This window comes from Loxodonta africana, chromosome 27 (assembly GCF_030014295.1).
Source record: "Loxodonta africana isolate mLoxAfr1 chromosome 27, mLoxAfr1.hap2, whole genome shotgun sequence".
In the NCBI taxonomy this organism is placed as follows: Eukaryota; Metazoa; Chordata; class Mammalia; order Proboscidea; family Elephantidae; genus Loxodonta; species Loxodonta africana.
The window spans coordinates 29,620,386-29,692,474 of NC_087368.1; the positions used below are offsets into that span (position 1 = coordinate 29,620,386).

The 72,089-nt window shown below is 43.2% G+C and overlaps 1 long non-coding RNA gene across 1 annotated transcript; it reads left to right on the forward strand.

Moving 5' to 3' along the window:
- Window positions 1-39,652: 39,652 nt before the first annotated feature.
- LOC135228786 (uncharacterized) lies at window positions 39,653-43,654 on the forward strand. Its single transcript, XR_010319633.1, has 3 exons — window positions 39,653-39,673; window positions 42,835-42,883; window positions 43,113-43,654. It is a non-coding gene; the product is annotated as an uncharacterized LOC135228786 (long non-coding RNA).
- Window positions 43,655-72,089: the final 28,435 nt, after the last annotated feature.

Genomic DNA, 72,089 nt, shown 5'->3' on the forward strand with positions numbered 1-72,089 from the left:
TTCTTCAGTCTTCCTTATTCAGTGCCCAGCTTTTGCATGCATATAAGGCTCTTGGTTTTTTTAAGGCAATTGAAAACAGTGTGACTTGGGTCAGTCGCACCTTAGTCTTCAAGGTGACATCTTTGCTTTTCAACACTTTAAAGAGGTGTTTTGTAGCTGATTTGCTCAACACACTGCATCTTTTGGTTCCTTGACTGCTGCTTCCATGGGCGTTGATTGTGGATCCAAGTAAAATGAAATCCTTGACAACGTCAATCTTTTCTCCATTTATCATGATGTTGCTTATTGGTCTAGTTGTGAGGATTTTTGTTTTCTTTATGTTGAGGTGTAATCCATACTGAAGGTTGTGGTCTTTGATCTTCGTCAGTAAGTGCTTCTAGTCCTCTTCACATTCAGCAAGCAAGGTTGTGCTATCTGGGTATCACAGGTTGTTAATGAGTCTTCCTCCAATCCTGATGTCCCATTCTTCTTTATATAGTCCAGCTTATTTGTTCAGCCTACAAGTGGAATAGGTGTGGTGAAAGGATACAATCTGATGCACACCTTTCCTGACTTTAAACCATGCAGTATTGCATTGTTCTGTTTGAACGACTACCTCTTGATCTATGTACAGGTTCTTCATGAGTACAGTTAAGCATTTTGGAATTTCCATTCTTCGCAGTGTTATCCATAATTTATTATTATCCACACAATTGAATACCTTTGCATAGTCATTAAAACACAGGTAAACATCTTTCTGGTATTCTCGGCTTTCAGCCAGTATCCATCTGACATCAGCAATGATATCCCTTGTTCCATGTCCTCTTCCGAATCTGGCTTGAATTTCTGGCAGTTCCCTGTCAGTGTACTGGGCACTAGCTTGCTTCACTGAGATATTATCTTATGAGAGAAAAATTGTTACCTGGACACTCAAAATAAAGTATGGCCCCATTTCCATTGGTTACATGGAAGCTATTTGTTGGGTATTGTTATGAAGTCATTCACACTCCATTTAAATAGGACAGACTAAATTGGAGTGATCGTATTGCGTTTATTTAGATAATATCCCAGTGTTTGAGGAGAGAAAGGGGGTCATAGTCTACCAGATAAATCTATTCCTTACTTCCGCATCTGCCGGAACCTGAAAACACTCCCAGAAAGCTATCTGCAATGTACACAGGGAAGGAGTGGGCAGTTTTTTTTTACAAGTCTGCCATTTAACTAAGAGAGGCATGGTGTGGGTTATCCCAGAGGAATTCACTTTCCTGCTTGGTTGCCATGGAAAAAAAGGGAGATCTGAAAAATAGGAGCCCTTTGGTTTGCTCAGCTGTGAGATTTCCATTAACCACACAGAAGTCCCTCTGTACACACCGTGTGTGTTTGTACAGCGCACAGTGGCATCTCTTCAAGACCCACTGTTTTTTGGAAAGCCCTCCGAAGTCCCGAGTCTATAATAAAGCAGATAGTTTGCACAGCCATTACTGTCAGGCCTTGTGTTTATAGTGCAGCCTCTGAATGTCACCAGTTGAATTAAATCTCAACAAGACCAAACACAATGCCTGATGATTAAAAGAGCTCTTGCGTGTGTCGGCACATTAGCCACCTTCTGTCCGTCAGACTCTTGGGAAATTTGATAATAAAGTGCAGATAGGGCAAAATTCACTCTACCTTGATTGAGGAACTTTCCACTAGCTCTGGTGGCACAGTGGTTAAGAACTACAGCAAGCTATGGCTACTAACCAAAAGGTCGGCAGATTGAATCCACCAGCTGCTCATTGGAAACCCTGTGGGGCAGTTCTGCTCTGTCCTATAGGGTTGCTATGAGTCAGAATCAACTTGACAGCAGTGGTTTTTTGTTGTTTCACTAACTCACAACCGTAAAGCCCTTTCCCTTAAAAGGTTACATTGGGCACATGGTAGGATGATATCCACAGGTGGCAATTATTTATATGCCCTGGCTTTTCGAACAGTTGTCCATGCCTTTTCTCATTTGATCAGAACTTGTATTAATATTATCTCATGAAGAAACTAATAAGGTGGTTCAAGGATTTTTTTAAGATTCATTTAGTGGAGCCCCAGTAGCCCAGTGGTTAAGAGCTCAGCTGCTAACCAAAAGGCCAGCAGTTCAAAACCATGAGTTGCTCCTTGGAAACCCCTTAGGGCAATTCTACTCTGTTCTACATGGTCGCTATGAGCTGGAATTGACTTGATGGGCAGTTGGAATAAGTCCTAGAAATAAGCAAGACTCAGGTGCCTGTGGTTCTCTCTCCAGGGCCTGGAATGTTCCCCTTTTCATATTCATATGCAAATCAGCCAGGTCCTGGCTGCTCAAAATGTGGTCCATGGAGCAGCAGCACTGGCATCACTTGGAAACTTGTTAAAAATGCAAACCCTCAGGCCCCACCTCAGACCTGCTGAATCAGAATCTGCATTTTAACAAATCCCCAGGTGCCACTGGTTTGAGAAGCACTGGAACAGTGAGTCGTTAGTATTGCCTTTCTCCAGCTGGGTAATGTAGCAACACAAGATGGCATTTGAAATTTTGCATGCTGAATCCCAGCAGGGCAGTTGAGATAGTGTCATTTCTGAAAACGTTTTTATGGGCTTCAAGGGTCTATAATTTCATCTCCGCTTCTTGGAAAGTCCATTTTTGGTACAAGTACACCTATATCCACAATTGCACATACACCCACCTGGGTAAGGAAATGATGCTGCCTGTCTCCACCTGTTTGGGTAACAATGTCCCTTTTCATCAGCATGGTGGATTAGGGTGTGGGAAGCCATCTGAAGCTTGAGCCAGGTATTCCATTAGGGGCTTTCTAGTTGATGGAAACTTAAATGTTCAATGCCAGGCAAATGCTTGTAAAGCTGCCTCCTCCTGCCATATGGTGCCCTGCTTAACAATGGAGTTTGTCTGACGTGTCTAGGACAGACTATCTGCTGGAAATCAATGCTGTGTCCAATAGCTTTGCTGATAACCAGTGCTCAGGTAAGTCATTTAAATTCCTTGGTTCCTATTTTATTTATTTATTTATTGCATATAAATTTGGATCAGGTCATTCCTATATGCCTCATCCAAGTTTCGGCACAGAATTAGGATTTTGAAAGCTACTGAAAATTTGTGGAGTTTGGAAGGGGAAAGAGAATTCACAGCCAACCAATATCTTTCCACCTTGCATTCTTTGGTGAATGGAATCATCTGGGCCTTTCATTAATTGCACTTAAGGTAACTTTTTCCTTTCTTATTCCCAGCATGAAAGAGCTTCTAAAATTTCAGCAATGTAGTTCTGCTTGGCCCCAGAATGAAGTATGCCTAATTGAATGCCAAGGAGTTGCTGAAGCACTCCAAGGAATTTCTAGTATAATCACAGGGCCAGATGCTGCTGGTAAGTTAGGGGAGGGGGACTAATGGAGAAGGTTGTTGGTGAAAATTTACAGAGTGTAGCAGAAATCTGGCTCCTGAGAGGTGAATACATTTGCCACTTACCTTTTTGTACTGGGAGTATTCTTTTAAAGTAAGTTACAGAAGAATATCTCACTCTCAGTTTTTAAAGTGATCTAAACCCAGTGCTATCAAATCGATGCTGACTTATAATGTCTCTATAGGACAGGGTAGAACTGCCCCATAGTGTTTCTAGGTCTGTAAGTCTTTACTGAAGCATACTGACTCTCATTCTCCCATGGCTGGTAGTTTCGAACCTTTCAGTTAGTAGTAGCCAAGTACTTAACTACAGCCCCACCAGGGCTTCTTAGAGTGATCTAGGCTCCTCTGTTCTTAATCAGGCCTAAGATGTCCATCTCAGCTTCTTGTCCAGACATGGTTAGTCTGTGAGCAGATATGTTAGACAACCCAGACTTCTGAGGTTAAGGGGTGCTGCCTGGCTTGTGCTGGTGTCTCTGATAGGCACCAGCATCCTAACCTCAGGCATCTGTCACCTGGGATTGTATGAAAAGATGTGTGTGTGTGTGTGTGTGTGTGTGTGTGTGCATGTGTGTGTGCTCACGCAAGCGCGCACATGCACGCTTAGTTTTAGAAAGAAATCAAATCCCAAAAGTCCAAGGAACACCGGATTGGGTAAACTGCACAGGGTCCCAAGACATTGAAAATTACATGTTTTTAAATAGAAGAGCTGATACTATCTTACCTCAATTAAGGTGGTAGATTCTGACCCTGTGCTTGCTTCAGTGAGCAGGGACGGGCGGGACAGGCACATGATGGTGCGAACACAGATAAGAATGGGAAGGGAGCAATAACCCCAGGCCGCTACAGCAGCTCTCACAACAAATGGTGGCCACTGGTCCTCATGCCTTCCTGAGCCGTCCGTTTGTCAGATTTAGGGGAGCCAGGGATTTCCTACTGAATGAAGGATGCTTAGTAGTGAATGAGTGTACAGCCCTCAGCCAAGGTCAATTTTCTTGGAATTAAAAAGCACAACATTTTCATGATTTCGGATTAACCCTAAGTGTCAGCCTCCCCACTTCTGCCCTATTTTCTTTTTCAAGGCCAGAGTAGGAATAAACATTTTATATTACATACCAGGAAACGTGCATATAGGTATATATGCTTTTGTGAAACAGAAGTTTCAAAGAAAAGTGTCTATCCTGTTCATGTCCATGGAACCAGCAGTCAAGAAATTGAACGATGTATTGCTTTGAGCAAATCTGCTGCAAAACACGACTTTAAAGTGTTCAAAAGCAAAGATGTCGCTTTGATGACGAAGGTGCACCTGACCCAAGACATGGTCTTTCAGTTTCCTCTTACTCATGCGAAAGCTGGACAATGAAAAAGGAAGACAGAAGAATTGATGCATTTGAACTGTGGTGTTGGAGAAAAATATACTGTGCACTGCCAGAAGAATCAACAATTCAGTCTTAAATACAACCAGAATGCTCCTTAGAAGTAAGGATGGTAAGACTTCAGCTTACTTTGAGTGCATCATCAGGGAAGACCAATCACTAGAAAAGGACATCATGTTTGGTAAAGTAATGGGTAAGCAAAAACAAGAGAAATCATCGGTGAGAGGACTGACACGATAGCCAAAATCACGGAGTAAAACATACCAAAGATCATGAAGATGGCACAGGGCCAGGAAACATTTCATTCTGTTATACACAAAGTCGAAATGAATTGGAGACAACTTGATGGCAACTAACAACAAAAAATCCTTATTACATATGATGTACTCTGATATTTTCTCCTCTACGTGGTTATAGTCTATTTCCACATTAAAAAAAAAAAAAATAGAAGCTGAACCATAGTCACCAGTAGATTTGGGATAGACCCTGCCCTGGTCCTCCCAGTTTGTCTACTTGGTAACTCTTTCTCAACATGCTCCCACCGTCCGTGGTCAGCCTCTCTGACATCTCCTGCTAGTTCTGCTGCCGGCCATGCTGGATGCCCTGTGGCTCACTGCATGCCTTGATGCAGAGCTGCTGCACTGTGCTGGCCCCAGAAGAGAGATGATCTAGAAAGCCCTCATCTCCTTTGTTTTAGTCAAGGTCCAACCAGCAAAACAGAAACCATCCAGTTATTTTAACAAATTTAAAAGATAATTTAATATAAGGCATTTAGGTAAGTGTTAGAGGACTAAAAGATGAAAAGAGGACACTGAGGTAACAGATATAATGACTGCAGGAAGCAGCTACCACCCCTAGGATTAGAAGGAACAAAGAGAAAGTGTTGGGTTATTAGAGGCTTGAGCTGGTAGAGCTGGGACTCAGCCTCTGATGAGACAGCACTGTCCAACTTGCACCAGTGCCTTGGAGCTTGGAAGAGGGCCCCTGTAGACTCAAAATGCAGATCTCCAGGGTGGTGGCACCATAGACTGCTTGTGGGAGGGAGGGAAAAAAACTGCAAACTGGAACCAACTGCTGGTACTTAAGCCAACTGCCATAGGCAAAGTGAACTGCTCAGGTGATGTCGATAGGAAAGGTAGCAAACAGGAAGGAGGAAGCCCCTCTCCCTTCATCCGGCCTTGCAGTCTCCCTGACTCCCTCTAGGACCGCCTACTGTCAGAGCCTAACAAAGAATCAGCTGGCAAAGCAGAAATGTGGTTTGCTGAGCCCCAGCCCCAGTGTCACGCAGCAGCATGTAGAAAAGAGGGCACGAAGCTGAGACGGTGGCTTAATTAAGCAACACTGCTTTCTCTTGCATTCCTCAAGTCCACACAGCAGCACCGCATAGGCTGTATAAGGGTAATAGGCCCAAGAGATTGGGGGTAAATGACAAGAATTAAAATATGGAAAAATTACTATTTCCATTGAGTTTGACACTTCTCATAATCCAAGGAGAAAGAATTCTGCAATGACGAAAGTTAAATTCTTCACCAGAGCCCCAATTCCTATGCTTGGTCCTGATCAGAGGCTCAGTCTTCATCTCTGTCCTCAAAGAATGTCACCATTTTTAAAATGGCCCTGGTGGTACAGTGGTTAAGAGGTCAGGTTGCTAACCAAAAGGTTGGCTGTTCAAATCTACCAGCTGCTCCTTGGAAACCGGATGGGGCAGTTCTACTACGTCCTATAGAGCTGCCGATGCATAGGAATTGACTTGATGGCAATAGGTCTAGTTTTGAATTTTATCGTGTGAATCTTAGTCTTCAGTTTAGAGAAAACCGTTCTCTGCCACCAGAAACTGTCTGGCCTTAAGATCCGTTTCCTTCCCTTCTCCACTCCCACTAGTTAAATCTGTGGCTTGCAATGCCCCCATTGCCGTGTGATTCTGACTGAGTTTAGTCTAGATTAACACATGTTGCAGGGGAACTTGAGGCAAAGTGGGGGGGTGTGCCTCAGAAGACAAAGCAAAGTGATCTTTGACACTCCATCCACACAACTAGCTTCCTTTGAGGTCTCTCAAATCACATGAGGTGAGATAGCCTTCCCCATACCCCTGGTCAGTCAACAGGTAGCTATTGTTCCAAATATATACACCGTCATCCTCCCCTCCTCCCCCCCGCCATACCAAAACCAAAACTGTCGCCATCGAGTCCATTTCAACTCAAAGCAAATCTGTAGGACAGAGTAGAACTGCCCCACAGGGCTTCCAAGGAGCTGCTGGTAGATTCGAACTGCTGACCTTTTGGTTAGCAGTGGAACACTTAACCACTGTGCCACCAGGGCTCCCCCACCCCCACATACACACATAATAATTTTCAGAGATGATCTTGTCCAGATCATCCAGATGTGATTTTGCCCGTCCTCCTCCAGGGACATCAGGAATGTTCAAAGCCATTTTTGTTTGTCATAACCGGGTGGTAGGGAGGGGTGTAAGAGTGATATAGGCATCTAGTGTCTAGAGGCCAGGGATGCGCCCAAACATCCTACAAAGTACAAGATGGCCCCCACAACAATTATGTGGCCCAAAATGCCTATAGTGCTGCAGTTAAGAAACCCTGGCTTAGATCCATGATACATTTTGCTCTACAGAGCATCCCTACCCATAATAACACTAATTTTTCATGCTTTTTAAAGATGGGGAGGTAGGGCTCATAGCATATCCACAACTCTCCAAAGAAATTAAAACCCCAGGCGCTCCTTGGAAACACTACTGGGCAATTGTACTCTGTCCTATAGGGTCACTACCCACCCACTGCCGTAGAGTCGATTCAGACTCATAGCGACCCTATAGGACAGGGTAGAACTGCCTGATAGAGTTTCCAAGAAGCACCTGGCGGATTTGAACTGCCGACCTCTTGGTTAGCAGCTGTAGCACTTAACCACTATGCCACCAGGGTTTCCTACAGGGTCGCCATGAGTTGGAATCGACTCCACGGCAGTGGGTTTGGTTCTTTGGTTTTCCAAAGAAATTGATCTTGCAAATTTCCAACATTGTTCTTGCCACATTTGATCTCTTTTACAGAGTGAAATAGATGATCTGACAAAAGTCTGAAAACTGATTCTCAGATAACTCCCTTGCAGTCCTTTTTTGGTTTTCTAATGCCATGATTGGGAGCATGAGAGGGGCTTGATGCATTGATACTCCGATGCTTTATACATTTCCACATGGCCACAAAGTACTGTGTGACTTATCATTGGAAGTGCCCAAGGACCACAAGAGCAACAGTCAGGGAAGAAGGTGAGGGGGGTTTCTCCTGGGTTGTAGAATTTCCTCCGAAATCCCAGAATATCTGTTCCTTTCTGTGCATGAGCCAATGTGTTGGGAAGCCAGTGGTCATTAGGGACTGCGTTTTTTACTGAGGCCATAGCACTGGTTGACTCCTACAGGGGAATAGGAGTACTCCCTTCTTCAGCATAAGGATGCCCCCCCTCCTCCAGTGTAGGATGATTTCCAGGCTCAGTGGCCTAAACAGCGGCAGCACTGTGCACTAATAAGCATTTTTAAGGCTTGGCAGAACTTACAGAAGAGTTTTCTGCTCACTCTGCCTACCTGTCTGCGTGCCTGAGTCTCCAGCATTCCCGTCGGTACCACCCTTACTCCTTGCCAACATCTCATGCACACTTTGACAAACAGCTTCGAAGCCAGTCCTGAAGAAAAAGTAAAGTTGGCGTCTCTGTGACTGTGGCATTCACATGAAGAAATAGTACCCAGAAGGCATCCACATGCCTCCATAACCAAAACCAAACCCATTGCGGTCAAGCCAGTTCTGACTCAGTGACCCTTTAGGACAGAGTAGAACTGCCCCGTGGGATTTCCAGGAGTAGCTGGTGGATTTGAACTGCCAACATTTTTTGGTTAGCTAGCAGCCATAGCTCTTAATCACTATGCTACCAGGACTCCCGTTACTCCATACCAAAACCAAACCAAACCCATTGCCGTCGAGTTGATTCCTACTCATAGCAACCCTGTGGCAGGGGCTAATAAAGTGAGTTTCCTGCCAGCTGGAAATCAGAAGAGTCTGGGAAATGGGGAGAGCCTGGGGCTTAATTTTAGCCCCATGCCACTTTCCCCAACTTTATTTCTCTGGAAAATATTTGAGGTTAGGGTGTGTTTTGTATAGTGCATGTGGAATTCAGCAAAGAAAGAGAAAAACAGCACTTTAATATGTTCCTTATATGAAGGAATAAATTTTGCTTTCTCTGTTTATGGGGTGGGCAACCTGTTAGCACACTGCAGGCTGAATTACCTTTGGCTTAAAACATCTGAAGGCAGTAAATTCAAGTTTCATCAGGTGACTCACAGGAAAGGCACTGTCCCTTTTCTTCACTTTCACTGGTTCCTGAGTGTGCATCTTAACTACCTGGGAGGCTTATTCATCGCTATGTTTCTGGTTTTGTAGATTTGCAGTGCAGCCCGGGAATTTGCATTTCAAGCAAGTTCCCAAGTGGTGCTGAGGCTGCTGGCCTGGGATTGCTCTTTAAGAATCATTATCCCAAACAGTTCTTGTTAGTTGCCATCCAGCAGGCTCCAACTCATGGCAACCCTGCATACAACAGGGTGAAACATTGCCCAGTCCTGCGCCATCTTCATGATCATTGATATGTTTGAGTCCATCATTGTGGTTCTTGTGTCAATCCATCTCATTAAGGGTTTCCTCCATTTTAGAACAACGCAGTTACAGTTATTTTAAACCAAAGATTATTCATGTGAATCCCCTCTTCAAGAGGCTTCTGTGGACTCCACTTACCTATTGGATAGGGTACATGATCTTAGCCCAACTTTCAAGACCCTTCAAGATACAACCTATTTCCTACTACTCCTTCCTACTCACATCCACTTGCAAGACCATTCTCCATTCCCCAGAATGTTGCAACTTTTCAGTGCTGTGATTCTTGTCATGCAGTCTCTTTGGTCTTAATTACTCTTCCCACCATTCTTGCCTGAACCGAGTCCTACAAATGCTTGAAGAAACAAATCAAACATCACCTCTCTTTCCCTACCAAGTAGTTTTGTCCTACCCCTCACTCTACCCTCTTAACAGTTTGTTCTTACCAATAGCAAAGCCTTTCTCGTTTCCTCTAAAAGAATCTGCAACAAGCATTGACGCCTACTTTACGTAGGAGAGTGTGTCAGGCCATGTGGGGTCTACAAAGAAGTGTAGGGAGAAGAGAAGGGAACGTGCTCCACAGCTGGCACGGTTCTCAGTGAAGTATCCAGGTGTGCAAGAAATAGTGCATTTCTGCATTTGCAGTGCAATTGATTACTTTTGTGTATGGCCTTTTTAGCCGTGGCCTTGTAACTCCCACCCAGGTGATTGTGTGAGAGGGTAATTGTGGGCTACCAAGGGGATTGGTCAGTTTTGCCTTAAAACAGAGCCAATTCCAGTGCAGGGAGGAGGGACCCATCACTAAGGAAGGAGAAACCCAGCAGCAGGAGGTGCTGAGGTGGGCTTCCTGGCCCACGGAGGGAGTAAACCTGAGTGCCTTTGGGCAGGGGCTGAAGATGAGGGAGAGGTGTGCCTGCGAGCACAGCTGGGGAGAGGCTGGCCTGATGGAAGAACTGTAGCTTCAGTGTTCTTGAGCCTGAACTGTAACTATTACTTCCCTAATCAACCCCATAACTGTAAGTACGGTCTGTGAGTTCCGTGCGGCCACTGCAGTGAAGTATCAAACCCAGCAGAGAAGTAGAGAGTGCTGTGGGAGGGCCAGTGGTTTCAGAATTGGTAGAGACGACAGAGAGAGGAGGCTCATCTGATCTTCACCTTACAAGAATCAGCATTGGGGTATTGATCTTGGTTCTCCTTCCTCCTTGTGGAGTTGGAGGAGGTCAGACACCTCCCCCATGCCGTTCATAGAACATTTTTATAACTTCTTAGAAATTAACTTAATTGTAATGTCAAGTCTTCACAGAGTTCAGTTGATGGGAAATTTAAGCACAGTCATTTTAGAGCCTTTCTTCTGAGAGTCACTCCAGAAGCCAGGAGGTTTATGTGGTGACTAGAAAACAAGAGAATGGCTTCTCATAGCCTGTCTCAAAGGCACTGACATCTTCATTATCCAAGCCCACAGTGGTGGATCTCTACTTCCATGACAGGCTTGAGATAAAAATATCATTGCTTAAGCTGAAAACTTCAGGCCCAGGGTCCTGCATCCCTGACATAGGCCACCTTCTTGTCTAACTCCACACTGCAGTACATGGGTCATTGTTACTCTTGGAGCAGACCTCTTTTTCCTGAAAAACATTCAGAAATAAGTAGAGAGAAAGGGTCTCAATCTATGGGCTCTGCTTTCCAACGTGTTTACTTTATTCTCTGCAGGCTCTCCCCAAGCAATAGCAAAGTCAGCCATTAGCAGGCACAAACTTACTTCCTACCAGGTTTGAAACTTAAATGGAGAGAGCCTTTTTCCCAAGCAGCATTCGCATTGGCTGACTTGGGTCACATGTCAACCCCTGAACCAGTCATTGTGATCAAAGGTATTTGGTATTTTTGCTGTCCGGGTCTGGTGGACATGCCCAGCCCTGGAGAAACAGGTGGGACCAGGCCCACTTAAACTGTGTGGTGGGCAGTGGGGAAGATGTGACTCCCCACAAAGAAGAAATGAGTTATCAGGAGAAAGACAGCAGGGCAAAGAAACCATACAGGTTCACTACTGAACTAAAAAACCCATTGTCATCGAGTCGATTTCAACTTATAGCAACCCTATAGGACAGAGTAGAACTGCCTTATAGGGTTTCCAAGGAGCAGTTGGTGGATTCGAACTGCCGAACTTTGGGTTAGCAGCCGAAGCTCTTAACCATTGCGTCACCACTACAGTGTGTCAAATCAAAGATGAGTCACTTAAAAATCTTGGAAAGCAAAAGTATCATGAAGACGACCCAGCTTCCTCTTGGTCCAGCAGATCATAAAGCCGATGCTCAGAGAGGTTAAGAAACTTGCCCATGTTTGCAAAAGTAAGTTAAGGGACATTTTGTTTCAGCCTTTGTTTTCTTCTATGCTCCCTAACTGTCCAAAGTTCGTTACTATTGTGGGCATGCCAAAGTTCAGAATGGGCTTATTTTATCTCTCTACAACTCGAGCCATTTATCAGAACAGATGCATTAGAGAGTTAATATGCTGTATCTTTTTTTGGTAACACTTGTGCATACATTCTCAGATGTTCTTCAAAAAAAGTTGTTAGCTGTCATCGAGTCAGCCCCTAAACTCATGGCACCCCATGCACTGTGGGATCAGACTGTTGTGTTCCATAGGATTTTTGTTGGCTGAATTTTTGGAAGTAGATATCCAGGCCTTACTTCCTGGTCATCTGTCTTAATCTGGAAGCTTATATAAATGAATCCAATAATGGATATTTCAGATGGTGTTGGCAGATGGCACTACTTTAAAGCAGGAAGTACTATGCTATATATAGACTGATGAGTTCCTCAGTCCATGTATAGCACCTACTCTAATCAAGGAAGATGTTGGGATTTTGAAGAAAGGAACTAATGAGGAAAAACATTCCTGAAGCATTATCAAGTAAAAAAAAGTAGCTAAAATACAATGTATTTTATGATCTTATCTATGCCAGTACAAGCTGTGTTTTATGCAAATAACACACATTGTCTGTTCGTTGGCTGCGCCATCCCACTGCAAGGTATTTTCATAAGTGCTGCTATGCCAATTTTTTTCATAAGAGAAAATAAGCACAATGCGCTTACGAGAATACCCTGCAGGGGCAGGGCATAGTTGGCAAACATAGGTGTTATTTGCATAAAAATATGGTATCTGTATAAACACAGATGTTTGGAATGATATACAAAAATATAGTAGTGTTTCTATTTGAGTTTTGGGATTACGATTTTTTTTTTCTTTTTTCTTTTCAAAGAAACTTTATAATGAATAGATGTATTAGAACAGATGTATTAGAGAGTTAATATGCTATGTCTTTTTTTGGGTAATGCATACATGCATTTCCTCAATTTTAAGACGACATTGATAAGAAGAGCACCAAAGATCTGCTTCTGACTTTTAAAAAAAATCACTAGGAAATAATAAAAACTTTTTAAGATTTTTTTTTTTAATAAAAAGGGAAGCGATATGAGATCATACCTTGGTTATGAATCAATAAGCATATTCTACACAATGTGTATGTGTCAATATTTAAAATTTCAACATTTAAATAGACACCTGCCATAAAAAACGAACACAAATCACTAGCCAAAGTTGTAACTTCAGACAATGAAATAAATACCCGAGAATGAGTACGTTTTAAACACTGAAGTTTCTCAGCAATGTACATAAACTAACCCAAATGCCAAGTACGCATAATGTGGCAAAAAAAAAAAAAAAGATATCACCAGCTAATTCCCACTTCATTTTTTCAAAATATGACTCTAGCATTGCACATGGGTGTTGCAAAAATTAATGACAAATCTCTTTAGTAGCCAAGATCATCAAGTGTCTTAATAATGTGAAAGTTCACCTGTTCAGAAAAGAGTGTTGTATGTTCAGAGTCCAAAACGTTTCAAGCCTCATGATGGATGCCATAGTTTTGTTATCCAGTCACAGACTCTGAGACGGATTCCAGTGCAGGTAGTTATCTGGGAGTTGCAGGGAACGTTAACAGATGAGTGAGGAAGTGAGAGAGGAAAGGGAAAGTCATTAAGTGGTTATTGAACCACCTATCAAGTGGGCAGCTGAAGCTTCATGCCATGGGGAAACTTGGAAACACAGAGCAGAGCACACACCCTCTTCTCTCGTCCCTCCTCGTTTCTCCCTCCTCCCGCCTCCACCCTCCTCCTCCATCATCTGTAGTCTATCATCCGTCATCCATCATCCATTGGTCATCTGTCGTCATCTGTCAATCCATCAATTGATCTGTCAGTCTATCAAGCTATCTGGAAATGAACTGGGGTTCAAGTACAAGATTGATGTGGAGAAGGATAGAGACAGAGTATGAGGTCTAAGGACCTATGAGTCTAGTGGCCCTGAGAGTATAAGCTCCACTGTAGGGACACCAGAAGGAGCCCTAGTGGCCATTGGTTAAACACTTGGCTGCTGACTGAAAAGTCAGTGGTTTGAACCTACCAGCCCACCCCGTGGGAGAGAAGACCTGACAATCTGCTCCTACAAAGATTATAGGCTAGGAAACTCTATGGGACACTTCTACTCTGTCACATGAGGTCACAATGAGTTGGAATCTACTCTTATGGCATTCAACAACAACAGGGATCCCGGAGCAGAGATGTAGTGAAGACTCCATACTCCCACAAACAAGGGGACTGGAAGGAGTTCTAGTCAGTCGTACCTACATAGTAAAGGCCTAGCTGACCCTCACCTTACATCTGATATACACCTATGTCTGTGTGCCTTTTGCTTACCAGATGTCTTTTTCAGAACTGAGCAAATTAGAACATCATGACGAAATAGATTTTTTTCTTTAAGAAAACTTCTCATAAAAATACGTAATATATACCAATGATATTTGAAAAAGAAATGTGCATTTTATATATTCCTACACAGTAAGGATTGTATTTTTGTCACTTAAATTGTCGTACACCTATCTTTGTTTTTATTATCCGATGTGAGGCAAACGCATTTGTTAATCAACACCATCGAGGAAATGCTGGATGAGCAGAGGAAGAGAGGGGATGGCAACTGGTTTATTTAAGTTTTCGAGTCTATTACTCCTTTTTTACAAAAACATTGATTCCTTAAAGAATGAAGGTGTGACCCCGTCCACATCAAAAATGTAAAGAGAAACCTAGATCACAATTCCGGTACAGATGTTGTGTTTCTTACAGGTCATACTTACACCTTTTATTTTATGATATGTGTATTGTGATGATACATTTAATAGCTTAAATACAAAACCACAATATATACAGTTATTAAATAACATTGCTTATTGAACTACTGATAATTTGTTAGATTTTTAAAATTAAGCAGACCATTTATGATAAAGACTCAGGCTTATATTCATGGAGACAGAGAGATGAATTGGGATACATTTTATTATATAAAAACTTTATAATCAACTGATTGTTTATATCTTACAAAAATACACTGTCCATATTAAAGTATAGAACAACTTCTAGCATGATAAATGCCAAATGGTTAACACTAGTTAGTTGAGGGTGGTGAAATTCTAGATGTTCATTTTATTTAACTTATTTTCCTAGTTTTTCTCTAATTTATAATAGCAGAAAAAGGACTCTGCGTTTATCTTAGTTGCGCTTATTTTATTGATGTGGGTTGTGTTAGAACATGTTTTGGCATGAGATTCAGAAGAGCTGTGATCTAATCTAGTCACTGCAGAAACTTAGCAGCAAGTCATCTAAACTTCACCTGCTATAGTTCAAAATGGGGAATTAACTGTTTTAGCTCCTCATGGAAGAAAGCCACACTTCACGTAATCCTGTTGCCTATCACTGAACCAGGCACATGCTTGGTGTTCAGTAAATAATCACTGAATGAGTCAATGAATGAAGCATGCATCAATGTTTGGAATTATTCACCATGGTACCAGGCTGTGGGGTAGTTATTATAGCCAGGAGTAAATGGTTCCAAAACTGGTCTGCCAGGAGTATCCCTAAATGATCACACCCCATGGCCAGGAAAGAGTGAATCAGCTGTCCTCTGTTATTAGGCTAGGGGTTCAAGTTCTCAATCTGGAAAACCCTAAAAATCTCTCAAGTTTCAAGCCTTGAAGGCAGAGCGATCTACTGCTTTAGTCTTTGTTTATTATTTATATACTAGTGCACAGATAATTACGTTCATTATGTAAAATTTTATTTTTTAAAAATTTATTACAATTACCTAAGCATAGGCATAAGGAATAAAATAAAAATCACCCATAATCTACCACTCAAAGATAACTGTTCTGAAGATGTTGGTGAATCTCTACAGTGTGTGTGTGTGTGTGTGTGTGTGTGTGTGTGTGTGTGAGAGAGAGAGAGAGAACAAGAAAGACAGAGATAAATATATTTGCATATTCATGTATTATATTTTTGTTAAATGAAAGGATCATGTCAACTATACCCCTGTTAACTTTAATTTTTATCTGATATGTCACAAGCATCTCCCAGTGTCAACACATTCATTTCTACCACAGCATTTTTAATAGCTACCCCATGTGGATATATCACATTTTATTTAACCAATTATTTTTTAATAGTTGTTTTGTTTGTTTCCTATTCTTGCTATTAGAAACAATCTGAGTTGAAAATCCTTGCACACCCACCTGGGCCTTTGAGTAACCATCAGCCTCTCAGATCGCTCCTTTTCACATATTTCTGTCCTTAGAGGCTGTTGCCCAGCACTGCTGGCAGGCAGAGAATCCAAAAGGCCTCGTAGCAGATGGTCGTCTACGTTTCCATACCTGGGGTCAACTGGTATTTGACTAAACTAAACGGCCAGTTAAATCCGGAATTAGATTGACCTTTTCCTGTCATGCATTTGATTTACTATTAATTAATGTGGATTAAACAATTGATAGCTATTTTTTAAACAACTTTGCTTTATATCCCTTCTCATCCTTTTTTCGACAAAAGTTCTACAGAATGAAAAAAAAAAGTGTATACGACCTAGTAGTGCAACAGTTAAGAGATTGGCTGCTAGCCAAAAGGTCAGTGGTTCAAATTCATCAGTGGTTCCATGGACGAAAAGACCTGGAGGTCTGCTTTTGTAAAGACTAGAAACCCTATGGGGCAATTGTACTCTATCATACAGGATCACTATGAAATCGGCTGCACAAACAACAACATATGTATATATGTAATATATATACATGAGTTATAAATAGGTTTAATTATAAATATGTTAAATATATATTCAATTTTGAAAGCTCGTGAACATTCTCTATGATTTATCCATGTATAATTGCATACATAATCTCTAGTGACTTTTCCGAGGTCACATGTCTGATAGTGGCAGGGCAGAAAGTAAAATTCAGGTTCGTAGTCTACGTTGTTTTCAAAGGTGGTGCTGTCTGTATTACACCTGGTAGAGGGCGATGACGACAATACCGTCTGAGACTCAGAAGCAGGCCCCGTTTTTATCCCACTAGACAAAAGCACACGAGTTAGCCTTACAGCAAGACCTTGCTTGATTGCAAGCAGCCTTTGATGTCTGCCATGGGTATGTGAATTCCCTCTGCAGGAGAAACAGAATTTAAAAACACAAAAGGCTTTGCAGTCTGAGACATTGAGGGTTGCCATTTAATGCTGGTTCACATCTATCTTTACTCTGGGGTGATTTCTGAGTCGACGATTAAGTATGTAGCCCTGGAGACAACCTGCTGCCAGGGAGGATTAAAGAATTTGTGAGTCACTTCTTTTATTATTCTAGAGAACAATGAAATAATGTTGTGAGTTTTGAGTGGACACCAGTGGTTGAATGGAATTCCTTGGTGGGAGGTAGGAGTGGTTGGTGGCTCACACTCTCCCACTTCCCTTTATCACAGACCCGAGATGAAATCACCTCATTAATTTTTTCTCTAATTAAAATTACACCAGAGCATCTCATTTCCTTTTTTAGATCTGACTTTTGAAGTGCCAGTTAATAGAATTTAACAGTGTCTAGTTTTTTAGAACATAGAAGATGTATGAATGAATGAATAGATTTTTCGAGCACCAAGTATGCGCCAGACTCTTTTAGGCACTGAGAATACAGCAGTGGACAAAAACAACAAAAATCCCTGCCCTCTTTAAGTTGACATTCTCATTGAAGGAAACAAGGCAATAAACAAAAGGAAAATGTATATCCCGTGAAATATCGATAAACCTGGGAAGTGGAACAGGATGTGTGCATGGGGCAGATGGGTGATGCTAAAATTTTAATAGGGTTGTCAGGAAGGACACACCTGCCCCTAATATTTGCAGAGCTCAGAGCAAGAATACCAATGGGGCCCATAAACCGTATGTATAAATAGTCTACAATTATAAATCAAAATGATGAACTGTTAATTGAAAAATATCTTCATAACAACAAACAAAAATTACGTACAAAGTTCTGTTTTTCATATGAGAAAAATATCAGAAGTTATTGGATTTAATTATTAATGTGTGTTTCTGGGTGTTACATTGGCAAACCAAGCATGTCTAAGTGAATAATCAAATACGTACATACAGGATAACTTTTTATCTATTTATTCCATGAAATTTATTCTATTTTTGCTTGTTTCAGCAAAATCTGTTATTCACATAAATATGTAACATAATTTTTGTGCTAATCCTATAAATGATCAATGATAAAGTGTAATTTTATTCAAAGTGAACAAATATCAAAAACTAAATTAAGATAAATGCAAAATATGAAAAGTTAATAAATTAATATGCTTTTGCATACTTTACAAAGGCTTTAAAAACATTTTTCTTCTAAAATATTCAAAATTATATACTAAGTTAACAAAATTCAAATGTAATTTATAAATATCAACATTTTACACTGAAATTTATTTAAAGCTGAATTTTTGTTTAAATTTCTTGAAAATGTAATTAAATATTTTGAAATACTTTAAAAAATAAAACTATTTCTAATTCTAGCATTCAATATCTGTCTGGTTTCCCATGTAAAGAATCTTATCACACTTCATACAGTTTACATCTAGGCCTACATAAATATGGATTTAAGAATAATGTGAATTCTTTAATATTATTAAGTAGTCATCAACAGCTGTGTGCAACCATTGGGAATATTATGTGAATACATGAGTATTCCCAGAACCACATATTGGAACTTAAAGAGAAACAAGGAAATGGATGTTCAATAGGATTAGGAAACATTTCACCAAGCAAGAAGCTATTGCTGTCATCCTGAGAGGAAGGCTTTAACACATTGATTAAATTATATTTTCTCTTCCCCAATATATTAATGGGTCCCTGGTGGCGCATCGAATAAGTGCTAACCAAAAGGTCGGCAGTTGGAACCCACCAACCACTCCCCAGGAACCCTATGGGGGCAGTTCTACTCTGTCCTAGAGGGTTGCTATGAGTCAGAATCAACTCAATGCCAACCAGTTTCGGTTAATATATTAATAACCAAATTACTCTAAAACTTAGCTACTCAAATCAACATTTACTGTCTCCCAGTTTCTGTGGTTCAGTTGGGTACCTCTTGCTTAAAGTGTTTCACAGGACTGTGATGAAGGTGTTCATCTGAGCTGCATCTCAAGACTCAACTGGGGGAAGCATCCAACTCCAAGCTCGCACATGTGACAGCTGGCAGGCTTCAGGTCCTCTCTGCCTATTGGCCGTAGACATTGGAGACATCAGTTCTGGGATATGTATGCCTCTCCATAGTGCAGTTTGCAACATGGCGGCTGCTTCCCTCAGAGCAGATGAATAAGGGAGTGGGTGAGAAAGCAGCCCAATACAGAAGCCATAGTCTTCTTTTTTTTTTTTAACATGATTTCAGAAGTGACATCCTATCATTTTTGGTTTATACTATATATTAGAGTGAGTCACTAAGCCCAGCCCACACTCAGGAGAAAGAGACTACAAGGGCATGAATATCAGTGGCAGGGGCCATTGGGGGGCCACTTCGAATGCTGTCAAACATACCCAACTTCTTTCACTGCTCAAAACCTCCCCACATTCTAAAGCAGTAGACTTGAAGCTTCTACAATTTGGAAGTCCTCTGAAAGTAAAAGAATACAAAATTGCAAACACAAAATTAGGGGCAAACAAATATTAAGAATGAGAAAATTACAGTAAATTACAAATTTAATAAAGTAGACATCTATAAATTACAAAAATCCAGAAAAGTAAATATTTTTACTAGTTAACTACCTGAAGTGCCTCTATAATACTTTTTCCCGGGAACTTCTGGTGGCACCATGGTTAAGCCTCCCACTGCTCACCAAAAGGTCAGTGCTTAGAACCCACCAGCAGCTCTGTGAGAGAAAGACCTGCTGATCTGCTCCTGTGATGATTACAGCCTAGGAAACCCTCTGTGGCAGTTCTACCCTGTCACATGGGGCTGCTATGAGTTGAAATCAACTCAATGGTGCACAACAACATTTTCCCTAGATTTTTGGCAGTATCATCTCTGACCACCTCTTTTTAAGGCAATCGTTTTATAACATTTTTATAGATAGAATATGAAGATTATATAGTCCTTTATCTGGCTTGATTGATCAAAATATTTTTTTTTTGATAGCTTAGAAATTTTTTTTTTTTTTTTTTACTTTACAACTTATTTTTGGAAATGTCATGTAAAATTTTATTATGTCAAATGTGAAAAAAAAAAAATCTTAGTTTCCTAATGCTGCTGTAACAAGAATACCACAAGTGGGTGGCTTTAAAGGACAGAAATATATATTTTTTTTAACACTTCTGGAGGCAAAAAATTGAATTCAGGGATTTGGCAGGGCTAGGCTTCCTCTCTCTGTTGGTCCTAGGGAATATCCTTTTCTCTTCCAGCTTCTGTAGCACCAGATATTTTTTGGCATTTCTTGGTTAGTAGAGGAATCCTCTCATGGTCTCCACTTTCTTTGTATGTCTCTCAGTGCCTGTACTCCCCTTAATAAGATACGTCTCAGAAGGCATTAAGTTTAGAACCCACCCTAGTCTGGTATGACATATCAAAAACCCTATTAACATAGCAAAAGAAAATACAGTGTTAACAAACAAAAGAAAACCCTATGTCATAACAGGTTCATATTCACAGGCACAGGTAGGCCCGACTTAACTGGGGGTTACATTCTAACTACTCTGTTATAAGTCAGTTGTTGGTTCTGATGTAGTCGGATACCTCATCTTTTTTTTTTTTTAGTTTTCATTAATTTTGCCTTTTGTTATCAGTATCTTTATATATCTGATTTCTGTCTTTGGAAGTTAGAAACGTTACTTCTGAAAATGTTAACATCCCTAAGGTATGTGCTGCAATATCGCATGTAGTACATATTATTAATGAAGTTGTTGTTAGGTGCTGTTGAGTCAGTTCCCACTCACCGCGACCCTGTGCACGACGCAATGAAACACTGCCCGGTCTTGTGGCACCTTCTCAATCGTTGCTATGCTTGAGCCTATTGTTGCCGCCACTGTGTCAATTCACCTCGTTGAGGGTCTTCCTCTTTTCCTCTGGCCCTCTACTTTACCAAGCATAATGTCCTTCTCCAGGGACTGGTCCCTCCTGATACTTGTCCAAAGTTCACAAGACGAAGTCGCACCATATTTGTTTCTAAGGAGCATTCTGGCTGTACTTCTTCCAAGATAGATTTGTTCATTCTTCTGGCAGTCCATGGTATATTCAATATTCTTTGCCACACCATAATTCATAGGCATCAATTCTTCAGTCTTCCTTATTCAGTGTCCAGCTTTTACGTGCATATGAAGAAATTAAAATTATCATGGCTAAACCCTGGTGGCATAGTGGTTGCTAACCAAAAGGCCGGCAGTTTGAATCCACCAGCCTTTCCTTGGAAACTCTGTGGGGCAGCTCTCCTCCGTCCTATAGGGTCGCTATGAGTCAGAATCAACTTGAAGGCAGTAGGTTTGCTTTTTTTGGTTTGGGTCAGGTGTACTTTAGTCCTCAAAGTGATATTTTTGTTTTTTAACATCTTAACCTTTTCATGGGTGAAGTTTTTTGTTTTTTGAAATTTTTGGGTGATGCCATGTTTTTTCACTGATGGAATGGATGCTGAATCATTGTTTGTTGGTAGTTTTTTATTATTTGAAAAAATGGAGTCCCAATTGCAAATGGGACATACCAGTCCTATGTTGCATGAAGCACATCACACATGAGGAACATATGGGTTTCATGGCATAAACTTCGTGGTTATACTTCAGCCATAAAATATCTAAGTAACTTTCTAAAAATACACATGAGATACTAAATGAACATTGTACTAGCTGCACATAATTGTTATCAGTTTGATCTAGAGCGGGCCATGTCGCTACCACGTTCCATGAAGCACATCACACTCATGGGTTATGTCGATCCCATGGCCCAGGAAGTGCATCACAAAATGTTTTCACTCCAAAAATTATTCATTTACTTGAATATTTCCAAATGCCAGTAACTGTGCCTTCCCAATAACACGAAGGAAATAGTAAACATCTTTGCGAGCCTTGTCTTGCTGCACAGAAGCCAAAAGACACAAGAGTTTCACAGTCACTTCTCCGAGAAGCATTCCGTCATATGAATGGATCTCAACATTCAAATGTGGCACTGACAAACTTCCTTGTTTTTCAGGCAGTTGCACCAGTGTCTACAAGGACACCAGGACGTATTAGAGTTGCTCAAGTACCTGCCAATAAGCCTCCAGGGGCAGAAAAATGTAACAGGAGCATATATACCCCATGGTCCACGAAAGGGTCTTTTGCAGCAGATTTGTCCAACGCAATACATCATTTGGTTTCTTGACTGCCGCTTCCATGGGCATTGATTTGTGGATCCAAGTAAAATGAAATCCTTGACAACTTCAATATTTCCTCTGTTTATCGTGATGTTCTTTATTGGTCCAGTTTCAAGGGTTTTTATTTTCTTTATGTTGAGGTGTCATCCATACAGAAGGCTGTAGTCTTTGATCTTCATCAGTAAGTGCTTCAAGTCCTCCTCATATTCGGCAAGCAAGGTTGTGTTATCTGTGTATAGTAGATTGTTAATGAATCTTCCTCCAATCCTGATGCTGTGCATGTTCTTCTTTGTATAGTTCAGCCTCTCAGATTATTTGCTCAGCATCAAGATTGAATAAGTATGGTGGAAGGATAAAACCCAGATGAACACCTGTCCTGATTTTAAACCACACAGTATTCCCTTGTTCTGTTTGGACAATTGCCTCTTGGTCTATATACAGGTTCCTCATGAGCATGATTAAGTGTTCTGGAATTCCCATTCTTAGAATTATTATCCATAAGTTGCTATGATCTACGTAGTCGAATGCCTTTGCATTGTCAAAGACAGTTAAATGCCTTTCTGGTAGTCTCTGCTTTCAGCCAAGATCTGTCTGATATCAGCAATGAAATCCCTTGTTCCACATGCTCTTCTGAATCCAGCCTGAACTTCTGCCAGTTCCCTGTTGATGTACTGCTGCAACCATTCTTGAATGATCTTCAGCAAAATTTTACTTATATGTGATATTAATGATATTGTTCAATAATTTCCCAGTTCTATTGGGTCACCTTTCTTTGTAATGGGCACAGATATGGATCTCTTGCAGTTGGTTAGCCAGATACCTGTCTTCCAAATTTCTGGGAACAGATGAGTGAGCACTTCCAGTGTTGCATCCATTTGCTGAAGTATCTCAGTTAGTAGTGTGTCAATTTCTGGAGCCCTCTTTTTCGCTAATACCGTCAGTGCAGCTTGGACTTCTTCCTTCAGTACCATCCGTTCTTAATCATATGCTACCTCCTGAAATGGTTGGACATCAACCAATTCTTTTTGGTACCATGACTCTGTATATTCCTTCCATCTTCTTTTAATGCTTCCTGCATCATTCAGTATTTTGCTCACAGAATCCTTCAGTATTGCAACTCGAGGCTTGAGTTTTTTCTTAATTTCTTTCAGCTTGAGAAATACTGAGCATGTTCTTCTTTTTTGATTTTCTAACTCCAGGTCTTTGCACATTTCATAATACTTTGTCTTCTCAAGCCGCCCTTCGAAATTTTCGTCCAGCTGTTTTACTTTATCATTTCTTCTATTTGCTTTATCTACTATACATTCAAGAGCAAGTTTCAGAGTCTTTTCTAACATCCATTTTGGTCTTTTCTTTCTTTCTTGTCTTTTTAATGACCTCTTGCTTTCTTCATGTATGATGTCCTTGCACGACTCACCTGGTCTTTGGTTATTAGCGTTCAGTGCATCAAATCTATACTTTGGCTTTGTGGACTTTTTCTTCAGCTTCATCTTGAACTTGCATATGAGCAACTGGTGGTCTGTTCTACAGTTGCCTCCGGGCCTTGTTCTAACTGATGATGTTTAGCTTCTCTATCACGCCTTTCTACAGATGTAGTCAATTTGATTCCTGTGTATGCTGTCTGGTGAGGCCCACATGTATAGTTGCCATTTATGTTGTTGAAAAAAGATAATTTGCAATGAATAAGTCATTGGTCTCGCAAAATTCTGTCTTTTGAACTCTGGAGTCTTTTTTATCACCAAGACCATATTTTCCAAATACTGATCACTCTTTGTTTCTGACTTTCACATTGGATCACCAGTAATTATCAATGCATCTTGATCGCATGTTTGATCAATTTCAGACTGCAGAAGTTGGTAGAAACCTTCAGTTATTTCATCTTTGCCTTTAATGGTTCGTGCATAAGTTTGAATAATGGTCATATTAATTGGTGTTCCTTGCAGGCATATGGATCTTTCTAATGATAAGATGTACAAAAAATAAGTAGACTGTCATAAATGAGGTTCATCGTAACTTGAATATATGGTAAGTAGGAGACTACCTGTACAGGGGTTAGGATTTCAATATATCTTTTTGGCAGACACAATTTAACACATAAAAATGCCTATGAAGTTTCTTTCATGTAAGTAATATTGTAAGGTTCAGAAGAGTTGGAAGAATTTTCCATAGACTAGTGTGTGGCTCTGTACATTTTAAAGCTTGTTTCTTCTTCACCGCTAACATATTTCTGGTGCCAGGTATTATTGGTTACCCTCGCTTCATGATACAGTCTCTGATACCTGTGCACAAATGTGTCATAACTCTAGGTTAGTTGGTACAGTTGAACTAGGAGTATTTCCAGAAGCCATTCCTACAATGGGACAACTAGCAATAAATATACACAAAGCTGTCAGAAAACTATATAAATATGTCTTACCAAACTCCTCTTAGCTAGAACCTTGAAAATGTCTGGACACTACACTGTACTTGATTTAAGGGGCTATGTGATGGAGGGAACGTAACAGTAAAGAGATACGTGGTATATATAGTTAAAACATAATACTTTTGAAATTTTACGGAATGATGACCATGAAGACTAGCTAAAGCCTGTGTTATGGTTTTGGAAAGGTATTAATGTTGAAGCTTCATTAGCTTCCTCATAAATCTTCCTTTGCTCTTGATAAAAATGATAAATAGGAAAAAAAAATCCCACATGAAATATATGGTAAAATGCAAAGCAGATAGTTTTCAGAACTCAATAGATATTGCTGTTACCCATGATTAAAAATGGAGCCACTGCGCAACTTTCTCTCTCCTGAGCGGAAGAACGAGGGGTGTGCGTCAGCCTATCCCGAAAGCCCTGGCCACTGCTCGGAATGCTATGCTGCTTTTTAAAAAAATACCTTAAATGCATTCAGTTACACAGATAGGCTGATGAGGACTCAAAGTTACCTGCCTGAATCTGCACTGGACAGAAGGCGCCTGCTGTCAGAGGACCCTGATCGTGACAATGATGTAATCTACAGTGTGAACGTCTGAGGAATACTGGTGGTGTGGTGGGAACATTTGTGACTCAGTGGTAGAATTCTCACCTTCCAGGCAGGAGACCCAGGTTCGATTCCAGGCCACTGGACCTCAGGCACAGCTACCACCCAACTGTTAATGGAGGCTTGCACATTGCTGTGATGCTGAACTGGTTCCAGTGGAGCTCCCAGACTGGGGCTGACTCAATGGCAGCTAACAACAAGTAGTGGTGGTAGCCACAGGAGCTGGTGTCTGTGATGGGAATCTGGAGCGCCCACCTGAACTTGGGCCACAGACACAGGGAAGCTTCGACACTGCAAATTAGATTGGGCTTAGTATCACTTCCGATTCATGGCTAGGCTCAGTTCTTCCTTTTTAATGTCGTTTGTATTACTTGTTTAACATGATATTAAAGGAGCATTCTCCCTGAGACGGTACCATGCCTTGAAAACAAAGCCCTTAAGTACAAGGAACAAAGAATTCAGCAATGACATCTGGCACTGCTTAATTGATTAGAGCACCCCTAATAAGACCCAGAATAATGAATATCACATCTGAGCACAGTCACAGTATTTCTCCATGATGGCCTGCATTTTGCAGTTCTGAACTTCCTGTTTCTCCATAGGTTACAAAAAGATAGATAACATAGAGCATACTGGAAACCTAACTCATGCTGTGTTGTAGGAACCAAACATAAATATAGGCTTTGGAATTAAATTTTGCAAATATTTGATGTTTTGATGCTAAAATGCATCAGTGGAAATTGAAGTTAAGTATGTATAGGTGACAGAATTATTTCAATATTTATGAAGTCCCAGATTAGCTGAAAACATGGTGACTTTACCTTTGGAATTTTTGGGGACAGTCTTGGTTTCAAATTGATTGTCTTGTTTTCCCCTAAAAACAAACAAATCAAATCCATTGCTGTTGAGTCAATTCCAGTTCATAGTGACCCAACAAAAATACCAAACCCGTTGCCATCGAATTAATTCTGACTCATAGCAACCCTAAAAACGTCCTAGAGAGGCTCATATTGGTCACATCAGGGTGACCAAATCTTTGGTTTAGAAAATTAAAAAAATACAAAAAATTTGGCATATGAGAATGTGTGCTTTACTTCATGGCATTATTTTCCTAATTGCCAAAGCTGCAAAGCGGAAGATAGAAGAGACAACGTTAACACCACAAATCCATAGACAACCCGAACCTTTCTCCCTGGGGAAAAGATAAGGTTCTTTCTTACTAATAATGAAATTCGGTAGGAATCTTTAAATGAGCCTTTAATAAACTCAGCACAGGCGGAGCCAAATGTCTGAGTAACCTTCGTTCGGTACAGGTTGATTACTGCTGCTACGTTTACTGGCAAACAATGGCCAACCGCCAATGCGTGCTCTACCCACACAGCTGTTTTCAATGATTCATTTCCCTTGATTTCCCAGCTGACCCATTCAGAAGGCAAACAGCAGTTTTCAAAGCCCCAGTTGCTAGCCTCATTGCTTAAAGGAGCCCTCCCCTTCAATTGTGGGGGCATTTTTAGCGAGAGATAGCTGCCCTCAGAAACAAAGTTGTTACCGTAACTAGAGTGTAAGCAGGCAAGAAATGTTGACAAGAAGCTGTGAAATGCTGATTTTCATGGTGAGATGCTCACCATGGCTTTGATTCATAGTAAGCCTTCCTCTCCAGCTTTCTCTCACACCATATCTGACTTTAACCTGAATTTCCAACCACTTAGGCAGTTGCCCAAACACAGATGATTCTTTCAGTCATTGGTATCATTGGCTGAAATTCCGTTTTCTCTTCTTTGTTTGAGAAACTCCTTCTACCTCCAAGGAGCAACCCAAGCATTACCTTCTCTAGAAGCTTCTCCTGAATCTTTGGTTTGGCTTCTTCTTACTTAAAGCTCGGGTGCATAAACAGGTATGCAGTCTATCTGCAGTATTAAAATTTCATTGGGGGTGATTAGGAAAAAAATGCCTAAAAAGTCTCCATAAAGAACAATTTTTTTTAAAGATTAAAAACCCCGGGTTTATACTCCTTTATTCCCTGTGCATGCTATTTAGCTTCTTTTAAGTCACTGGTTTTGGGACGGTTTGCTGTTAAGCATTATTGACACAAAAGCTGACAGTTACACCTTTTTTAAAGGCCTCCTACCCCCCTCCCCAAATCAAGATTGTCAGCGTTTTGGGGCAGGAACACTTGTCTTGTGCTTCACCATAGCCACAAGACCTAGCATAGTGCAGGAAGGCAGCAGGTACTCAGGAAATGTTTGCTCAATGGCTTTGATGAGATCATGACTTCTTAGTCCTATTCAAAAGGTTTACACCCATTGTGTCCCAAAATAAAAGCCTGGGTCCCATCCAAAGCTTTCACACCCTATAACTTGATGAGATGGTGTTTTATGATTTTTTTACTTCATCTATAAAATCCAAAGGAGTGGTGATTCAAAGCCGAAGTTACCAGGTAGATGTATCTTGTTCAAACCTTCGGTAGGTACCTTTGCTCAGCCACTATGAGTGTGTTTGCCACGCTGTGCTTCCAGAAGGCATTGCTTGTCCACGTAGTAATCATGACTTTATAATGGATGGCATTTTCAGTAACATTTGAATCAGAAGTACCTGGTGCCAATTTGTAGGCATATTTGCAGTTTTCTGTAGTAGCACAGGATTCTTTGGGAGGTGCAAATGGTTAACTTGCTTGGCGGGTAACTGAAAGGTGGGAAGTTCGAGTCTACCCAGAGGAACCTGGGAAGAAAGGCCTAGAAAAATCCTACAGAGCACAGTTCTACTCTGAAACACTTAGGTTGTCATGAGTTGAAATGGGCTTGGCGGCAACTGGTTTATAGTGGCACAAATCCTGTGACTGTTTTAAATTACATGAAAAGTCAACATAGGAAAACTTTTTTAAATTATTTGTACATATCAGTTAATGTCAAGAACATTTGTTTATTTTATATATCTCTGTTATCAATATCCCACATCCTAATAATCATGAAAAAGTTAATGATGGAGGATAGCTAACTTTTATTGAGCATGTACAATGTTCCAGCCATTTTTCTAAGTATTTGCCTCATTTAAATTTTCCAGTAATCCTATGAGATAGTTATTATCATTTTCTTGATTTACAGATGATGAACCTGGAGATCAAGGAAATTAAGGAATCAGCCTAAGGACTCACAAGTAGAAGTGAGAATGCTAGAATTCAAACTCAGATAAGTCTGAATCCAGTATCTTACTTTTAAAGCCCTATGCCAAAAAACAAAACAAAAATCTGTTTCAAAAATAAAGAAATGAAATGCTGCATTGTAAAATCATAGAAATGATTATGATTGCTGTTGACAAGATTTAAATAAACAGGGCATTTTAATTTGCAAAATTAAAAAAAAAAAAAACCCAGTGGCATTGAGTCTACCCTGACTCATAGCAACCCTATAGGAGCAAAATGAAATTTTGGCTTGGGATGTGTGCACAACAGTCCCGTCACAGGTCTGTACATGGAAAAATTACTCCTAAAGGGTAAAAAGTTGAAAATAAATTCCAAGGAAAATATCGAGATACGTTGTAGTATTTTCATAACCAAACTTGTTGTTAGAAATTGGTATTAATGGAAAAATGGGTGTGTGTAATGGGGGTGCTGGTGTTGAGTGAAGATAGAGCTGGTGGAGGGAAAGGGAAAGCAGACAAAATTCTAGATTTTTGCTTGTAAGAGTCCCCACTCTCCGCTACTCCCACTCCAATTGCTAGCATATATAAATTATTTTCACAGATGCTGGCATTACAATAGACACCAGTGATTAATTTTTCCTTTTAAAGCTAAATGTGGAAAATGAGTGCATGGCTCGGAATGAGTGAAATTGCAACAGCCCTTTCCTGTTTCTAGGAGGCATGACATTTTCCCACGTGGCAACATTTCACTTGGCCCCTTTGAAGAGATTCAGCCACCATTTTGTATCCTTTAAGAGCAAGATGGAGGGAATGGTGTTCCTTAAACTTACGTAGAATTTCTTTTTATCCTTTTTTAAAATTTGGCCTTAAAATAGAGCAAGAAGTGTGATGAGAAAAGGAGCATTCAACTCTAGCTAAGAAATTTATCCCAAATGCAATTTCAGACTTTATTCTTGTCCTGAAAGTTCCCTTTTCTCAAAGAAGCCCCTTTATGAGCATAAACCCTTTTCCTAAGACTTATCACTAATAACACTTTACTCTTCCTCTGCAGCTTTTTTTAATTGGGGGAAAAAAAAAATCTAGTGAAGGGGTATGGCCTTTGGAGTGTGACACACCGCCAGCTCTTCTCTTTAGTAGCCATATGTTCTTGAACAGATTGCTTAGCTTCACTGACCCTCAGTTTCCACACCTACCAAACTGGGTTATAACATTTCTTTCTGAAAGTGGTTATGGGTTGAATAAGGAAACATAGGAAACATACTTGAAGTGTTCAGCTCTCTCTATATTTTTTCTCTTCTTGCCCTTCCTTATTCGATTATAAAATAATTTGATGGGCAATATTTTCTCTAAGGTTTCCTCCAACTCTATAGTTTTATGGTAGTTAGTTCCCATTGTCAGAAATATTTTCTGTACTCAGCTTGCTTTCCTGGTTGTGTGTCCTGTAAAATTTTCAGGGCAATCAGAGACGGGAGGCAAACAGGAAAGAGTGTGGAGGAACCCCCGTGGTGTGGTTTCAAGTGTACAGACATGCTTGTGGTCTGAATTCAGGAAAGCAGCGTAAGTCACCACAAGCACAGAAACCTTTAAAGTCGGTGTGCAAGCTTTAGCTGAACAGATGTTTCTCAAGAATGCCAGCTGGAAAGGGAGATGGAAAGCTATGAGGAAGACAGAAAAAAGGCACCTCAGGTTGTAGAGAAGAAAGCAAAAATCATTCCTTTAACTCTTTTCTATTCTTAGAAACTTGGTCAAATGTATTACCAAAAAACCAAACCAAACCCGTTGCCATCGAGTTGATTCTGACTCATAGCGACCCTATAGGACAGAGTAGAACTGTCCCCTAGGGTGTCTAAGGAGCAGCTGGTGGATTCAAACTGCTGACCTTTTGGTTAGCAGCTGAGCTCTTAACCACTGCACTACCAGAGCTCCATCAAATGTATTGTTGTTGTTGCTAGGTGCTGTTGAGTTGGCTCCTACTCCTAGTGGCCCTGTGTACAACAGAGCGAAGCACTGCTTGGTCTTGCTCCATCCTCATGATCATTGCTGTGCTTGAGCCCATTGTTGCAGCCAGTGTGTCAATCCATCTATTTGAGGGTCTTCCTCTTTTTTGCTGACCCTCTCCTTTACCAAGCATGATGTCCTTCTCCATGGACTAATCCCTCCTGATAACATGTCTGAAGTGTGTGAGACGAAGTCTCGCCATCCTCGCTTTTAAGGAGCATTCTGGCTGTACTTCTTCCAAGACAGACTTGTTTGTTCTGTTGGGAGTCCATGGTGTATCAAACGTATTACCATTACCTGTTGCCACTGAGTCAATTCCGATTCATAGCGACCCTATAGGACAGAGTAGAACTGCTCCATAGAGTTTCCATAGGAGTGCCTGATGATGGATTTGAACCACTGACCTTTTGGTTAGCAGCCGTAGCTCTTAACCACTATGCCACCAGGGTTTCCTCAAATGTATTAGATGTATTATATTAAGTGTAATATTTTTAATAACGTAAGATTGAAATATTTTATCCCCATTTTGAAGATGAGAAAACTGAGGTCCAAGAAGGTGAGTAACTTCCTCAAGTTTAATAGCTACTAAGGAGCTACACCAGGACTCAAATCCAGTCCGGGTGCTTCAAAGCCTGTCTGTTTTGCATGCCGGTTCCCAATGATATGGTATATGCACCAGGATACACAATTCAAATTAGTTTAAGCAAAATTAGAGAATGTTTATTGGTTCCCATAAGCAAATTATGGGCAGGAGTAGAAATAACTAGTTCCAATGGATATATACACTGTTAGCTTGCTAGTTCTACTTCCTTACATAGATCCTTCCCACCCTTCCCCTCTCGCCTCTATCTCTTGTCTGTTTCTCTCTGCATGTTAGCTCCATTATGTCCACCATCTTTTCCATCAGCCTGAAACCATGGCCACAGGTAGCCTTGGTGTCGTATCTTAAAACTCCGTGGCCAGGGAAAGAGAGCTCTCCCCTGTCCTCTGCTAGGAGAAAATATTCAGGAAAAAGCTCTGATTTTTCGAGTTCAGGTTACGTATCTGTCTAGTTTCCTAGGACTTCTGTAACAAAATATAACAAACTCGGTGGCTATAAGAACAGAATTTTAAGGTCCATCGGTGGTGCAAATTATTTACACTTGGCTGGTAACCAAAAGGTTGGCAATTCGAACTCACCCAGTGTCACTGTGGAAGAAACAGGCCTGGAGATCTGCAAAGAAAGCCATATGGAGCAGTTCTATTCTGTAATTCTGTTCTCCATAAGTCATAAAAACAACAACAGCAACCCACAAAAACCAAACCCACTGCCATCAAGTCAATTCTGATTCATAGAGACCCTATAGAACAGGGTAGAACTGTCCCATAGAGTTTCCAAGGAGCACCTGGTGGATTCAAACTGCCGGACTTTTGGTTAGCAGGCATAGCTCTTAACCACTACACCACCAGGGTTTCCTGGAGTCTCCGTAAGTCACAAAATAATGGCAAAGGACAGAAATTTATTTTCTCACAGTTCTGGAGGTCGGAAGTCCAGTCAGGGAACCAGCTGTGTTGATTCCCTTTGATGGATATTTGTCCCATGGATATTTGTCCCTTATTTGAGATATTTGTCCCATGCCAGTCTCCTTTGGTGGCTGCTGGCAATCCTTGCGTTTCTTTGCCACTTTGCAGCTATACCTTCACACGGCATTTTTCCCTGGTGTTGGACACTCTCTTGCTGTCTGTTCTCCCCTGTTATGAGGCACCACTTGGAAGGGAATAGGACTAAGACCCGACCTACAACAGTATGATTTGACTGATAATATCTTCAAAGAAGGACCCCATTTCCTCAAATAAGGTCACTTTCACAGGCACACACTTCAGCATTATCTTTTTGTGGTACACAATTCAATCCTTAACAATATCCAATAAGGGTGGCCATGGGGATGGCTGCAATGGCTGGCTCAGGCTTGGTCAGGTGCCTACTCTTAGGACTAGCGGTCTATGACTTGGAAATTGGAAACCCCCTTCAGAACCACAACAGTGAAGGAGAAAGCGACTACCTAAGGTAAGGGAATTACCATTTGGCGTCAGACAAAATAACTGCTCTTCAGGTAGGGAAAAAACATGGACTGTGAAAGTAGGGGGAGACAAGTTCTAACCCCATCTCTGTTTCCTAGATGCTTGATATTGACCTTTCGTTCCCACGGTGAGTAAGATATGAAGTAATAAATCTGAGTGCTGCCTGTGTGCAATAACTAATTGCTAAATGAATGGACAATAAAGTGCTGGGGAAATGCAAGGTGCTAGTATTAGAGTGGATGGAACCCTGGTGGCCCAGTGGTTAAGCATTTGGCTGCTCACCAAAAGGTCAGCAGTTCAAATTCACCAGTCGCTCCTTGGAAACCCTAGGGGGCAGTTCTACTCTGTCCTGTAGGGTCGCAGAGTCCGAATCAACTGAGCAGCAACAGTTTTTTTGTTAGTATTAACTTTAATTTGAAATATGAACTTTTGACAGGATGATAAAATTTTAGGATGTCCTGAAAAAAATGTGGCTGCTTTTGCCAGGCACTGTCATCAAGTGGGTTGTAAATGTCTGGAAAGCAAGACAATAGTTTCTGCATCTTTTGTGCTCCCACAGCACTTAGTATAGGACTGCCCCCCTCCCGCCCAGGGCGCGGGGGAGAGGGGGAGTGTTGCCCTCAGTTCAGATTCATAGCGACCCTATAGGACAGAGTAGAATTGCCCTATAGGATTTCCAAGGCTGTCATCCTTATGGGAGCATACGACTGCCATATCTTTCTCCCGAGAACACCTGGTGGGTTCGACTCACTGACCTTTTGGTTAGTAGCCAAGCACTTTACCACTGTGCCACCAGAACACCTTCCTGTGTTAATAAACTTGTTTAAAAAGCACAAGTTAACTTATGTCATTGAACTTTGGGAGTTGATGCCCAGGTTTAGCACTGCTGTGTCATTATTTGGCGTCCCTGAGTGGCGCAAACGATTAAGCACTGTGTTGCTAGTTAAAAGGTTGGAGGTTTGAGCCCACCCAGAGGTGCCTCGAAAGAAAGGCCTGGCTATCTCCTTCTGAAAAAAAGTAGCCATTGAAAACCTTATGAAGTACAGTTCTACTCTGACACACACAGGGTCGCTATGAGTCAGTATCCACGCCACAGAAACTTTTTTTTTTTTTTTTGGTGCCATTATTCTAGGTCTTGAGCAAATAAATATTCCTGAGAATAGGAACTCAGAGTGTTTAATACCCAGTTTTATCTAAAATGTGCAAATGGTTGGCATTTTATCGATTTTTTTGGCCTAAATTTGCAGATTTCTGTTAAATTGCTTTCATGTTCAATATTATTGCCTTGAAAACAAGGAATGTTATGAATGTTCAGTGCTTGCAACTCATCCTGCATTGTCAGCTCTCATTACTGAATTCTTCTCATGATCAGTTTTCATACATTTCCATATTAATTGTGTTCACCCTGATGTTCTGAAATAATCTCTGCCAAGTTCATTCTATATTTTGATGGGAAGACGCTTAAATCGAATGACAATTTATGCTTACCTTTCTAAAATAGATTTGCAATGACCCTTAAAGAGCTTTCCCTAAATAGACCCTGATATTGAAATTCTAATTGAGTTTTATATTTGGTCCCATGGAAAGCAAGCACACCATTATTTTGGCTATCACTACTGAACCCTTCACCCGGTTATTCATGGGTTTGACACATGAGTTGCCGCTTCTTGTCTGTTTGTCAGTGGATTGAAAACCGTCTCCTGCGAATGCCACGGGTCCTGCGTAAAGAACTGAGGAGACACAGGCCATTTAAGGACACCTAGGGTTGACCTGGAGCCCTGGTGGTGCAGTGGTTAAGAGCTTGGCTGCTAACCAAATGGTCTATAGTTCGAATCTACCAGCTGCTCCTGGGAAACCCGAGGGGGTAGTCCTACTCTGACCTATGGGGTTGCTATCAAGTGGAATCAACTAAACAGCAACGGGTTTGACTTTTTTGTTTTTGGAGTTGATCTGGGAGCCCTGGTTAAGTGCTCTGCTGCTGACCAAAATGTTGGCGTTTCAAACCCACCAGCCACTCTGTGGGAGAAAGATGTGACAGCCTGCTTCTGTTAAGATTAAAAAAAAAAAAAAAAATTTTTTTTTTAATTAAGATTACAGCCTTGGAAACCCCATGGGTCAGTTCTGCTCTTTCCTATAGGGTCACTGTGAGTCAGAACTGACTTGACAATGGCCTTGGTTTTGTTTCTATGCTGTGTGTATAGGAAGTTCAAGGGCCAACTGTGCTGGAACGTTAATTTGGATGTCACCGTTTCTTTTGTGTGAAAATGGGAGGCATCAATTCCCTTGAATTGCTGAACAGGATCCAGTTGGCTTGAGTTTCTTTTCTTCTGATCACTTCTCAGAAAAAAAAACTTCTAAAAAGCTTCCCATTACACTCTGAATATAATACAAACTGCTTAAGGTTGCCCACAAGAACCTGCGTGTTATGGCTTCTGCTGACCTCCACGGCCTCATCTTGTGATATCGCCTGCCCCACGCTCCAGGCACCCTCTCCTTCGGTTCCTTTAATTAATGCCCAGGCTTCTGTCCACGTAAAACATGTTCATATACCTATTCCCTCTGCCCAGAACGCTTTCCCCCTCCTCTCCTCCTTCACCTGGCTGACTCTCATTAGCTCTTAAGTTTCTGCTTAAATAGCATCGCATGCTGGCCTCACAAACCATGTGAGGTTTATTTTCATTAGGACAGTGTGTTTTGGGTTTGAATTTCTAAAAGTCTAATTAAGGTTTATAATTGTTCCCTTAGTAATGGACCTTTTTTTTTTCCTCCCAATGCTAATACAAACCAAGAACAAAGAGTAGGAATACCTGCATTTCATAAATGCTTTTGGCTTTCTCTTCCCAACTCTGTTTTCCCAGAGAACAAAGTCAAAGAAATGAGCATGGAAAAAAGGCGAAGTCCCCAAGGATGGAGTTAGCCCAGAGGATCCAACAAATCCAACAGTTCTACTGAGCTACTGTGGGGATGAGAGGACAAGTAAGTTAGTCCACGTGAAATCCCACCAGGCCGGTGTCCCTGAAACTACTCTGCCAGGGAATTACCAGTCCCTGGGGGTGATTGTGGAGCCTCCTGATGCAACTCTGAACACTGGGCTTCTTGCTTTTTGTGATGCTGCCTCTGCGCCTCCTCTGGGTCTCAACCTACACTTGGCATCTGTAGCCAGCCCCTTCTCTGTCATTATTGTAGTTTCCTGAGGTGAACGGTGTATGTGCATGTGTGTGTGGGATGTGTACTCTGATGCCTAAAAAGCTATTTCAGATTTATAATTTTCATGCTCCTTATTCCATACACATGAGTAATATTTTCACACCATTTCTCAAACTTTCCTGGTGATATCGCACAGTCTTGTGAGTAAAAAACAGGGAAGGAGACCTCTGCTGAGTTGAGGACGGAACTCGGTCTACAATTTCTGACCAACCACATGTCCCCTTTTTTTTTTTTTAATTAGCAGGCATCCCAATAATTAATTACTTAGTTTACTAATTATTTGTTTAGTATTTGTTTCACCTCAGAGTCTGTGCGGTTCGTGGTTTGGTACTGTCTGTCTTGTCTGTTACTTTATCCCCGCTGCTTTGGACAAATAGATGCTCGATGAGTATTTACCAAACGAATGAATGGTAGAATAAAATGGAGGAGGGAGGAGATGGGGGAGACATCAAAGCACATTCTAATTTTGTATTTCCTTGTACTAGCTATAGGCTTCAAAATCACGTGCTTCTCAAACTCCACCCTGTCTTCTCTTGCTACTTCTCACCAACTGTGAGTTTTAATTCCCCCTATCATGGACTAAGCGCTATGGCTGCTAACCAAAAGGTCGGCAGTTCAAATCTACCAGCTGCTCCTTGGAAACCCCATGAGGCAGTTCTACTCTGTCCTATAGGGTTGCTGTGAATTTGAATCAACTTGATAGCGAAGGGTTTTGATTTGTTTTTTGGTATCATGGACTGGTTTAAGTGCTCTACAACTGGAAGAAAATAAGGGGCTCGATTTTTGCGACTCTAAAGGAATTACTTTAAATATTGATTTCAATTTGGTTAAATGTTATTGAAATGTATAGTGATGCAAGATCTTTTAGAGTAAGCTTTTTTTATTATTTTTTATTGTATTTTAAGTGAAAGTTTACAAATTAAGTCAGTCTGTTACACAAAAACTTATATACACCTTGCTACCTACTCCCAATTGCTTTTTCTAATAAGACAGCCTGCTTCCTCCCTCTCCTCTCTCTTTTCATGTCCATTTCACCAGCTTCTAATCCCCTCTACCCTCTCATCTCCCCTCCAGACAGGAGATGCCAACATAGTCTCAAGTGTCCAACTGATCTAAGAAACTCACTCCTCACCAGCATCCCTCTCCGTCCCTTTGTCTAGTCCAATCCCTGTCTGAAGAGCTGGCTTTGAGAATGATTCCTGTCCTGGGCCAACAGAAGGTCTGGGTAGAGTAAGTTTTGAATAATTCTATTTATTTACTTATTTGTTTGTGTATGGCGTAGTGGTTAAAAGCTTGGCAGTTTGAATGCACCAGCCACTCCTTGGAAACACTATAGGGTAGTTCTCTGTCCTAAAGGGCACCATGAGTCAGAATCGACTCAATGGCAACAGGTTTCGGTTTTTTTTTTTTTAAGGCTATAAACGCTGGTTGTGAGCAGCAGTCGTTATTTGCAGAATCTGAAAAAGTCATTTCATATGCATTCCAAATCACACAAGTAGCCAGCAGATTTTGGATGCTTCCTTGGAAAACATAGTAGAAAAATCAACATTGCCTTTGGATTAGGAAAAAAAATAATAATTCTAGTGGTATAGAGGACCATGGCGGTTCACCTGTGGAACTGCAAATCGCATTTGTGGGCTTCCCTTTGAGGTGAGTATGGAAAACTCAGCATGGCTCGATCGAGCAGCAGATCACAGCAGTCCTTCCAATTAGCTGAAGATAGAGGCTCGTTTTTAAGAGTTTCTAACAGTAAGCACCAACCCAGAAAAGACAGCTTATCAGTTTAATACATCAGAGTGAGTTGTCAAAGGGATATTCTAATAGGTGTCTCAAAATGAGAGAAGGAATTGGATGAAGAGTGTGATGCTGAAGTTCTTCCCACTTGACCGCTTGAAAGACATCTCTTTGGGTGGACAAAGGCATCCCTTTGGGTGGACAAGGCGTTGGCAGGGCCTTCACGCAGTGCACAAACCATACACCCATCAGTTGCGACTCTGCTCCCAGTTTTCGCAACATATGGCATGGTTTGGCAGTTAAAGTTTAATGGGAAAGATCCCTGTAGTGCCTTGATACTTTCTTGGTACACTTATTCATCTATTCTCTTTTAAGTATCTTGAGGGACAATTTAAGAAAACTGTTACAGACTGGGCTTTGATGTGAGAGAGAACTACATTTAAATCCTGAAGTTACCATCCTCTAGCTCAGTGACCTTTCATTCCTCTCTCTGAACCTTAGTCCCTTCAACTACAATATTGAAATGATGGTCTTGTTAGTGTTGTTGTAGGGATTAAATAAAATCTGGTGTGTAATAGGCTTAGCACGCTTTTTGGTACGTAGTAGGTGCTCAATAAATGATAGTTGCTGCTATATTGGTTAGTCTTTTTTAATGGTAGGTTTAATAGACTTTTTTATAATTTATTTTATTTGACTGGTGTTTTTGAGAATACGCACAGCAGAACATACACCAGTTCAACAATCTCTACGTGTACAATTCATTGCTATTGATTACATTTTTCAAGTTGTGCAACCATTCTCACCCTCTTTTTCTGAGTTATTCCTTCCCCATGCAGAAGAGTGAGACAGGATCCATACCTCCCACTGCACACAAAAACACATTCAAAATGGATTAAGGGCCTAAATGTGAAAAGCTAAAACCATAAAATTCATAGAAGAAAATACAGGGGCAAGGCTGTCCAGCCTAGCTTTTCACAATGAATTATCCGATGTAAAAACAATAGCCTGAACAGCAAAAGACAAAATAAATAAATGGGTTCTCATAAAAAATTAAATACTTTTATTCATCAAAAGGCTTTCCAAAAAAGTGAAAAGACAAGCTACCCATTTTTGGAGAATATCTTCAGAAACCATAGCTCCCATAAGAATCTAATAACCAAAATATACATAAAACTTTGACAACAACAAAAAAAAGACAAATAACCCAATCAAAAAATGGGCAAAGGACTTGAATAAGAAATATTTTAAAGGGAAAGACACGTATCTTTATTTCACTAAAAATGCATAGATCAGATGATACCTGAGACACCTCGAACAATTGGTGGCACTCTATGAATATATCAAATGAATAAAGTAAAAATGTTTCTTTTTTTTTTGGTACTTAATTTTATGAATTAATAATAATGGTGATGCAATGAATGAGAGTACTTCGCTGGCCTTTGGCAATGCCAAAACAAATAACAAATTATCCCTGTTCATGAAGTGACCTGGATATCAGCTGGTCATAAAAAAGGCAAAATATCCTCCATCTAGTAACAATTTTTTTGTTTTTTTTAGTAAGAGATAAAGACTGTGCACGCAGAAATGCCCACCTGAACTTTATCACTTCAGCAAATACTGTAATTGCTGCCATTTAAAAATTTATCTCATTACAGCCTAACTCCTCTGTGAAATGAACTCATTTAATGAACATACACACACATACACGCAACGCTTGTGTGAAGATGTCTACATACACCAAATATAAAGAAAGTAAGTTTGAGGCTGGTACTTTATATCTCAGCCCTAGCTTTACAGGCAGTCATTTGGCAAATGTATCTCAAAACATAATTACATTAATCAAAACTCTGTTTAATATCCTATAGCAGTATTGATCTCACCTACATGTACCAAATTACATTCTGTCTCTTTTATTGCCTTCCTCCTCCTGCCTCTTACTTTTCTGGACTAAAAGTAAATATATATTGGCATACCACAGATAGACTCAAGGGCTCTTCTTCGAAATAAGAAATCTCTGAAACAAACAAACAAACAAAACAAAGAAGCAGAAATGACATTTATTTTTCCCCCCTCCTTGTTTCTCATTAGACTTGCTCTTGAAATTTTTAGGTTTACCCTAGTTCTTATGGATATTTGCTGCATGAGAAAATTATGATTGCATTGTTTTTAATTCTAGGAGATTTGATAAATTACCTCATTCTTGGCATATTGTTTTAAACCAAGGAAATTAAAAAGCAAATAAGATTTTCAGAAGCGGCTCAAGAAGCTGACGTAAAAGTGGTATGAGATTTCAAAGGAGTGTGCCTGTAATTTATTGAGAGAGAGAAGAGAAAGGAGAAGAAGAAGAAGAAGGGAAAGTAAGTGTCGTCAGTGTTAACATTTGGGGAACCTTAGTGAAGAACAGAAACCAGTCATTCTTTGTAGTATTACTGCAACTTTGTTGTGAGCTGGAATTATTTCAAAAAAATTTTTTTAAGTTTTTTTTAAAAAAATCAGATAAGATTTGAAATGATGATGACCCATGACCATTTATGATAGTGGGACTGTGTGGTGTGATTTTGAGAAATATGGGGTGAAAATCAGGCTCACAAATGAAGTATTCAATATCAACCCATCCGTTAACACCCCACACTGAAGCTCAGCCATCTTTAAAACACGTTCATCTCTGCTTAGTAAACATTCATTAAGATCAAAATAATTGCAAAACCCAACACTAGTCTCCCGAGTCACTACAAGCAAAATAAAATAAAAGTGAAATAAAGAATAACATAAAACTTGCAAATAAATTCTGCTTTGACTACAACTCCAGCCAACATCGAATATCTTCGCCTACCATGACCAAAAGAATAAAGCAAAGAAAAGTAACCTAATCTGTAGGCCACACACTAGCAACTTCAGCTGTGCGGTAACCAGTAACCGGTTGCCGTCTTGTCTGCCCTGATTCAGGGGGACGGGTGTCACAGTAGAACTGTGCTCCATAAGGCTTTCAGTAGGACTTCTTTTGGTTTTTCCAGAGTAGATCCCAGGCCTATGATCAATGTTTGGTTTTTGTTTTGTCTTCTAGTCACTGTGCACTTGAATCACCTCAGTTGTCTCTAGGATCCCCACCAGGCATCCACATCCCATGGCGCTCCAGCACTATTCACAACTCTAACTTTGGAGCAGAAGCCGTCTGCACCTGTAAACACGGCATTATAAGCTCACGTACGATGGAAAGGAATGTGCGCTCCGCGGTGTTTCTTAGTCTTTTCTTCATTTCAACATAGTAGCACTTTGAGGCTTTCCTCAAGAAACAACTCCAGTTATTCTCCCAGTTTATCTAGGATTCTGGGAAAATCTGTTTAAATATTGCCTTCAGGTGCCCTTCCCCTAGCAACAGGTTTACCGAGAAATACATTTTACCTTTACATTTTTATTTCTAAGAAAACACTACTCGCTAGACATTTGTTTTCCCCATGGTTCCCTGAGAGCAAGGCACAGAGAGGGAAACCGTAAAACAGAATAGGATAAATTGAAACACCAAGACAATCATGCACTCTGACTTTGATATTCTGACCTACTTTTAAAAGCTAAGGGCAGAACAAGTTCCTAAGTAATTCCAGGGGAATTGTCTCAGAGCTCTGGTAATACAGAGTATAAAGTAACTCTATTCCTGGAGGGCAAGTTCAGCTTTTTAAGTCTCCAAAAGAAATGACTGTAATTGTTCTTTACATCTCAAAAAAACATTTACTTTTGGTGTTTTAGCTCAGCAGTGGCAGCACCTGTCAGGCCTTGAGCTCAAGTACAGTTGACAAGGTCACTATAATTTCTACAATTCCTTAAGTTTCAGAAAATTTTCAATTCAGAAGGCTATGAAAATAAAATTTTGAAAAAGTAAAAAAAAAAGGGATATTTGACCTTTCAAACTCCCTCCATGGCCTGATTATATGGAATGGTTTCCTTGGGAGGAAAGAAATGGAATGGTTTGAACATGATTTTAGTACCATGAAGAGAATGTAATGTCATTTATTTCAAAGAATACACTCACCAGAAAAATCAGCCCAATGCAATCAATTCCAAATTATCCATGGAAACTTGGGATAAGGAGAGCAGAGCCCGTGAAATTCCACCACGTGGCCTCCAGGCAAAAAGGTGGTTGCATAGACTCTTAACGTTTGCACGTATTAATGCTGTTAGAGCCGATCTTTTCCTTATTTCTTTTCTTGTATCTGTATTTAAGTCTTGCCAATAATTCAAGGAATTGAATACACAGAAGGGGCATTTATGAATTTAACAACTATTTATGTGGCCATCAGTGGGTCAGATATATATATGTATATAAATAAATAAATATATATATATGTATTTGTGTGCATGTGTGTGCTTTAGGTGAAATTTTATAGAGCAAATTAGTTTCTCATTCAACAATTCATACACAAATTGTTCTGTGACATTGGTTGCAATCCCTGCAATGTGTCAACACTCTTCCCTTCACCAGCTCAGGCTGGTGGAGGCTCTGGTTCACATGGTCCATTAGTCCTTTGGACTAACATCTTCCATCTGTCTTTGATTTTCTTCATTCTCCTTTGCTATGGATGGCATGGAACCAGTAGATGTATCTTAGATGGCTGCTTGCAAGCTTTTAAGATCCCAGATGCTACTCATCAAAGTAGGATGTAGAACATTTCTTTATGAAATATGCCAGTTGACTTAGATGTCCCCCAAGACCATGGTCTCCTGCCCTTGGCCCAGCAATTTGGTCCCTCAGCGTGTCTGGATGCATCTATGAAGTTTCAATGACTTTGTCTTGGTCATGTGCTGGCTTCCCTGGGTCAAATATATCGTTGGTATTACAGTTATAGGGGTGAACAAGACCAAGACTTTGAAGTCAGCCAAGGCGACATCCTCAGACACAAACTGTATTTCCAGCAGGGTTAGCACTCTGGCAAAGGGCTATATGGAGTGGGAAAGGGTATAATATGGGTGTTAAGAACTAGCATTCTGGAGCCACACTGAGTTTAATCCTGTTCTGTCCCTTTTGGAGTCTCTGGCTGGTGCAAATGTTTAACACAGTCAGCTCATACCTGAAATTTTGGAGATATGAGTCCATTCAAAGGAACCTCGGAAGAAAGGCCTGGCAACATATTTCTGAATAATCAGCCATTGAAAACTCTATGGAGCGCAGTTCTACTCTGACATATGTAGGGTTGCAATGAGTTGAAGCCCACTAAATGGCAACTGGTTAGTGGTCACTTGGTAGCTGTGTGATCTCAGACAACTTACTTACCTTGTCTGGGTCTCATTTTCCTCATCTGAAAAATAGGGATGATAATAACACTGAACCTACCTCATAGGGTTGCTGTGGTGATTAAATGAGTTCATATATGTAAAGTAGCAGCTAGTAGATTTGTTCTTGTCACTGGTGCTATGGGAGTTCATAGGAGAACACGATTAACTCTACTTAGAGAGTTCTTTGGGTTAGTTTTGGGTTTTAGAGGGTTCTATTTTAAGGAGACTTTTTTTTTTTTTTTTTTTTAAGGAGACTTCTGGTGGCGTACTAGTTAAGTACTGTGGCTGCTAACCAAAAGGTCAGTAGTTTGAATTCACCAGGCACTTCTTGGAAACTATATGGGGGGCGGTTCTACTCTGTACTACAGAGGGTAACTATGAGTCGGAATTGACTCCACGGCAATGGGTTTTTTGGTTTTTGGAAGGAGACTTCGCATTTGAATTGTTTTTAAAGGTACACAATGACGGCAGGGGTTTTGGTTTTGGTTTTTTTGAATTACAGAGGACACATACTTTTCTTTCAAACAGCCCGGCACACCAGAGGGAATTTCAGATTTTAGGTCGCTAACTCACGCTGACTGTGCAGCTTCTAAGTTCCAAAGCAATACTATTTGCTTCAAGTTTTCTTTTTCCTTCCCATTTTTTTAAAAAAGTTATTACTTCCTGTTTACAAAAACACATGAAATCGTCTCAGGCTCCCACTTGAGTGATCCTGGTTTTGAAGAAAGTATTCCCAAGCAACATGCCAGTTGTTTAAAGCTAAGGAAACTGGAACATCTGTCTGAAATTTTCTCGTATTGCACCTGGGCTTCAAAATGAAGGAAGGTACGGATCTTCTAACTATCCTGGGGCATTCTGAAATAGGCTGTGCTCTTTGTGATGGTTAAAGTTATGTGTCAACTTGACTAGGCCATGACTCTCAGTGGCTTGGAAGATATTATGTAATCATCCTCCATTTTGTGATCTGATGTGAGCAGCCAATCAGTTGGAAACTAATCAGTCGAAAGCAAATCAGTTGAAGTCAGTCAGTTTTCTTGGGGATATGACCTGCATCCAAGCTATATGGATGTTCTGGCAAAGCTCTCTCTGAATCCTGCATCCAACTCGCCCTCTGACCTCCAGTTCTTGGGACATGAGCCAGCAGCCTTCTGTCTTGACTGGCAGATCTCGGGATTCACCAGCTACCACAACTGTGGGAACCAACAACCTTCTGCCAGACCTGCCAACTTTGGGTTTGTCAGCCCCTGCAACCACATGAGTCAGGAGAAGCCTTCAGCCTAATGCCCAACCTATATGTTTTGGACTTGCTAGCCTCCACAACTGTGTGAGCCCTTTCCTTTAAATAAATATATATTTATATGTATAGGCTTCACTCGCTTTTTGCCTCTAGAGAAACTAGCCTAAGACATTTGGTGAGAGTGGTTCTAGAGGAACAAAATTACAAGAATTAGTTTTCTGAATTGGTTCTAAAAACTGGCTAGCTCTAAAAGTGCTGATGACTCTGCCTCCAGTAATAAAGAGGGCACTGCTAACCCATGGCATGAGGTGGCAATAGAAATACACAAAATAGCACTGCAAATGGATCAAATATTTGTGAGAGACAAGGCTCTGGGTGATTGCACATTTGACACTTTTCTACAATTTTGTCAGGATGAAAAGTATAAGGAAACTGATGGTCTTCTTTCACTATACAAAGTGGTGAAAGAAACAAATGAGCTCAGGGTTTCAGAGTCACAGGTCAGCCACCGCATAAAAGACCTGAAAGTTGTCACTCATGCACTGAAAGAAAGCCTCTTTTTTTCAGTAACAGAGCTGATATTGCTGAAAACCAAACCCAGAGTCTTAACCTAAGAATGGCTGAATGACAATGCCAACTGAATTCCTACCCTCGAGTGGTGTCTGAAGTTAAAGTGAGGGCATTGATTGGGAAGAAGTGAGATTTTGAAACTTGGAATGGGGACATATGGTCAGATAATCAGGAAGCTGGGGGCATTGAGCCCCTAAATTCCATTAAATCACTCCCGCCAATAGAACCAGCCCTCTTACTCACATATGCAGAGATTACTCCACCTTTGTTTGCTAAGTCTCCCTCCCCAGTAAAACCGTTATCCCCTCTACCCCCATCAGATGAGATTAACCCAGCAGCATCTGAAGAGCCTTTGTTTGAGATATTGCCTGGGGTGGAGTCTGGGACATTGCCTGAGGCAAATGCCTTACAAGACATTGCTGAATATCCCCAGCACCCACCTCCACCACCCATTTTTGCTTTTAGACCAATAATTAAAGCCTCACTGAGCCCCAAAAGGTGAAGAACAAAGTGAGACCTGTGCAAAGGCACACTACGCTCCAAAAGAACTGTTTGATTTTTCTAATACATATGAAAAGAAACCTGGGGAATATATGTGGGAATGGCTATTAAGGGTGTGAGATAATGGTGCAGGGACCGTAAAGTTGGATCAGTCTGATTTTGTTGATATGGGCCCACTAAGCACAGATTCTTCGTTCAGTGTTTCAGCCTGAGAGGTTAGGAAAGCATATAATAGTTTACTTGGTTAGTTCACTGAAGCGTGGATTATGTGGTGGCCTACACTAAACCAAGCTGCAATGCCAGATTTCCCTTGATATACATAGAACAAGGTATGTGAAGGTAAGGGAAATTGGTGTGTTGGAGTGGAGTTATTCAGGTTGGACCCAAAGACCCAACCTTGGAGTGTCCAGAGTACACATTTTTCACCACAATGTTGAGGGACAAATTAGTGAAGGGAGCCCCAGTATCCTTGAACACTACTGTGATAGCTATCTTCTGTAAGTCAGATTTGACAGTGGGAACTGCCCTAACTGAATTAAGACACCTTACTAGTGTGGGGCTTATTGGATCCCGTGGTGATAGGGGCCAAGTGGCTGCACTTAACTGTCAAAGACATGGTGCATGTGATTACCATAATGTACAGCAGAGTCAAAGCAGTAATCAGAATAGCCTGACGCCCATGGACTTACGACACTGGTTACTTTGTTGTGGTGTCTCTAGGAGTGACATAGATGGGAAATCTACTAAATACTTGATCTGTACAAGCAGAAGAATTCTAGGTCAAGTGAATGACAGTCTAACTTGGATTGCCAAAATACAGAGGAGGTCTCAATCAATTCTCAGACTTGAGGCAGTTTACAGACCCACAACCCATTGAATGAAGGGGACACCAGGTCCCATTGCAGAAGGACCCCACTACACTGCCAAATATTTATACCGTTTGTCTTTCTCCCAGCCTTCCCCAAAGGAATCTACAGCCATTTACAAAATTGATGATTCATTGGGGAAAATGAAATAATCAGACTTTTCGGGGATTACTGGATATTGGCTCTGATCTGACACTAAGTCCAGGAGACCCAAAACATCACTGTGGCCCACCAGTCAGAGTGGAGGCTTATGGAGGTCAGGTTATTAATTGGGGTCTTAGCTCAGTTCCATCTCATAGTGGGTCCTCAAACCCATCCTATAGTGATTTCCCCATTTCTAGGATGCATTATCATCTCATCATCTCATCTCATATAGGGTTGCTATGAGTCGGAATCGACTCGATGGCACTGGGTTTTTTTTTTTTTTTTGGATGCATTATTGGAATACACATAGTCATCAACTGGTAGAACCCTCACATTGGTTCCCTGACATGTGGAGTAAAGATTATTGTGGTAGGGAAGGCCAAGAGGAAGCCATTAGAACTGCCCCTACCTAGAGAAATAGTAAACCCAAAGAAACACCACATTTCTGGATGGATTGCAGGGATTATTGCCACCATCAAGTACTTGAAGGATGGAGGGGTGGTGATTCCCACCACATCCCCATTCAACACGCCTATTTGGTCTGTGTAAAAACTGATGGTTTATCGTGACAGTGGATTATCATGAACTTAACCAAGTGATGGCTCCAATTGCAGCTGCTGTTCCAGATGTGGTTCCATTGCTGGAGCAAATTAATACATCTCCTGGCACCTGGTACACAGCTACTGATCTAGGTAATGCCTTTTTCTCCACACCTGTTTTGAAGGACCACCAGAAGCAGTTTCCTTTCAGCTGGCAAGGTCAGCAATACACCTTCACTGTCCTACCTTAAGAGTATATTGACTCTCCAGCCCTGTGTCATAATTTAGTCAGCAGGGACCTTGATCACCTTTTTCTTGCATAAGATGTCACACTGGTCCATCACGCTGATGACATTATGCTGATTGGACATAGTAAGGAAGAAGTATCAGTGACTCTAGACTTCTTGGTAAGACATTTGCATGCTAAAACCAAAAAACCAAACCCAGTGCCATCGAGTCGATTCCGACTCATCGTGACCCTACAGGACAGGGTAGAACTGCCCCATAGAGTTTCCAAGGAGAGCCTGGCAGATATGAACTGCCAACCCTTTGGTTAGCAGCCATAGCACTTAACAACTACGCCACCACGGTTTCCATTTGCATGCTAACCCGTTAACCCATTACCGTCAAGTTGATTCTAACTCATAGCGACCCTGTAGGACAGAGTAGAACTGCCCCATTTGCATGTTAGAGGGTGAGAAATTAACCAGACAAAGATTCAGGTACCTTCCACCTCCATAAAATTTCTAGGGGTTCAGTGGTATGGGGCACATCAAGAAATTCCTGCTGATGAGAGGAATAACTTGTTGCATCTGGCCTCTCCTACAACTCAAAAGGAGGTAGAATACCTGGTAGGCCTCTTTAGATTTTGGCGTCAACATATCCCTCATTTGGATGTGCTACTCCGGCCTATTTATCTAGTGACTAGAAAAGCTGCTGGTTTTGAGTGGGCCCAGAACAAGAGAAGGCTGTGCAACAGGTTCAGGCTGCCATGCAAGCCGCTCTGCCACTTGGGCCATGTGATCTGGCTGATACAGTGGTGCTTGAAGTGCCAGTGGCAGATACAGATGCTGTTTGGAGTTTTTGGCAGGCCTCTATTGGTGAGTCACAGCACAGACCCTTAGGATTTTGGAGCAAAGCCCTGCCATACCCTGCCGATAACTACTATCCTTTTGAGAAACAGCTTTTGGTTTGTTACTGGGCCTTGGTAGAGACTGAATGCTTAACCACGGGCCACCAAGTCACCATGTGGCCTGAGCTGCCCACTGTGAACTGGTTCTTGTCTGATTCACAGAGTCATAAAGTTGGATGTGCATCATTAAATGGAAGTGGGATATACAAGAATGGTCCCGAGCAGGACTCGAAGGCATAAGTAAGTTGCATGAGGAAGTGCCCCAAATGCCCATGGTCTCCACTGCTGTCACCTTACCTGCCCTCTCCAAGTCTGAACCTGTGGCCTCATGGGGCATCCTTATGATTAGCTGACTGAGGAAGAGAAAACTCATGTCTGGTTTACAGATGGTTCTGCGTGGTATGCAGTCACCGCTTGAAAATGGTCAGCCCCTTTCTGGGACCTTCCTGAAGGACAGTGGTAAAGGGTAATCCTCCCAGTGGGTAGAACTTCAAGCAGTGTGCTGATTGGTCACATTGCTTGAAAGGAAAAATGGCCAAATGTGCAATTGTATACTAATTCATGGTTTGGCTGGTTGGTCAGGGACTTGGAAGGAACTTGATTGGAAAATTGGAGACAAAGATTTATGGGGAAAAGGTATGTGGACAGGCCTCTCTGAAAGGGCCAAAGAAGTGAAGATATTTGTGTTTCATGTGAATGCTCACCAAAGGGAGACCTCAGCAAAGGAGGATTTTAACAATCAAGTGAATAAGATGATGCATTCCATGAAAATCAGTTATCCTCTTTTCCCAGCTACTCCTGTCATTGCTCTGTGGGCTCATGAACAAAGTGGACATGGTGGCAAGAACGGAGGTTATGCATGGGCCCAGCAACATGGATTTCCACTCACCAAGGCCAACTTGGCTACAACCACTACTGAGTGCCCACTCTGTCAGCGGCAGAGTCTAACACTGAGTCCCCAATATGGCACCATCCCTCAAGGTTATCAGCCAGCAGCCTGGTGAGGAGTTAACTACATTGGACTACTTCCATCATGGAAAGGGCAGTGTTTTGTTCTTATTGGATATGGATTTGCCTTCCCTGCATGCAATGCTTCTGCCAAAACTACCATCTGTGGACTTATAAAAAGCCTTATCCACCATCATAGTATTTGCCATGGATTAAATTGTGTCCCCCCCCCCCCCAAAAAAATATATATATCAACTTGGTTAGGCCACGTGCAGTTGTCCTCCATTTTGTGATTGTAATTTTATGTTGATAGGATTAGGATAGGATTGTAACACCACCCTTACTCAGGTCACTTCCCCAATCCAAGGTAAAGGGAGTTTCCCTGGGTTGTGGCTTGCACCACCTTTTATCTCTTAAGAGATGAAAGGGAAGCAGAGAGTTGGGGACCTCATACCACCAAGAAAGCAGTGCTGGGAGCAGAGTTCATCCTTTGGACACGGAGTCCCTGTGCCTGAGAAGCTCCTTGACCAGGGGAAGATTGATGGCAAGGACCTTCTTACAGAGCTGACAGAGAAAGAGCCTTCCTCTGGAGCTGACATCCTGAATTTGGACTCGTAACCTACTAGAATAAATTTCTTTTTGTGGCAGCACTAGATGACTAAGACAGAATTCCACTCAGCATTGCCTCGGATCAAGGGGCTCACTTCACAGCAAATGTAGTGCGGCAGTGGGCCCATGCTCATGGAGTTCACTGGTCTTACCATGTTCCCTATCATCCTGAAGCACCTGGCTTGATACAATGTCCTCCTAAAGGCACAATTATGGACACCAGCTAGGTGGCAATACCTTGCAGAGTTGGAGCAGTGTTCTCCAGGAGGCTGTATATGCTCTAAACTAGCATCCAATATATAATGCTGTATCTCCCATAGCCAGGATTCATGAGTCCAGGAATCAAGGGGTGGAAATGGGATGGCACCACTCACTATTAACCCTTAGAGACCCATTTGCAAGATTTTGGCTTCCTGCCTTCATGAGCTTATGCACTGCAGGTCTAGAAGTTTTGGTTCCAAAGGGAGGAATGTTCCCACCTGGCGACACATCACTGATTCCATTGGACTGGAAGCTAAGAATGCCACCTGGCCACTTTGGGCTCCTTATTCTTATGGAACAACAGGCAAAGAAGGGAGTTACCATACTAGTGGGTGTGACTGATCCTGATTACCAAGAGGAAATCGGATTGATATTACATAATGGAGGCAAAGAAGAATATGTATGGAATGCAGGAGATCCCTCAAGGAGTCTGTTAGTACTACAAGGCCCTGTGATTCAAGTCATTGGAAAAGTACACCAACCCAATTCCGACATGACTACTAATGGCCCAGCCCCTTCAGGAATGAAGGTTTGGGTCACCCCACCAGGCAAAGAACCACAGCCAGCTGAGATGCTTGCTGAGAGCAAAGGGAATGTGGAATGGGTAGTAGAAGAAGGTAGTTCTAACCCAGTGCCATTGAGTTGATTCCGACTCATAGCGACACTATAGGACAGAGTAGAACTGCCCCATAGAGTTTCCAAGGAGTGCCTGGCAGATTCAAACTCCCGACCCTTTGGTTAACAGCCGTAGCACTTAACCACTACGCTACCAGGGTTTCCAAAAAAACCTCAACAGGGAAGTGAGCAAAACATCACATGACTGCTAAAACGCTGAGAATCATGGCCCAGCCAAGTTGACACGCAATCTCAACCACCACAGTCTACCCCTGTCAGCCTGGCGCCTGTACACATCTCCTTAAATCATAATCTCTGAGTAAGATAATTATAAGGTCATTCTTGCAACTAACGTGATACAACAAACACACATACAACCAAAAGTGCACTAGCCCTGTCTACGTCCTATATTTTATAAATGGAGAAAACACTACCTTCTAAATACCAGTTACTGCCATGTGATCATTTACAGAAACAAGGACTGTAACTGTTATGAGTATTTCTGCTTTGTGTGCAGCAAGTATTTTTGTTTTCTCCACTTATAAAATGTAAGACGTAAACAGGGCTAGTGCATTTTTGGTTGTATGTGTGTTTGTTGTATCATGTTAGTTGCAAGAATGACCTTATAATTGTCTTTACTCAGAGATTATGATTTAAGGAGGTGGGTACAGGTGCCAGGCTGACGGGTAGACTGTGATGGTTGAGATTGTGTGTCAACTTGGGTGGGCCATGATTCTCAGTGTTTTAGCAGTCATGTGATGTTCTGCTAACTTCCCTGTTGAGATTTTATAACTGATCACCCCTATGATGGGATCTGTTGTGAGTAGCCAGTTGGTTGAAGGGTAGTTTCCTTGGATGTGTGGCCTGCATCAAGTGTGGGCAGATGTTCGGGCAGGGCTCAGGGGCTTTTGCTCATTCTAGATGCTGCAGTTGGCTCCTGTTCATTTGACCTCCAGTTGTTGGGACTTGAGTTAGCAGCTTACCTGCAGTCTTGCCTGCTGATTTGGGGGTTTGTCGATCTTCATAGCTTTTAAGCAACAGCCCTGCTCTCCAGCTTGCCAATCTTGGGTTCTCCAGGCCCTGCAGCTACACAAATCAGGAGGAGCCTCTATCCTGACCCATGGACTTTGGATGTTACAGCCTCTACAAGCACATGAGTCATTTCCTTCATATAAATCTCTTTCTATATATATACATATTTGTACGCTTTACTGGTTTTGCTTCCTTAGAGAACCCACCCTAAGACAGAGCATTCACATGAGATACAAATATCTTCACTTCTTTGGGTTGTTCAGAAAGGTCTATCCCCATACCTCCTTGGCTTCAACTTTCCAATCATGTTCCTTCCAAGTCTCTGGTTATCCAGCCAAACCATTGGCCACAGCCCATGAATCATTGTACAGTTGTATATCTGGTCATTTCTCCTTCCAAGCAAAGTTAGCAGCCAGGTGCACTGATAGAAGTTCTGTCCATTGGGAAAATATTCCCTCACTACTGTCCTTCAAGGAGGTCCCAGAAAGGGCCTGTAGTGCTGCCGCTGTCTACTTTCAAGTGGTGCCTGCATATCACACAAAACCATATGTAAACCAGGCGTAAGTTTTCTCTTCCTCAGTCAACTGATCATGAAGCACACTGCAGGAGGCCATAGATGAAGACTGGGAGAGGGCAGGTAATGTAACAGGAGTGAAGACCATTGGCATTTGGGCCATTTCCTCATGCAACTTACATGCACCTTCAGGTCCTGCTCAGGCCTGATATCGTCTATACCACTTCCATTTAATGATGGAGTGCTGCTGTGCACATCCAACTTTATGGCTGTGTGGGTCAGACAACACCTACTCGATGATGGGCCGCTCAGGCCACATGGTGATTTGTTGGCCCATGGTGAAGTGTTCAGTCTCTACTAAGGCCCAGTAACAAGCCAAAAGCTGTTTCGCAGAAGGACACTAGTTATCTGTGGAGAATGGCAAGGCTTAGCTCCAAAATCCTAAGGATCTGCAAGGTGATTCACCGATAAAAGCCTGATAAAGACTCCAAACAGCATCTCTATCTGCCACTGACACTTCCAGAACCACTTGGTCTGCCAGGTTGGATGGCCCAAGCGGCAGAGCAGCTTGCACATCAGCCTGAGCAAGTTGCAAGGCCGTCTCTCATTCTGGGCCTCAGTCAAAACTAGTAGCTTTTCGAGTCACTTGATAAACAGGCTGGAGTAGCACACCCAAATGAAGGATATGATGCCTCCAAAACGGGAAGAGGCCCAACAGGTGTGCCTCCTCTTTAGTTGTAGGAAGGGCCAGATACATCAACTTATCCTTCACTTTACAAGGAATATCTTGATATGCCCCAAACCACTGGAGCCCTAGAAATTTTACTGAGATATAGGGCACCTGAATTTTTGTCAGAATAATTTCCCACCTTCTAGCACACAAATGTCTTACCAGTAAGTCTAGAGTCACTGATAGTTCTTTCTTGCTAGGTGCAATCAGCTTAATGTCATCAACAGTGAGACGTCTTGTGGAAGAAGGCTATCAAGGTCCCTATGGACTAAATTATGACATAGGGCTGGAGGATTGATATACCTCTGAGATAAAACAGTGAAGGTGTATTGCTGGCCTTGCCAGCTGAAGGCAAACTGCTTCTGGTGGTCCTTTAAAACAGGAATGGCCATATTAATGGCTGCATACCCCAGCAGATGTATTAATTTGCAGGCCACATCCCCTCCTCTCCCAATTCATTGGCTGCTCACATCAGATCACAAAATGGAAGATGATTCCATAATGTCTGCCAAACCATTGAGAATCATGACCTACCCAAGTTGACACATAACATTAACCCTCACAGTAGTAATGAAAAAGTTCTGAAGTAGATACTGCTGACGGTTGAATAGGATTGTGAAAGTATGTAAAGCCACTATATTATACACTTTCAAGTTATTAAAACAAAACTTTATTTAATGAGAAATCTACCACTTAAAGTAGTGTAAACTATAAAGTATAAGCTGAGCTGGAAAATACTACAACAAAACCAAAAAAAATACCCACTCAGGTAAGAAGAAGAAAGGGTCTAGTTCTGGAGACAATGTTCCCTGGCTGTGAACGAGGAGCTGCTATGGAAGAGGTGCTGCAAATAGCTCAGCCTCTGGTGCCCGAGGCAGAGCTGGAAATAGAGGACTTAATAGTCTATGGGGCTTCAGTGTTGGAGCAGGAGCAGGATCGATATTAACTGTTCATCCGGGAGTTAGTTGGAGGTGTCCCAGCATGGAAATCCACCCCTCCAGCTGGCCCTTCATCTGACGTTAGTGATGAATCTGGAGAAGGAAGACCTGTGGCTACAATAAGCTTCAGGGTTGGTGCAGGATCAGGATCGACATCAGCAGGTGGTAGAGGAACCATTTCTGGAGATGGCTCAGGGTAGGAATCAGCCCTCTAGCAGGCTCTTCTCCTGGTGCCCAGGCCAGAGCTGGAGGTAGAGGGATGTTGGCTACATTGAGTTCCAGTGTTGGTGCGGGAGCAGGAGCAGGATTGACATCAGTAGGTGGTACAAGAGCCAGTTCTGGATGTAGCTCAGGATAAGAATCTGACTGTCCAGCTGGCACTTCACTTGATGCCAATGCTGGAGCTGGTGATGGTGCTCTATGGAGCTGCCGTATTAGTCCAGGAGCATGATGGACCTCACCAGGCGGTCCAGGAGCCGGTTATGGTGTTGGCCCAGGAAGAGAATCCGATCTTCAAGCAGGCTCTCTGTCACTGGCCAATGCTCAACTTGGTGACAGATGACCTGTTGTTGTACCCAGCTCCAATGTTGCTGCAAGACCAGGATCTGACTCAGGAAGTGGTCCTGGAGTCTGTTCTGGAAGTTGCCCAGGGTAAAAATCCAGCTCTCCTGTGGGCTTTCCACCAGGTGTCAGTGTGGAAGCTGGTCAGGGGATAGGTGATGCTCTATGGAGCTTCGGTGTCGGTGCAGGACCAGGATCGACATCACCAGGTGGTCCAGGAACCGGCTCTGAAGGTGGCCCAGGTTAAGAATCTGAAACTCCAGTGGGCTATCCATCTGCTGCCAGAGCTGAAGCTGGTGATGGAATAGCTGCTGCTCTATTGAGTTCCTGCGTTGGAGCAGGAGCAGGAGCAGGAGCAGGATTGACTTCAGCTGGTGGCCCAGGATCCAGTTCTGGAGGTGGCCCAGGATGGGAATCCACCTCTCCATCTGGCTCTCCATCTGACGCTGGTGACGGAGCTGGGGGAGGACCTGGGCTACATCAAGCTCCGGTGTTGGAGCAGGAGCAGGATCTACATCAGCCAGTGGTCTCAGAGTCAGCTCTGGAGGTGGCCCTCCAGCTGGTTCTTCATCAGGTGCCAGTGGAAGAGACAGTAATAGAATAGCTGGTGCCCTACAGAGTTCCAGTGTTAGAGCAGGAGCAGGATCAACCTCACCAGGTGGTAGAGGAGCTGGGTCTGGAGATGGCCCAGGATAAAAATCCAACCCTCCATCCAGCTCTGGGTCTGGTGCCGGCGATGGAGCTGGTGATGGAATAGCCGGTGTTCCATAGAGCTCCGGAGTTGGAGCAGGAGCAGGACTGACATTAGCCAGGGGTCCGGGAGCCAGTTCTGGAGGTGACCCTGGGTGGCAATCCACCCCTCCAGCCGGCTTTCCATCTGATGCCGGTGCTGGAGCTGGTGTTGTAATAGGTGGTGCAGTATGGAGCTCCAGTGCCGGTACAGAAGCAGAATGTACCCCAGGAAATAGTCCAGGAGCTGATGCTTGGGGCAAACATAGACCTTGAGCTACTTTTACAAGTGGCGCTGGCCCTGGCTCTGGAGCTGCAAGAGGAGAAATGTTCACCAGCCTGGCTGCCTTTCCTCATGACTTTCCAATGATGCAAAGCATCCCACTGCCATGAAGAGAAACCCAATCCCAAGATTTCCACCCCAGGAAGTCTTCCCAGGCTGTGGTCCACCAGAGGAGGCTCTGAAGTTACTCTGAGCTCCGGCTTAGCCCCAGCCTCTGGGGGTTTTCACATGTCCCCCTCACAAGCTCACATGCAGGCATGCCCAGTCCTCCTCACCCTCTGGCTCTGCCTCAGTGACGTCTATCTGATCCAGCTGGGCCAAGAGAAGTTGGGCATGATGCTTCAGATGTGAGCCTGGCATGTTCACCTGCACATACTCCACCATGAGCTTTAGGCAGGGGAAGTACGGGGGCTGATCGAAATCCTCCTAGTAGTCCTTCAGCCATGTGCCCAGGGTAAAAGAGATGGCACTGGGGGTGGGTGGAGAGGAGCAGGGTGAGAGACCTGGCTCTTCCCACCAAACTGACCTCCCAAGGCACCCCTGCAAAGGACTGAGTTGCTCTGCCTGCCCCTGTCCTTCCAAAGGTCAGCACCACCCTACATCATGCCCTCTGACTGTCCTGGCAGTGGCAGGCCTGGTCCCTGACAGGGGTCTGGCATAGAGCCTTGGTTCTGGGGAGCTCCCCATCAATGGTCTGACCAACTCTCCCTCCTCCGGGAGCCTGAATTACAGCCCTTTCTGTCCCCTGGCCCTCTCCCCACTGGACAGTAACCCTCTAAGGGCACGGAGATGTGTGTCTGCATGTTCACCTCACAGCCTAGCTCACAATAGTGCTCCAGGGTTATCTGATTCTGAGTGACACAAGGAGTCCATCCTCTGCCCCAGATGCCCAGGCCCTCAGGCCCCTCCTCTGGAGTGTGCACACCAGCGAGCTGCCTGGTTCTCTGCACACGTGTGAGGGTCTCTTTTCCCACGGACACTGCTCTCCCCTGGGACGGGGGCCCCACATGCAGCTGAGCACCCACGACTGGGGATCAGGATTCAGGAGCAGTTTCCCTCCCCCCTCCGCCTGGCAATTCCTGTTTTGGGCCCTAAATAGAGGAGGGGCAAACAGTGACATGAGGGGATTGTGGGGGATGGATCCTCTCAGGGGCCTCTCTGACCCAGAGCCTTTCTTCTGCTCCCCCAGGATGCCCAGGTTCCACCCCCAGCTCTCTATGACTGCTTACCTCCTGTAGGGGGTGCCCCTACACTCATTCCTCTGGTGGAATCTAGATGCGTGGGGCCCAGGGTCTGCCCAGCCCCAATCCAAACACAGGCCCCCTACAACCTCCACCCTTCTGTAGAGACAGAAGCCCCTCCTTCTCCACCCAAAGTCCACTCACCCTTTCAGCTTGTCCTGGGGTTCACCGTCCCCGGCAAAACAGAGGTGGTTACATCCATACCTAGAGGTGGTGTTAGGGTGTCACATCTAACGCGCTGTGGATGCTACCTGCTTAAGATGCCTAGTGTTCCTGTCTGACTCCCCGACTAGAATGGAGGCCCAGGAGGGCAGGGCTTCCTGTCTGCTTTGTCCACTGAACAATGTTAAGTGCCTAGAACAGTGTCTGCAATAGTAGGGGCTTCATGGATAATTGGTGAATGAGTGAACCCAACCAGCACCTCCCCAGGTATCTGAGAGTCCTGGGGCCCCCCTACCAGCCTCCAGGGATCCCAGTTCTGGCTACACCAAGGACAAGGACCCACTAAATGGAATCTCGACCCCCCTTTACAAATGGGAAATGGATTTGCCCAAGGGCACACAGTTGGTGAGGGGTGAGGCAGACAGCTTCTTCATGGGAGAGAGGAAAATAATAAATGTGAACATCCCGGTCCCTCCACTACCCTTTACCATAGAGCTGGGCTCCATGTACATGCTTTCCATGGCTTGTCCCACGTGGTCTTGATAATAATTCTAGCTGATTGGTCCTTTACCACCCCCCCGCCAGGGGAGCAAACTGAGGCTCTGAGTGGTGAAGTGACATTCCCCAGAACTGGTAGGCAGCAGAGTCCCCACTGGGCTGCAGAGGGTAGGGCGCTCACCTTTGGAACAGCTGGTCTAGGACCTGCTGGGCTGTGGCGTAGCTTCTGTAGGTTCCCAGGAAGATTTTGATGTAGGAGAAGTCACCCTTTAGGAAGGCGGGCACCAGGTGCTCCACCAGCTTCTCCAGTGAGCCTGCCTTGACGGTTTTCATCACCCAGGCCTCATCCAGGTCCTGGTATGAACCACAGACACACTGGGGTGGGACAGAGGAGGGACATATTGTCAGAGGCGGCCCCATGAACCACCAGGAGGTTTGGGGGCTGGGTATTAGACCCCGCCCTCAGCGACCTGTGACAGGAAGTGGGACATGAGTGCCTCCAGCCAAAAATAAGACTCAGCTTTCCAAGCAGAATTTGAGGTAGGGGATGATTAAAAACATTAAGAGCCTTAAGTCATTTTGTTAACTAAGTAGCCATGGTTATCTCCCTGTAGGAACAGCAGTATCCTAGTGAGTTCTCACAAAACACCCCATTCCAGAGATGAGAAAACAGAGGCTTGGCAATGTCCAGTGTCTGCATGAAGTTACCTGTTCAGAGCCCAGAGCTGTGTGACACTAGGACTCCATGATGTTCCCTCTGTGCTATGTGAGGTCTGCTCTGTTCTTGACTCAGAGCAGAAGGTCTGGTACAAGCTCACTCCCTCCCAGCTGGAGACAGTGCACAGGGCAGACACACCCATGAGATGCCCTCTGACTGCAAAGCAAGATATGGATTTTTCTTTCTGCACATTAAAGGGGGTTCTGAGAACCTGAAGCTATGGAGCACCCAGATCCAGCCAAGGGTGAGAGCCTGGAGATCCTGGGGTGGGAGAGAGAACCACATAGGACCGAGGACCCAAACAACTCAGGAAGAGTGACTCTGAATGACCAGTAAAGAACTGAGAGGGGGCTCGTCTTCTCAGGGCCAACAAGCACCTCAGAGCCTCCCTGCAGTTCCATTGGCCACCCTGAGAGCAGAATTGGCAAAACAGAAAAGAACCCTAACACCTGGAACTGGCTCAATGCAGGAACTCAGCCATTGCCATAGACTACTGGGACACGGGACTGCGACAGCTGTTTTGGGAAGGCTTCTGGCTCTAGTGTCCTAACTTGAAATGTGCGTGTCCATCTCCCCAGCATGCTGGTGTGGGGAGTCTGTCCTGGGTGGGTCAGCGTGTGAGGATTCACGTTCCTGCAGCCCTGCTGAAAGGGCAGCACAAGGAATCAGTCCAGGGCCAGCAGCAGTGAGAGGCTCAGTCACTGTGGGAACCGGCCTCCCTTCTGGAACATTCTGTAGCTAGTCAGGACACAGCTTCTGACCTGGAGGGGTCACATGATGTGTTCCCCGAGATCGCAGGTGGCAGAAAAAGGTGTGTCATAGCCTGAGTCCCACACTTCAGGGTAAAAGGAGCCCGGTAAATATGATGATGTGTGAGGCTGGGAGAAGGTGTGGAAGGACAGTCCAGCCAACTGCTGCCTGGGGCCCTGAGGTTGGAAGTTAAACACTAAAACAGGAACAACATGCAAAAAGACACATGGGCTGATGTGAAGTGAAAATAGTATAAAAAACTGTTTTCTGATATTCTCACAAATATGGGGAAAGTGACTTTGTATCTGGCCAGGGCAGGGAGGGCAGTGGTGAGGGGAGAGGGAAGGGTTGTGGTCAATTTCTTTGGGAAGGAATTGGGGGCCATCGAGAGGGAAAATCGTGGGAGGGAGCTGAGGGTCTCCAGGGCAGTGTCTGGGCCCCGGGCCCTCTCTGGTCATCTCAAGTCCCTGGGTGGGGGCCCCACTCCTCTCCCCCACACTCACCCAGAACCTGCGCCAGTCCCTCCTGGCCCCTTTCTTGGGGTAGATTGAGGAGATTATGCCATCTGCCTTCTCCTTGGGGATCTCCTGTGGGGAGTTGTGCACAGACAGTGCTGGCAGTGGCCAGGGGGCCATCAAGAGCCCCTCTAAGCTGCCTCCTTCCCTCTCTACCCCTTCAGGCTCTTATATCCCCTGGGCCTCAGAGGAGATCCCAGTTCCCCCTGTATACCACGTGCTGGGTGGGTTGGCCTAGGGATGCATCAACCAGCCCTGGCCAAGTCCATGGATAGAAAAATCAACCTCTGAGTATTGTAGCAGGATCTGGGAGAAGACGGGCTGGCTTAGGGTCAGCAGTGGCCCAGGCAATGCCAGCATCTAGGACTGTACGTTGACAGCCCCACTCAGGATGAGCTGGATCTCAGAGAACGCCCAGATAAGAGTGCCACTCCACCTGTGACCCCGACAGTCCCTCCCTAAAGCCCTGGTCTGAACTGGGACCCCTGGGTAGACTAAGGTCCCAGAGTTCTGTGTGATCAGTGGGGTTGGGGCAGGGACATGCAGGAGGTCTCCGCCTTTGCCACCCCAGCTCCTAGTCCCCAAAGACACCCAACCTGATGGACTAGGCCCACCCACCACCCCATTCCAGGTCAGACCCAGACCCATGAACCCAGTGATAGTGAGGGGTTGGGGATGGAGCTTGGGGTTGCCCTCAATGAGTGCTAGTCCTGAAGCAGCAGCACCATTTTCATCACCCGCATCATCATCTCTCCCCTCCCAAATCTCCCCAGATCACACGGCCCCTCCTTTCCTGACCTCCACCCACCTCCTTCCCATTTGGATTCTGCCTCATCAGTTCTGTCCTCAATTCCTCCCTGGCCCTGTTACCAGGGACAAGGGCTGGAGTGGCTTGGGGGCTGGTATGACCTGGGGGAGCGGTGTGGGGCTGCCCAGGTGGGATCACAGTGGTGGCCTAGCCTGAATTGCACTCCTGGGCTACCCTGTGTTACCTTTGGGTTCTTTTTGGTAAATGGCCAGAATCTTCGCGTGTGGGGGGTAAGATCATTTCTCAGCCTTCGTGAAAGGGTTGAACTCCTGGATTTCTCAAGCTTCGATACAAGGGGAGATGAGAGACAACAAGAAAACATGTTCCTGGCTTGAGCGTCTCCACTGAAGTGAGCTAGGTAGGCTGTTGCATCTAGAGTTTGGGTGCCTGGTTACCAGGGTTCCAAGTTCTATGTACTCTGTTGTCAAGGAAGTGAGGTCATGTCCTGGGTTCTCTTACCTGGGTCCAACCTCAGATAAGAACTCCCCAAAGTCCCCTCTGGGCTGCTGAGTGCTCACCTCTCCCCATGCCGTCTCCATAACTGTACATACACATGGACACCAACACAGCCCTCCACCCCACTAGAACCTGGAGAAGGTCTGGGTGCAGCCAGGGTCCTGGGTGCAGCTTTGAGCAGACAGAGCTGGGTTCAGATACAGCTCATTCCTCTTAACCAGTTTGCACCCCTGGATAAGTCTTTGTGCTTCTCAGAGCCTCCCCAGTCCCCCCACTCACACAGTGGGGATCATTCTAAAATCTTCCTAGGAATGTTCTTCCCAGAACCTGTGGGCTGGCATTACATGTAGCTAATCAGGGGTGGATTATCCAAAGGCAAGGTAAGCACAGGGCTTACCTGCTCACCAGATCATCTGTAGTGAACAATTTCACATATTTTTACCATATCAAAGACTGTGCTTCTAGGTATGGCTGGCATCTGTCTCTCCCCAAACCCACAGCACCTTCCTACAGAATCAAGGCCTCTTTCAAATTCACAATCCCTGATGGGGGCAGATGACCCAATAAGCAAGGTAAGCTCTGCCTCATCAGTTCTGTCCTCATTTCCTTCCTGCCCCCATTACCAGGGACACCACGAGGACAAGGGCTGGAGTGGGTTGGGGGCTGGTATAACCTGGGGGAGTGGTGTGGGGCTGCCCAGGTGGGATCACAGAAAGGGTCCAGGAAGGGCTGGCACAGTGGTGTTCACTGTGCTTACCTTGTCTATTGGATAATCCACCCGTGTAGCGAAAGCACAAACAGAGATGGAAGAATTTCAAGAAGGGATGGGAAGCAGCATGGAGTACACCTCAAACAGGGCTGGGTTCTGGTGGTGTGATCTTGAGAAAGCATGGAGTACACCTTAAACAGGGCTGGGTTCTAGTGGTGTGATATTGAGAAAGTCGCTTCCTCTCTTAGCCTAAATGCGCTAGCACCGCTCACATCTTATATTTTATAAGTGAAGAAAACAAAAAAATATTTCATGCACACATACAAGGAAGGAATACTCATGGCAATTGCAGTCTTCATTCCTGCAACTGGTCACGTAGTCTTAACTGGTATTTAGAACTACTTTCTTCCACCACCCATTCCATGTTCCCTTTAACCTCAGCAAGCATTTCAACTGGTCATGATTCTTTGGTGGGGTGACCCAAATCATCATTTCTGAAGGGCTTGGGCCGTTAGTTGTCATGTCAGAATTGAGTTGGTGTAGTTTTCCATTTACTTTAATCACAGGGCATGTTAAGACTAAGAGACATCCTAAGGGATCTCCTGTATTCCAGATACGCTCTTCTTTACCTGCATTATGTAATGTCAATCTGATTTCCGCTTGGTAATCAGGATCAATCACACCAACCAATATGGTAATTCCTTTCTTTGCCTGTTGATCCAGAGTATGAGGAGCACAGAGTGGCTAGGTGGCATTCTAAACTTCCAGTTCAATGGAATCAATGGTCTTTCTCCTGCTGGGAGCATTTCTCACTTAGAGACTAAGACCTCTAGAATCCCAGAGCATAGCGTCACAGGGATAGAAAGCTAAATTTTTTTTGAGTGGGTTACTAGAGGTAATAGTGAATGTGACACATCCATTTCCTCCCCTTGATTCCTGGACTCATGAATACTAGCTATGGGAGAAACAACACCCATATTGAACACTGGTTCAGAGCATATACAGCCTCCTGGAGAACACTGCCCCAACCCTACAAGGTAATGCCACCTAGTTGACGCCATAATCCAGTCTTTAGAAGGCCATTCCTTTGTTCTATCAAGCCGGCTGCTGCAATGCGGTGGAGAACGTGGTAAGACCAATGAATTCCATGAGCATGGGCTGACTGCCACACTTTCTGTCCTGTAAAGTGAGCCCCTTCATCGAATGCGATGCTGTGTGGTATACCATGACAGTGAATAAGACAGTCTGTGAGTTCACGGATGGTAGTTTTGGCAGAACTGTTCCATGCAGGGAAGGCAAAGCTATATCCAGGGTAAGTGTCTATTCCAGTAAGAACAAAATGCTGCCCTTTCCATGATGGAAGTGGTCCAGTGTAATCTTCTTACACAGGAGCCTGTTGCAGTGCCATCTCTTGTTCTGGGCCCTACTGAAAACTAGCAGCTTTTCGAGTCACTTGATAAATAGGCCAGGGAAGCACACCCAAAGAGGAATATGCTGCCTCCAAAATCCAAAGAGGCCCATTAGGTTTTGTGCCTCCTTTTTAGTTGTGGGAGGAGCCAGATGCAATAACTTTTCATTCACTTTAGAAGGAATATCGTGACATGCCTTACACCACTGGACCCCTAGAAATTTCACCAAAGTGGAAGGTACCTGAATTTTTGTGGGATTAATTACCCACCCTCTAGCACACAAATGTTTTACCAGTAAGCCCAGAATCATTGATACTTCTTCCTTACTAGGTCCAATCAGCATAATGTCATCAATGTAATGGGCCAGTGTGACATCTTATGGAAGGAATGGCGATCAAGATCCCTGCGGACTAAATTATGACATAGGGCTGCAGAGCTGATGTAGCTTTGAGGTAGGCAACTGAAGGTGTATTGCTGGCCTTGCCAGCAAAAGGCAAACTGCTTCTGGTGGTCCTTTGAAACAGGTATGGAGAAAAAGACATTAACCAGATCAATAGCTGTATACCACGTACCAGGAGATGTATTAATTTGCTCAAACAATGGGACTACACCTGGAACAGCAGCTGCAATTGGAGTGACTGCCTGGTTAAATTTTCAATAATCCACAGTCATTCTCCATGATCCATCTATTTTTTGCACAGGCCAAATAGGCGAGCTGAGTGGGGATCACCACTGCTGCACATCCTTCAAGTCCTTGATGGTGGCAGTAATCTCTCCAGTCCCTCCAGTAATGCAATACTGCTTTTGTTTTACTATTTACCTAGGTAGGGGCAATTCTAGTGGCTTCCACTTGGCTTTTCCTACCACAATAGCCCTTACTCCATTGGTCAGGGATCCAGTGTGGGTGTTCTGCCAGTTGCTGAGCATACCTATGCCACTTATGCATTCTGGAACTGGGGAAATCACTACAGGAAGGGTTCAGGGACCCACTGGACCTACTGTGAGACAGACATGAGCTAAGACTCCATTAATAATCTGACCTCCATATGCCCCCACCCTGACTGGTAGGCCACAGTGATGTTTTGGGTTTCCTGGAATTAATGTCAGTTCAGAGCCGGTATCCAGTGATCCCCCAAAAGTCTGAGTATTTCCTTTTCCTTAATGAACAGTCACTCTCATAAGAGATGCCTTTGGGGAAGGCTAGGAGAAAGATTAACAGTATAAGTTTTTGGCAGTGTATTGGAGTCCTTCCTCAAGGGAACCCAGCTTCCCCTTCAATCAAGGCAATGTGGGTCTGTAAACTTGGTCAAGTCTGGGAATTGATGGAGGGGCTGTGGCAATTCAAGCTATACTGCTGTTCACTTGACCTAGAATTCATCCACTTGTACAGATCAAGTAAATAGTAGATTTCCTATCTATTTCACTCCTAGGGATACCATGACTAAGTGGCCAATGCCATAAGTCCATATGAGTCAAACTATTCTGATTACTGCTTTGACTCCGCTGTCTATTATGGTAACCTCGCCCACCTTGTCTTTGTCGACTGAGCCACCACAGGCTCCAGTCAGCACGATTGTAGTTAGGTGTGTTAGTTCAGTTAGGGCAGTTCCCACTGTCAAATATGACTTACATAAAATAGCAATCACAGCAGTCGTCAAGGATGCTGGGGCTCCCTCCACAAATTTGTTCCTCACCGTTGTGGTAAAAGGTGTGTCCTGTGGGCACTCAACGTGTGGGTCTGTCATGGATTGAATTGTCTCCCAAAAAAGTGTATCAACTTGGTTAGGCCATGTGTGGTTGTCCTCCATTTTGTGATTGTAATTTTATGTTGAGAGGATTAGGGTGGGATTGTAACACCACTCTGTTCACCTTCCTGATCCTAAGTAAAGGGAGTTTTCCTGGGGTGTGGCCTGCACCACCTTTTATTTCTCAAGAGAGAAAAGGAAAGGGTAGCAAGCAGAGAGTTGGGGACCTCATACCACCAAGAAAGCAGCACCAGGAGCAGAGCATGTCCTTTGGACACGGGGTCCCTGTGCCTGAGAAGCTCCTCAGCCAGGGAAAGATTGAGAACAAGGACCTTCCTCCAGAGCTGAGAGAGAGAGAAAGCCTTCCCCTGGAGCCAGTGCCCTGAATTTGGACTTGTAACATACTAGACTGTGAAAAAATAAATTTCTCTTTGTTAAAGCCACCCACTTGTGGTATTTCTGTTATGGCAGTACTAGATGACTAATGCAGGGTCTGTGGTTCTAACCTGATAAATCCACTCTATCATGCCAAGTTTCCTAAGGCTTTGGATACCTTCTTCTACAGTATATCAAGGCAAGTCTGGTACTTCAACTTGATTTAGTGTATGCCACCACGTAATTCATGCTTCGGTAACATAACCAAATAAACTATTAAATTCTTTCTTAACTTCTTGAGCTTTAATATTGAATGAAGAATCTGTGCTTAGTGAGCCCGTATCAATAAATCCAGACTGATCCATCTTTATTTTCCTTACACCATTATCCCACACCCTTAACAGCCATTCCCACACATATTCCCCAGTTTCTCTTTGTATACATTTGAAAAGTCAAGCAGTTCTTTTGAAGTATAGCATACCTCCTCCTGGGTTACACTTTGTACTTCACCTTCTGGGGCTGGCTGGAACTTAAGTCTAGTTATAGGTCTAGAAGCCAAAATCAGTGGGGAAATGTTTTGAGAACCTTCAGCATTGTCTTGTACAGAATTTGCCTCAGGCAGTGGCCCAGGCAATGACTCAGACAAAGATGCTTTAGGTGCAGCTGGGTTAATCTCTTTAGATGGGAGTGGAGGGGCTAATGGTTCTGTTGGCAGGAGTGATTCAATGGAATTTAGGGGCTCAGTGTCTCCAGATTCCTGACCATCTGCCCATATGTCCCCATCCCAGGTTTCAGGATCCCATTTCGCCCTCACTTTAACTTCAGACATCTCTCAAGTTTGTCAGTTGAGTTGGCATTGTAATTCAGCCACTCTTTCAGTAAGACTCTGGGTTTGGTTCTTGACGATATCAACTCTGTTACTGCAAGAAATAAGGCTTTCTTTCAAGGCACAAGTGGAAACTTTGAGATTGTTAATGCAGCGCTTGAGCTTCGACTCTGAAGCCCTGAGCTCATCTCTTTCCTTCACCAGTTTGTCTAGCAAAAGCAGGACCAACCAACCAGCTTCCTTATACTTCTTATTGACAAAATTGTAGAAAAGTATCATACATGCAATCACCCAGACCCTCATCTTTCACCAATACCTGATCTATTGGTGGTGATATTTTGCATATTTGAATTGTTGCCTCATGCCATGGATTAGCAGTGCTCTCTCTACTATTGGAAGCAAAGTCATCAACATCTTTAAGACTAACCAGACTTGAGAACCAATTTAGAAAATTCATCCTTACAATTTTGTTTCTCTAGAGCCACTTTCAGCACCAAATGTCTGGGTTCTCTAGAGAAGCAAAACCAGTAAAGCATATAAATATATATAGAGAGAGAGAGATTTATATCAAGGAAATGGCTCATGCAGTTGTAGAGGCTGTAATGTCCCAAGTCCATGGGCCAGGAAAGAGGCTTCTCCTGATTCACATAGCCACAGGGGCTGGTGAACCCAAGATCAGCAAGCTGGAGAGCAGGGTTGTTGCTCACAGGCTGTGAAGATCTACAAATCCCAAGAGCACAGGTATGCTGCTAGCTGAAGTCCCAAGAACCAGGGGTCAGATGAACAGGAGCCAGCTGCAGGATCCAGAACCAGCAAAAGTCCCCCAGCCCTGTCTGAATGTCTGCCCACACTCAATGCAGGCCACATGCCTAAGGAAACTTCCCTTGAACTGAGTGGCTACTCACAGCAGGTCCCATCAAGGGGTGATCATGTATCAAATCTCAACAGGGAAGTGATCACAATATTATACAACTGCCAAAACACTGAGAATCATGGCCCAACTGACACACAATCTTAACAATCACAGACCTTGCTTGCCTTTCCCTTCCACAAGACATCACACTGGTCCATTACATTGATGACAGTATGCTGATTGGAATTAGTAAGGAAGAATTATCAATGACTCTAGAATTATTGGTAAGACATTGGCATGCTATAGGGTGGGAAATTATTTTGACAAAAATTCAGGTGCCCTTTTTTGACCACAGTGATACTTCTAGTACTCCAGTGGTGTGGGGCATGTCAAGACATTCCTTGTTAAGTGAAAGATAAGTTGATGTATCTGGCCCCTTCTAGAACTAAAATGGAGGCACAACACCTGTTGAATTTGTAGGCAGCATATCCCTCATTTGGATGTTCAACTTCAGCCTATTTATCAAGTGACTCAAAAAGCTGCCAGTTTTGACTGGGGCCCTGAACAAGACAAGGCCTTGTAATAGGTTAAGACTGATGTGCAAGCTGCTCTGCCAGGTGGGCCATATGATCTGGCAGACCCAATGGTCCTGGAAGTGTCAGTGGCAGATAGAGATGCTGTTTGGAGTCTTTGGCAGGCTCCTATTGATGAATCACAGTGTAGATCTGAGGATTTTGGAACAAAGCCCTGCCATCCACCACAGATAACTAATCTTTTGCAAAACGTTTGGCTTGTTACCAGGCCTTAGTTGAGACTGAACACTTAACCATGGGCCACCAAATCACCATGTAGACTAAGTTGCCCATCATGAACTGGGTGCTTTCTGACCCACAGAGCCATAAAGTTGGACGTGCACAGCAGCATTCCCATCATTAAATGAAAGCGATATATACGATATAGGGCCTGATCAGGACCTAAAAGCTCAAGTTAGTTGCATAAAGAAATGGCCCAAATGCCCATGGTCTCCAGTCCTGTTACATTACCTGCCCTCTCCCAGTCTTCATCTATGGCCTCATGGGGAGTGCCTCACGATCAGTTGACTGAGGAAGAGAGAACTTGTGCCTGGTTTACAGGTGGTTCTGTGGGATATGCAGGCCAACTCAAAAGTAAACAGTGGCAGCTCTATAGCCCCTTTCTGGGAACTTCTTCAGGACTTTGAGCAGTGCACTTGGTTGTTCACTTTGCTTGGAAGGGTAAGTGGCCAGATATGCAATTGTACACTGATTGATGGGCTGTGGCCAACGGTTTGGCTGCATAGCCAGGGACTTGGAAGGAACATGATTTCCCTCATGGAAAGTGCAGCATTTTGTTCTTACTGGAACAGACACTTAATACTGGATGCGGATTTGCCTTCCCTCTGTCTCTTTCTTATAAGGACATTTGTGACTATGGTTAGGGCCCATCTAGATAATCTAGAATAAACTCCCCATCTCAAAATCATTAATTTAATCAAAACTGCAAAGACCCACTTTCCATATAAGGTACCCTTTTTAGGTTGCAAGGATGAGCCTCATGTCTTTGAGGAACATTTTTCAGCCTACTACAATGTGCCATCCTAAAAATAAGAATTCTGTGCTAAATTTGACAAGATTATTGGTTTACCTTGTATGTACTGAAAACACACACTCGATCATATTTATTAAAGCAATACCTGAGTGTAAATTTAATAATAGATTCAAAGTTTCAAAAGGCAGTATGCCTTATATCAAAATTCTGAAAAGATGGTAAAAGTATATATTTGAAAGCTTCGCATTTACAAAGGCCAATGCTGAATTATAATACATATATAAGGTGTAGTCATAAGAAGATATAAATCATCTGTGTAACCACTTTTCTCGAAAGTTGAATGTAAACTGTAATTCTGAATCTTATCTAGGCAAGCCCATTGCCGTTGAATTGATTCTGACTCATAGCGACCCTACAGGACAGGGTAGAACTGCCACACAGGGTTTCTGTGGAAAAGCTGGTGGATTTGAACTGTAGACCTTTTTTGATTAGCAGCCATAGCTCTTAACCACTGCACCACCAGGGCTCCATCTAGGCGAAGGGGTGACATATTCTCCACTTATTCAAATCTTAAGGGAGAAAGCATTTAAGGAAATCTATAAATCCACTCCAAATAAGAGTAAAGTTAATCTTTTCATGATAGGATGGAACATGTTGAATGATCCCACTAAAGTTAACAAGCAGTGTCCTCACTGTACCTATCACCTGTCTCCCTCATCCCACCAATGTCATGTCCCACCATGGTGCAGCGCCACCCGTTTCCAGAGTTCACTGGTCCTACCTAGCCTTACCTCCAGCTTTTCTTCTCTGGTGCTAGAAGAGAATAAAGGGTTGAAGAAGAATATTTTTCCCCAAGTTGTACAAAATATTAACCAGGTAAAGTGTTGAATTAGGGATAAAGTTGAAAGGGAGCAATGAGAGAACCGTGGAGAATTGCCCTTGGTTCTCACGCAGGAAAGATGTCTCTACTGGATTAGCCGTATCTGCCATGGACATGAGGTGGGACATAGAGAGGAATGACTGTGTGTAACTGACTGTAATCCAAACCGTTCCTTTTGTAGATAAAGTTGGGGCTCAGAGGTGGGAAGTCACTTGCCTACCAATCAGGTGAACAGAAAAAAAAGCCTTTTTCGCTTCTGGTGTAGTGTTTTACTCCTGGTGGCTGTTTCCAAAATCATGTCATTCGTAGCATCGGGGATATGCCTGATGATTTTACATTTTTTACAGATTAACATTTTTATTTCAATAATTATGCATGTATTTTGATAATTGCCATATACCATGGCCTGGGATACTGGGTTTCCATTTACAGTAATAATGCAGAGGTTCCCTTTTAGTTAAATGTTTTTAAGCAAGAAAAGCTGATTTAAAGAAAAAAATAAGTGAAAATGGTACAGATGCTACTCAGATATGACAGTCACGCAGTTGTGAAAGTGGTACGTTTGTGCACTGAGCAGTACAAGGATTAATTTTACAGTTATTGGTCGAAGAAGTTTCAAGAGTCCAAGCCTCCTGTCTATAATCTTAACTTCGAATTACCACCTTAAGTAATTAAAGATGTAAAATGCACCTGAAGAATTACAAAGAAAAGATGAAATAATAACCCTCCCGAGCACTTTGCTGAGTGGGCAGAAGGATCGTCTCAGCAACAGATTTTATCACATAATTAAACAGGGATCCCCTGATGAATTAAATGAAGAGACAAACTCGTTTGCAATATTTTTTCTTAGCCAAAATAAAGTCAATGGATACAGCTATACAACTTAAGTTTTTGTTAGCCACACTATAGTCTATTTCCTGACAAATGTTCAATACTTACCAATTTATTCTTCATTAAAAGCCTGGAAGCAACCAGGACTGGTTATAAATATTTGAACAGAGAGCTGGATGTTTCAGATGCTGAATAAATCATTAGAATTAGAGCGTATGAGGCTGTGCTAATGCAGTGTGACTGCCCTTTGTCCTGTTCTCACTCTGTTGAAACTTGCTGTTTGCTGACCCAGTCATGGTTCTTCCTTCACTGGATGAGGGATGTTCCTTCTACTTTCATTTCAAAGGGTTGTTTATCATCCATACACACAATAACTAGGAGAAATGTTTATGAGGCCTGTAAATCAAAAAATTTTTCCTAATAATTAGAGTTTTATTAGCCACCATTCCTATTTCTGCATAATCAGTCAGCTCAGCATTGCAGGTGGAAGTGTTTAGTCATCTGTAGAGTAATAAACCCTTGATTCTAATTTCCCTTCTTCTGAGGGTCTCCAGGTATTGGGATGCAATCGTAAGTCACAGAATCCTTGACCTTTTCCACAGCCAGTTCCCCTTTTCATTTCTCACATGCCGAAAGCTTGAGATTCATGCACTCCTTCAAAGCCAGGGCATAGAACATGTCCTCTGGCTGTTATCCTCCTTCCCAGAACCAGGATCACCCCAGCATCACATGTCTAGATGTGGCTAACCATTTCTTAGCCTAACTTCTTACGTCATAATGGCCTCTGAGATTTATTTACCATTTGTATTGCCCATGCTTTGGCTTTCTAGCTCCCAAGCCATGGTTGGATGGATACCATGGTTTCCAAAGGCTCTACTTTGACTGAGTTTTGGTTTTCCCATCTTCAGCAGCAGGAGACCAAGCGTCTAGCTCTCTGGGCTCTTGATCAACTCTGGCCCCATCTCCTCCTACTACTAACCCAAATGAGATGCTGTTGCCATCACCATCCTGGTGTGTCATGTGGTCTGTGAGATTGTCTAACAATTGAATGCAGCAGTTGGATCTGTTGGCAACTTACAAACTTAGCCTACAACCGGGGTCTCTCAGGGATCAAGAGAGAGCTCAGCTTCTTCTCATTTCCGAGGCTTCTAGTATATTAAAAAATGAAGAAGTTGCAAATGGGGTTGGGAAATTTGTTACACAGCACACGTACGGTATGGTTCCCATTACAGGTTTTTCTAGGAACACTGTATTTTGGGGACTTGCCACCCAGCTTTGGGGGAGTCATCCCACCCACAGCTCTTTGTAGTGACTGTTTTCTCTTCTGTGCAGCTGTCTTCATCCCCAGCCCCAGTCGTCGTGTAGACATATCAGGTCACAACAAATCTGGCCATTGTGTATCTCCAAGATGCCACAGCTGCTCCAGAGTCGCAGGGATGAAGCCATAAGCAGGAGGGACTTCATCCAAGGGTTTCTAAATATACAGTCAAGTGAGTACAACTAGTGATGGGCTGGGGAGCTGAGGATAAGCCACACAGACAGGCCAGATGAATGGACAGCCTATAAGACCTAGGTAAAGAGGCAGAAAGTAGGTACGAAGCATCAGAACCTGAGATACCAGGATAGTGCTCTCAGATTAGGACCTGAGGGTAAGAAGCAGAGCCCAGAGGGATTTCCTGAAACTAGCATTTATTGAGCACTGTTTACTTTCCAAAATCTGTCACTGTGGCGAGGTGCTTTATGCTAAATTACCTCATTTAACCTTAAATGACCTTTTGAGGTAGGCATTATGATCTCCATATTCCAGATGATAAAACTGAGGCCAGAGAGGGAAAATAAACTTCTCAAAGTCATTCTGGGACCCAGCCTGATCCACAGGTGGAGAGAGAGAATATTAGGGGGAGCCATATTGGCTCAGACAGTTACAAAACGGTTAGCTGCTTTCCTTGGACCTCCTTAACTCTCTGATCACATTACCACCCAGACCAGAAAAGACCAAACCCATTGCCCTCAAGTCAATTCCGATTCATAGGCACCCTATGGGACAGAATAGAAAAGTGCCCCACTGGGTATCCACAGAGCAGCTGGTGGATTTGAACTGCTGACCTTTTGGTTAGTGGCCTAGCTCTTAACCTCTGCACCACCAAGGCTCCACTACCCACCCACTCATGTAAAATGGGCGATAACTGGCCATCATGTAGCTGGAAGAAAAGCAAATAAATGACTAGCCTTTTTTTTTTTTTTTTCTTTTTGGTCTGAGCATAGAAACAGCCTCTAAATCTGAACAACTTGGCTTTGTCCTGGCTTCATGTCTCCGTGGATGCAAATTGTGATCTCAAAGTGGGGGTCGCTGGGTTATGCAAATTGTTAGTGTGCTTGGCTGGCGTTATGAATTGAATTGTATCCCCTGCCAAGATGTAAAAAAAAAAAAATTTTTTTTTTTTTTTCAAGATGTGTGCCAACTGGGCTAGGCCATGATTCCCAGTATTGTGTGATTGATTGTCCACCATTTTGTTACCTGATGTGATTTTCCTGTGTCTTATGAAGCCTACCTGGCAGGGTTAGAAGCAGTTATGTTAATGAGGCAGGACTCAATCTACAAGATTAGATTGTGTCTTGAGTCACACTCTTCTGAGATACAAAAGAGAGACTTGAGCAGAGAGACAGGGGACCTCAAACCAGCAAGAAAGCAGCGCCGGGAGCAGAGTGCATTCTTTGGACCTAGGATTCCTGTGCTGACAAGCTCCTAGATCAGGGGAACATTTATGACAAGGACCTTCCCCCACAGCCGACAGAAAGGGAGCCTTCCCCTGGAGCTGGCACCCTGAATTCGGACTTCTAGCCTCCTAGACTGTGAAAGAAGAGTTTTTCCTTTGTTAAAGGCATCCACTTGTGGCATGTCTGTTGTAGCAGCCCTAGATAATTAAGACAGTTGCTAACAGAAGGGTTTGAGG